The sequence below is a fragment of the Manihot esculenta genome, chromosome 8 (genome assembly GCF_001659605.2).
Source record: "Manihot esculenta cultivar AM560-2 chromosome 8, M.esculenta_v8, whole genome shotgun sequence".
Lineage (NCBI taxonomy): Eukaryota > Viridiplantae > Streptophyta > Magnoliopsida > Malpighiales > Euphorbiaceae > Manihot > Manihot esculenta.
Window position 1 is genome coordinate 22,271,237 of NC_035168.2, and position 72,089 is coordinate 22,343,325.

Here is a 72,089-nt window from a genome sequence, read left to right on the forward strand (position 1 = left end):
GAGGGTGTTAAGACCATTGGTTGCAAATGGGTTTTCAAGAAGAAAATTGACATGGATGGAAATGTGCATACCTACAAAGCAAGGCTTGTCGCAAAAGGTTTCAAACAAACTCATGGTATAGACTATGATGAGACCTTTTTGACAGTTGCAATGCTTAAGTCGATTAGAATTCTCATTACCATTGCTGCGTACTATGATTACGAGATATGACAAATGGATGTCAAAACAGCTTTCCTTAATGGAAACTTGCTCGAGGATGTGTACATGACACAACCTGAGAGTTTTGTAATCCCTGAGAATTTTGAAAAGATTTGCATGCTTCAAAGATCCATTTATGGATTGAAGCAAGCCTCTTGGAGCTAGAATATTCATTTTGCTGAGACAGTCAGGGACTTTGGATTCATCAAGAATGAAGATGAACCTTGTATTTGCAAGATGGTTAGTGGGAGTGCAGTTGTGTTTCTAGTCCTATATGTGGATGACATATTACTCCTTGGAAATGATATCCCTACCTTGCAAAAGGTTAAGACTTGGTTAGGGAATTCTTTTTCAATGAAGGACTTAGGTGAGGCTGCATATATCCTTGGTGTTAAGATCTATAGGGATAGATCCAAGAGGATAATCGGTCTGAGTCAAAGTACTTATATTGACAAGGTGCTGAAAAGGTTCAGCATGCAAGATTCCAAAAGAGGATTCTTGCCCATGACTCATGGTATTTATCTCAACAAGAATCAATGTCCTATGACATCTGATGAGTGAGAATAGATGAATAAGATCCCTTATGCTTATGCTATTGGATCTATCATGTATGCCATGTTATGTACTAGACCAGACGTCTCATATGCCTTAAGCACAACGAGCAGATATCAGGCAAATCCCGGTGAAAGTCACTGGACAACTGTTAAGAATATCTTAAAGTACCTTAGAAGGACTAAGGATGCATTCCTAGTTTATGGAGGTTTGGAAGACGAGCTAGTTATAAATGGTTACATAGATGCTAGTTTCCAAACCGACATATATGACTTCAGATCGCAATCAGGATTCGCATTCACTTTAAATAGTGGAGCTGTTAGCTGGAAAAGTTCCAAGCAGAGCACTGTAGTAGATTCTACAACAGAAGCTGAGTATATAGCAGTATCAGATCCAGCTAAAGAGGCAGTCTGGTTGAAGAAATTCATCACAGAGTTGGGAGTGGTTCATCACAAAGTTGGAAGTGGTTCCCAGCATTGCAAATCCTATAGACCTTTATTGTGATAACAATGGTGCCATAGAACAGGCAAAGGAGCCAAGATCTCATCAGAGATCTAAACACATACTCAGGCGATATAACCTTATTCGAGAGATCATTGATAGAGGAGATATCAAAATATGCAAAGTAGACACAAATGACAACATTGCAGATCCACTGACCAAGCCTCTCTCACAGGTCAAGCATGATCAGCACACCAGGTCTATGGGTATTAGATACTTGTATGATTAGGCCTAGTGCAAGTGGGAGATTGTTAGTGTATTTGCCTTAGGCCATTATCTTGGACCTTTTTGTATGTCGTTTTGATTATTAATAAAAGAGGTTTTTATTATCATTATTATTTGTTTGCATGTTACATAATAATGATTCACATCCCTAGTTACTTATTATTATGTTGATAATAATAAAATATAGCTGGTATGATTATTGATTGATAATCATGAGATGATTATGTATATGTTGATATAATTCAATAATCATAGATACTTGTTAGAAAACAAAGTATTGGATGGACCCGCATTGAGATCACTACATGGGTTATTGTCATAAGTGAATCTCAAAGTAGTTATGTCTTAATCCTTTGACTTGAGATTGTCATAGTTTCCAACATAAGGACCGTTATGTTTTGACATAACCAAACATTGTCTTTAATTGGACAGTCATAAAGGTTATGATTGAGCATAATAGAAATTATATAGAGGATATTGAACAATCAAGATAGGATTTGTCCCTCTCCTTGAGAGAGATATCTTCTAGGCCCCTCAATAAGTGAGACTGAGAAATGCATGGCCGTACTTAAATGAATTGATAGTGTGATCAATTTGATTTTATCAGTATACTTAGAGATCGAGAAATCATAAGTTTGAACATTATAAGTTTGACATTGACCATGACTTATGTTCAAACTAGATATCGTGTGACAAAGGGATTAATACATGTTCTATTTATGAGGCTTTATCGGACTATTGATCCTCATATTAGTTGGGTAGTCATAATGTCTTGCTAGAGGCCATTTATGACTTATGGGCCTTGTGGGACTGGGCCTATTGCCAATTAATGTGAGCCTATTGGATCACACATAAAAGAACGTTGTTGATGTGCTATGACATATTAATGGGCTAAAAGTCTAAAGCCCATTAATATAATTAATAATAATAAAGTATTATTATTATTAATCATTAATTAATAATAATAAAGTGTTATTATTATTAATTATTTATTATTATAAGATAATAATATTTAAAAGATCTGCAGTCTATCTGTAACTGTTACAGATAAAGGACTCTATCACATAAGATATTTGTGTATCTGCGAGATTGTGATAGTGGATTCTGAACACAACTCTTTTGAGAAAAAGAGTTGCAGGAAAACAAAAAGACTGAAACATATAAATACTCCTTCTACTAATTATGGAGTGACGGTTTTAGAAAATTCAGTCTAACAGTTGCTAATTGTGGAGCACATAATCTATCCATCCTTGAGAGAGCTAGCACTCTAGAAGGATAGAAGACGTTCATGTGGATACCATTGAGGGTGTTTGTTTGAAAAAGCAGCACCATCAGTCTGGGATTGTATCTTCTCGACGAGATTAACAGGTTAGTCTCATATCCTTCCTTTGAAATAAATGAAGCACTCGGATTCTGGGAAAGGAAATCAAAGATTTTTATTTTTCCGCTACGCAATTTGGGTTGCAATAATCTCTGGATTTCCTAACAAAATCAACCCCTAATTTCACTTATTCATGAAACAATCAAAGGAAAACAGAAAATCATACAAACACCAAACCTTTCTTGAATTTCTCTTCCTTTTCCACTTCTATTCTCTAGCTATCTCCTTTCGCTTGGATGTTCTTTTACCTAGGTCAATTTATATCTTAGGGAAGGATTGAATAAATTGTAAATTAAAGCTTTATAATTCAAATTCATGCATGAAGAAATGAGAAGATACTATTTCCTATACATTTCTGAGCTCACCTTTGATTTTCAAGCTTGATGTATATGGAACCCTAAACTTTTCTTCTTCAATTCTTTCAATATATGGCTCTTCCTTTAGCTCTTAATCTTAGGATGAATTTTGGTTAAAGGAAGAAGTTGATTTGGTGAGGTTTTGGCTTGGTTTTGGTGGGAGAAAGAAAAGCAAAATTTCTTCCTTGAAAATGGAGTGACCTATGGCAATGAGGTGGTGGAGAAGACAACCCACCTTTTTCACTTTGCTTTATCATTTTATTCATGCATAGCTAAGTGACACATGGAGGGTAAACTGAATTTTATCTTTTAACTTTCCATATTCACACTTTAACCTACTAAACTCTTTACCATGTTTCAATTTAGTTTTCAAACTTTCAATAATCATAGATTGACCTACTAAATTATGCTTTTAGCCTTTATAAGTCCTTTTCACTTAAGCAAGCATGACGATTTAAACAAACACCTCAAGCAAGTATGTCGGGAAACCCTAAGCACCTTCCAAAAGTGATCCATTCCCGACTTGCTAATCACACTGTCTACTTTATTTCTGGATACGTCCGTTTCTTTATTTGAGTTTTCTATGATTCAGTTATTAGCAGCTTAGAGTTATGCTAGCACCTCCCCTAAGTAGGTCGGGGTAAGCTAGCACCTCCCCTAATGCCACTTACTCTAGTAATGAAATAGCCTAACCGATACATAGTGATGTCACTACTCTAGGTATGAGTTTGAGGATGTTACAATGGATACAAAGATGAAAGTGGTTGTGGAGGACAAATTATTAAACTTTAACATGTCATTGAATGTCCAGCCCAAGACGTTAAATAAGGGCGCTTGTGGGAGGTAACCCACATTATAAAATGTATCCATGCATTATCATTTTGATTTATATATTTTTTCTTTTTTCTTTCACTTTTGCATTTTTAGGATGTTTAATAATTCTTTTTTTTTAAATCATCTTTAACATTATTCACCTGGAAATCCTCTAATTTCATTTTTTTTTCTTTTTGTACAGGGTAAGGTCATTCATGGAGATTACAGAGAATGGAGACCAATAAAAATAAAAGAATAATAAATAATTGTGTAATACATTAAATATTTTACAAGGCATGGGCAAGGTTCATATCATGCCCACGTTACATTACCTTTAGCGCCACTACCTCTTCTCTTCCATCTCTACGTTTCACCACTATTGAAGGACCAAACTAGTTGCCACCACCAATGATGTCACTACCCCATCTCCCTTGACAAATCCGGCCCATTATACCCTAAGAGCCTAGTTGCCATCACCAATGATGTCACTACTCCATCTCCCTTTACAGATCCAGCCCCTTATACTCTTAGAGCCTCATGCGATGGTTCACTGTAGCAACCATTTGTTGTACACAATAGCTGCTTATTGCAACTACTAGCCTTCATGGCGATTAGAAGTGCTACAACTCCATCACGTGAGCGTCCTTTGTTACAATTATTCTAGGGGAGTTTATTGTTCTTCTTTATCCTTTATTTTTATTATTTCTTTTATTTTTTACACATTAAAGACAATGTGTGAATTAAGTGTGGGGAGTGTATAATTTGCAATTAGGTTGTTTAAATTTTGTTTTTTGTTTGTTTTCAGTATATGATGGTACAACATCCAATTTCTCTTATTAGGGCCTTTTTTTAAGTCTTATGACTCTAATTCATGAGGAGGTTGAGTTGTTGAAATTTTAAGAGGGCAAGTTATTTTGCAATATTTTAGTAGCTTTAGTAGGATCTCTCTCCTTTATTCACATTATTAACCTCTTAAATACGTATTGTGAGAGTCCTATAATAAATATCTGGCTAAATGCTTGTTTGCTCTTGAATTGTTTGTCAACTCAGTTTGAGATTATACTAAGCATTACCAAGAAATTGTGTTGCTAAAATTTAGTTTAAGCTAAGTGTCCTATCAATCATTTCATTTTCAATAAAAATAAATAAATAAATAAAAAGAGAAATCCAAAAATCTACTTTGTTGTTTAGTAATGGATAAAGTGTAGAGCTAGTAGCCACTTAAGAATTATGACATAAGTAGCCGAGAAAAGGTATCACCAATTTATGCCTTCGTGCTAAAAAATTTTAAATCTTAAGTAAGAAAAAGTGCTCAAAATTATATATACTATAAAAATTTGGAGTGAGATGGTTCATTGGCACTTAGCATAACTTCAAAAGAAAAGTGAGGTATTATGTGCTTTATAGCTTGGTTAGCTTTAGCATTTATCTTAGATTGAGTTTATTTAATTATTTGGAAAAAACTTTTTATGTCTTTAAATGAAAAGGGGATCTACTTTATGTATCTTTGATGTTATTGTTTTGGGTTCTTAAGGGTACATACTACTGCTATAACAATCCAGAAATCGGACCGCTACTGGTGCTATGATTCAGATCGACTTAAGGTCGTCGAAAACCGTAGCAAGCCTACTTTACATCCTGTTACACCTGATAAAAATCTCATACATGATCACAAGAAAACATAAACATAAACATTCCATGAACCATGGCTCGACCTGTGCATGTATCAAAACTAAAAACATAAAACCCATACTAGAGCCCTCATCAAATGCTCGAGTATGGTAAATATCACATGCTTCAAGCTTGGTTCAAACATAAACTTATACATAAAACCTTTACATAAGGATCATGAAAATAGGGATTACAAGGTCAAAAAACTAGGGCAAAGCACAATTCAAATCCATTAAACAATACATGTCCACCACTATACTATTACATTAGACTATACTAGCAATTATACCGACTTCCCCGAGCTGTCTTTGACCCTGCAAACCTGGGGTTAGGGGAAAGGTATAAGCTACAAGAGCCTAGTGAGCAGAACATAAAAATAGTTTAATAAACATATACTTGTATGAAATGTATCACAACACAAACATATCACATCAAGATGGACTTGTCATTAGTAACCCTCTACAAATTCCAATAGTGCTCGGCCCTCGACGGAGCTCCTCAGGATTTCCTCTTAAACATAACATAACATATCCATAATGTCAGGGGCGTAGAATGGGCCTCGACTTGGACTTTCTCTTACATATTGCTAGGGGCGTAGAATGGGCCTCAACTTGGACTTTCGTATCATATCATATCATAACATACTCGAGGGCTAGTGGGTCATCCAATATCTATCCACATCAACAGTAAATTATGCAATGCATCATATTCGTGAATTCTAATGTAAAACAACCTAATACATATACATGGCATTCGTAATGCGTGAACATGCTTAAAAGGTTTGATTAGTTTAAAATAATAGATTAGTTCAGTTCTACTCACCTCTGGCTAACGCTCGCCTAACACTGACACAGTTATTTTACTGCAGGCCTCTACGATTTCTCAGGTCCGATCCTACACAGATGGACTCAAATGAGGGATGATAGAGCATATTTTAGCCCATTTTATCATGATATTCTTGATGTTTATTTACACCATTTCTGTCTAATTTTGTGGTTTTAATCATGTTTTGCAAATATTAGGTGTAAAGAGACAATCTGGTGAAAATGCTCTTAAAACTATCAAAAAGTGCCAAATATGAAAAGTGCCAGAAAAAGGAAAGTTTTCAAATAAGGAAAGTTTTCAGAAAAGGAAAGTTTTCAAATAAGGAAAGTGCAGAAGCAAAAGCAAATAAGGAAAGCTTAGTCAGAAGATTATTTGAAATTCAAATTGCAGATCTTTCTTTCCTTGTTTAAAGATGTGCACACACTACAGCAGTCAAATCTTCCTATTTAGGCAGCAAGATTTCAAGAAGACGCACTTGCCTCTTCTGCATTCAACATTCAAAATTCAAACGAAGGCTCCACCTAAAAAGAAAAGACTGGACAGGATATCTTTTCCTTCTTCACAGCCTTGCCGCGCGCACAACTTCCTTCTGAAGAGCATGCTGTGCGCCTCCTTCCTTCTGAAGAGCTTGCAATGCGATTCGTTCCTTTTCAGACACAACTTGGGCAGCAAGTACCTCTTGGGCAGTAAGGTTAACCTCTAATCTTATTTAAGAAGCACATAATCAGCCGAGAACATCATCTTCACACCTCTTCTCTTCGGATCACTCAAGGCCGACGCCTCCACTCTTCTCTTCTTCTACCTTGCTTCTTTTCTTTTATTTTTGATTTTGGTTCAGCCATGAGTGGCTAAAACCTTTATTTCTAGTTGAAGATTGGTTGAAACTTAAGTTGTTTTATGGATTGTGAGATCTGAACATAAACTGTTTGTCTTTGATTTATTCAATATTCATACAATTTCATGCTTGATTCTATTATTGCTTTGTTGTTTTGATCAAATTGGCCACTTGATTCTTGATTGCAAGGTAATATATTGTTAGTTTGAATAGTTTAAGTCCGTAATTGCTTGGATTATTCAAACATAAGAACACTTGGTGTAAAAACTAAGGAAATTGTATGATCTAGCAACATCTCATGCGTTTGAGTAGCTAGGATTGGATCTCTCTATCTCTTCATGCAATTAACAGTTGTTTTGATGCCTAAGGCCTAAGGACGTTTCTTGGCAACTTGTTAATTAGTAATTAATTAGGGGACATTCCCTAATTGGTTTAATCTTAAGGAGAGACATGGTGGTGAGAAGCGTTTTCCATCTCCATAACTAATCTATTGAATCAATCAAAAGAACATAAGTTTCAATGATCAATCCAAACAACTGAAGTGGATCCAACTCTTCAACTACACCTTTCTCATATTTGATTTCCCTTTTATTTTCATTATTCGCTTATTTAATTACTTTCAGTAGTTGCTTAATTAAATCAATCTCAAAACCCCCCATTTTACTTTTATAGCACTTTATTTTTATTATGCTTTTAGTTACTTGCTTTCAGTTTCTTATTCGGTTAAGTCTCTTGGTCTTGTTGAGAAAAATAGTTAAGTTTTCAATTCTCTGTGGATTCGATCCTTTGCCACTATCTGCAGTAGTAATATTGTTGATAACCGGAAAGGTTATTTTTGACCGGCTTCGACAACCGCGAGTTAAGGGACCAAACATAACTCTTACAAGACTCCAAACAACTCCCCAAGAACCCCCTAAAACATACCAAAACATGCATACAAAAAAAACAGAAGAAGGCTGGTGACTCGCGATTGTCGAAGCCGGTCAAAAATAACCTTTCTAATTATCAACAATCTTACAACTGTAGATAGTGGTGAAAGGATCAAATCCACAGGGAATTGAAGACTTGCCTATCTTTCTTATCAAGACTAAGAGAATTAATTGAAACAAAAATAAACAAAAAGAGAAGTAAGATTGATTTAATTGAACTAAGATTGAAAGCAATAAAAGAAGGCAAATAATTAAAATAAAAGAAATCAATAATGAGAAAGCTCTAGTTGAAGAATTGGATCCACTTCAGTTGTTGGGATTGATCATTGAAACTTATGTTCTCTTGGTTGATTCAATAGATTAGTTATGGAGCTGGAGGATGCCTCTCAACACCATTATATCTCCTTATGATTAAATCAATTAGGGAACGTCCTCTAATTATTCACTAATTAACAAGTTGCCAAGGAACGTCCTTGGGCCTCAGGCAACAAACAACTATCAATTGCATTAAGAAATAGAGAGATCTAATCCTAGCTACCCAAACGCATGGTGATAACGCTAGATCATACAATTTCCTTAGTTTTTACACTAAGTGTTCTTATGTTTAAATAATCCAAGCAATTACGGACTTAAATAATCCAAACTAACAATATATTATCTTGCAATCAAGAATCAAGTGGCCACATTGATCAAAATAACAAAGCAATAATGGAATCAAGCATGAAATTGTATGAATATTGAATAACCAAAAGACAAACAATATATGTTCAGATCTCACAATCCATAAAACAACTTAAGTTTCAACTAATCTTCAAATAGAATAAAATGTTTCAGCCTCTCATGGCTGAAACAAAATAGAAAATAAAAGAAAAAAAGAAAGAAACAAGAAGAACAGAAGATGGAGAAGCTTTGAGAGGCGTGTGACTGCCCTTCTTGGACGAATGCGAGTGGAGGTCCTTATTGGGATGTGCAGTAGCCTTTGAGATGAATTTATAGAGTTCTTGTGATGCCCTAGCTTCTGCCCAAGTTGATGCCCACGTGCTGCCCAAGTGCTGCCCAAGGTGCTGCCCCATATCTTGCACATTAATGAGGTGGAGCCTCACTTTGAATTTTGAATTTTGAATGTGCAAGACTTGGTGGGTAAGTATGTCTTCTTTAGCTTCTTTGACAAGCTGAATTTGAATTTTAAAATCTGAATGTGCATCTTGAAGATTTGGGTTCTTGAATAAGGAAAGAGATTCTTGAAGAACTTAAATTTCAAACTGCTGTGTTGACTGCACTTTCCTTATTTAGCACTTTTCTTAATGAGCTGAATCTTGAATTTGAATTTTGAATTCTCTTAAGGATTTGAAATTTGAATTTCAAATTGCTTTCCTTATTTGGCTCCTTTTAGTTGCACTTTGGCATGCTTGCTCTCCTTTGCTCCAATTAAGGCAGTTTTAGGAGCATTTTCACCAAATTGTCTCTTTACACCATTTTCTGTAGAATAAGATTAAAATCATAAAATTAGGCAGAAATAATGTAAATTAACATCAATATCATCATGGTAAAATGGTCTAAATTATGCTCTATCAGCTGGGCATGGGACTTTCGGCGGCAAATTTGGCGGCCGAAGGTCCTTCACAGATCCGAAAGTCAGGGACTTTCGGGGGCAGGTTTGGCGGCCTAAACCCCACACAGATCCGAAGCTTGGAACCTTCGCAGGCGGGTTAGGCGGCCAAAAGGTTGCCTCCACAAGTAGGTTCGGCGGCCGAACCTTGCTTTGGCGGCCGAACCTGGATTCTCCAGCAAGACAGAACCCGATTCTGCCCTATGCACAAAGCCACCAAACACTCCGATCCTCACACTCAATTACTCATAAACATTCATACTCCCTCAACATGCATAAGGGACATAAAACTAGCCTAATCGCTATCAAGCAACAACAAAAACAACACGAGGGAAAAACATTAAATATTAACCTAACTCAAACCCTATAACTTTAGATTTAACCATTTCATGCATAAAAACCCTTCAATTCTTCTTAAAACTTATTTAAAACATAGGAAGAGCAAAGATCTAAACTTACCTCTTGGAGATCTAAAGGTAGCAGCAACCCAACTTAGAGATGAGAGAAAATAAAAATCGATCTTCGGAGGTCTCCAAGGTTTAGTAACTTAGATTCAAACTCAAATCTTCAAAAACAAGGGAAAACTCATGAATTTTCTGAGAAATTTGAAGGAAAAACAACAAGAGCATCCAATAGAGGGCATGGACTTACCTCCGCCCGAAAATGGAGATAAAGCTCTCTCATTTTCGGGCTGAAGGCCTCTTATACGTGGCTGGATAAATCACCTTCGGCGGCTGAACTTAAGGGTTCGGCGGTCGAACCTGGGGTTTGCTCGAAAAATTTTCCTTTAAAACTCTTTTCTTTCTTTTAATACAAAACCAAAAATCATTTTAAGAAAACTTTGTTTTACCCTTCTAGAGAGATTCCAGCTTCGAGATTCCGGTTTCCAACGGAGATTCTGTCGGAAAATTGGAATTCTGACATTGGAATTTAGCCGGGTATTACATTCTTCCCCCCTTAAGAACATTCGTCCTCGAATGTTCAACACAGGAAACAAGCAAACATAAACATCAAGAAAACACATGAAAACATATAATACTTACTTTAAAAGAGATAGGGGTATTGCTTAAGCATCGACTCTCAAGTCTCCCGGTGCACTTCTCCATGTTGTGGTGATTCCAAAGAACTTTCACCATCGCGATTTCCTTGTTCCTCAGCTTTCTGATCTGCGTGTCTACAATCCGAACTGGCTGCTCAACATAGGTGAGATCTCCTAGGATCTCTACATCAGGTTCATTAGGAACCTTACCCTGATCTGACAAGAATTTTCATAACATGGAAACATGGAAAACCGGATGGATCCTCTCCATTGAAGTAGGTAAATCTAGCTTGTAAGATACATTCCCAATCTTTTGCAAAATTTCAAAGGGCCCGATGTACCTTGGAGCTAGTTTACCTTTCTTTCCAAAACTAATCACCCCCTTCATAGGAGACACCTTAAGCAACACCATATCCCCCTCTTGGAAAACAATATGCTTTCTATGGATGTCTGCATAGCTCTTTTGTCTGCTCACCGCCGTTCTGATCCTCTCTCTAATGATAGGCACTACCCTGCTAGTGATCTCTACTAGCTCTGGCCCTGCTAAAGCCCTTTCTCCTACTTCTTCCCAGCAAATAGGTGACCTGCATTTCCTCCCATATAAAGCTTCATAAGGAGCCATCCCAATGCTAGCATGGTAACTGTTATTGTAGGCAAACTCTACCAATGGTAGATGTTGCTTTCAAGAACCACCAAAGTCTAGCACACACATCCTTAACATGTCTTCTATAGTTTGGATGGTCCTCTCCGACTGTCTGTCCGTCTGTGGATGGAAGGCAGTGCTAAAGTCTAGCCTTATGCCCATAGCATTTTGCAGACTTCGACAAAACCTGGAGGTAAACTGGGGTCCCCTGTCTGACACTATCGAAACTGGAGCCCCATACAACCTAAAAATCTCTTCCACATATACTTGCGCCAATTTGTCCACATAGCAACCACTCCTGATAGGAATAAAGTGAGCGGATTTGGTCAATCTGTCCACTATTACCCATATAGAGTCTAGTCTGTTGGACGTTGCTGGTAATCCCACCACGAAATCCATCGCCATGTGTTCCCATTTCCACTCTAGAATAGATAGTGAGTTGAGCATCCTAGCTGGCTTATGATGTTCTAACTTCACCCTTTGACATATCTCACAAGCGGACACAAACTAAGCCACTTCCCTCTTCATAGTTGGCCACTAATAAACTCTTTTCAGATCTTGGTACATTTTGGTGACCCCAGGGTGAACACTGTACTTGGCATTATGAGCCTCTCTCATCATGGCTCATTTCAAGCTTACGTCATGTAGTACACACAATCTATTTTCATAACGAAGGATCCATTTATTATCGAATCTAAAATCACCATTCTTGTCTGTCTAAATAGCTCTCGCTATTTTTATCAACTCGGGGTCCTTGTGCTGTTTCTATGCCACTTGTTCAAGAAACACGGGTGTCACCTTCATCTGCGCTACCAATGCGCCTGTACTAGACAACTCCAACTGCAAACCTTCGCTGATAAGCTTGTAAAATTCTCTCACCACCGGTCTTCTCTCTACTGAGATATGGGATAAACTGCCAAGTGATTTCCGGCTGAGAGCATCTGCCACCATATTTGCCTTACCCGGATGATACTGGATTTTGCAATCATAATCACTAAGCAGCTCTACCCATCTTTTCTGCCTCAGATTCAACTCTTTCTGACTCAAGATTTATTGCAAACTCTTATGATCTATAAAGATCTTACATTTTATCCCATACTGGTAATGCCTCCACATCTTGAGTGCGAAGATCACAATAGCCATCTCTAGGTCGTGTGTAGGATAATTCAACTCGTGCTTTTTCAGCTGCCTAGAAGCATAAGCAATTACCCTCTCATTCTGCATCAACACACAACCTAGTTCCACTCGAGATGCATCACAAAATACTATGAAACCCTCATTACTTGTAGGCAAAGCTAACACCGGTGCTGACGTCAGTCTTCTCTTTAGCTCTTCAAAACTTTCTTCACACTGATCTGACTAGACGAACCTCTGATTCTTTTTGGTCAACCTAGTCATAGGAGCAGTAATTTTTGAGAAATCCTGGACAAACCTCCTATAGTAACTTGCCAAACCCAAAAAGCTTTTAATCTCTGTCACTGTAGTGGGTCTGGACCAGTTAGCTACAGCTTCTAATTTCTTAGGGTCCACCTCGATTCCCTTTTCTGACACTATATGCCCCAAGAAAGAGATACTCCTAAACCAGAACTCTTTACTTCTAATTAGAGATAGGTTGAAATTTCAGTTTCTTCATGAATTGTGAGATCTAAACATTATTGTTCATCTTTTATTCTTCTAATATTTATGCAATTTCAATTATTATTATTATTATTGCTTTGTTATTTAATCAATAGGGCCCATTGTTTATATTTTCAAGGCGATATATTTTTAGTTTGAATACTTAAAGTCCATAATTGCTTGAGTTATTCAATAAGAAGTAACAATTAGTGTAACCCACTAAGGAATTGCATGATATAACTTGAACTCACCACGTTGTTTGATTTGTTAGTTAGAATTTGATCTCTCTAATTCTTTAGGGAGGTTGATAAATTAAACCCAATAGATGTTCTATGGATTGTTTATTCACTAGGGTTAATTAGTGAACGTTTTCTAATTAATTTACATCTAAGGAGAAATTAGTTATGTGGAGCATTTTCTATAACTAGAACTAATTTATTGGAATGAATAAAGATATTTTTGTTTCTATGATCAATTTCCAAAATTGAAATGGATCATAATCTTCAGCTAAAATTTATTTGCATTGATTTGATTTTCCCTTGATTATTGCCTTCTTTAATTGCCTTGATTTTTATTTTGGTCTCTCTCTTCATCAAAACCTCCCTTTTATTTTCGTTGTTTATTTTCATAGTTATTGATTGAAAATTCTTAGTATCAATGTCTTATGGATTCGATCCTATTCATTCTATACACAATTTATATTTGTTGAATTTGAATAGCTTATTTTTTGTGGCTTCGACATTCATCACAAACCCGTCCCTTCACACTTCCTTTCTCTTATCCCTCTCTTTTCTCTCTTCTCTTCTAGCTTCTCCCTTCTCTCCCTGAATGGAGATAATCCACGCAATATCTCCTACAAAATACGTGACTCAAGCATCAAACAATGCCTAGCAGACTGATGAAGAGCAGTAGTAGTAATAAAGGCAGTCGTGGAGTGCAAGGAATCAATGGAAATTGAAGCTTCTCTAGTTGTTTTTTGTCATTCCTGATGCCAGATCAGTGCTACATCGGTGACACTTAATTATTGGTGACTAGCTTCCTTTCTCGACTAGTGGTGTATCTAGAGGTGGCTGGAAATGGCTGATTGACAGTGAATCTCAACTAGCTTTTAAGGCTAATTCTAACAAATCTAACTAACTCCTAAATGATTCTACACAATGGGTTCCTTTCATCAGTAACAAGATATACTCCCAAATCGATAAGGCTCTCTGTGCGGCTTTTCACATCTGACACATCTAGAGCTATTGAAACCAAAGCTTGAACCACTGCTCATTCCAAGACTAGACTTCAAGTTATTCTACAACTTGTTCTTCTTAGTACACTTACTCCACTTCCTGCTCCCTTTGGCTGCTCTACTCAAAGAAGAGAGATCAAATTTTCCCATTCTTGAGGCCTTAGAACATGATGATCGCACCACTTACTGTTTCATTGTTCCCTGAATGATGACAGTAGCCTCCATCATTCTAGCTGCATTTATTATGGTGTTAAAACTTTCTCTTTTTGCCGCTAGGATCATGGAGGAATACCTAAAATGAAGTCTGATGGCATACCTCTTAGCATTCTTCTGCTTTGAGTCATAAGCTTGACCCATATACTGTAGCAATTCTAAAAACTTATATGTATACTCATCTACACTCATCTCTTCGATTTATCTTAGCTGGTCAAACTCTATTACCTTCAATTCTCTTGAACTATCTGGAAAAGCTCATCCTACAAAGTCATTTGCAAATTGTTCCCAGGACAAGCTGTCGAGATTTGGTTCCATATAATTGTTGAACCATTCCTTAGCCTTCTTGTACTTTAGAGTGAACCCTGCCATCTGAATGGCTCTACTGTCATTAGCTCTCGACTCATTAGCTATCATCTTTATTGCTTTAATATACTCAAACGGGTCATTTCCCTCTTTATACTTAGGAGCATCCAACTTAGAGTTAGAGACCAACAGTGAGATAACTACTACAGAGCGAGGCTTGCATCTACAAGAGGTGATAGAACTAAACTAAACTCTTATTTTAATCAAATCAAATGTTTTATGCATGGTCATGCATCACGAATGCCATGTATAATTGAATAGGTTGTTGTGCATTAGATTCACGAATATGATGCATTGCATATTTAATTATTGTTGTGGAAGGTTGTTGGACGACCCACTAGCCCTCGAGCATGATATGGTATGTTATGTATGATGGATATAGAAGTCCAAGTCGAGTCCCGTTCTACGCTCCTGGCATTATGTAAGAGAAAGACTAGGGTGCTCATTCTACATCCTAGTACTATAAGTTATGAGGAGCATCCATTGTGACCCGGGCATTACTAGATTTTATGGAAAATTATTGGTGACAAGTCCATCTTAGTGTGATTTATTTGTTTTATGATGCATACATGTGAGCATATGTTTTAGTAAATCATTTTATGCCATGTTTCTACTCACTAGACTATAGTAGCTTATCAATTTCTCCTAATCCTCACATTTGAAGGATTAGAGTTGCATGGGAGTTCAACAGTTTTCCTTGGGTATAGTTCTTCATGTAATAGTTTACTTGTGGACATGTAATGATTTTACAGATTAGTATTATGTTTTGCTCAGTTTTTTCTTTTATGAACACCTAGTCAATGATCTTGGTATGTAAAACTTTTAAAGTTCATATTATATTTGAATCAAACTGTGATATGTTTTGGTGACTATACTAGAGCATTTGATGAGGGCTCTAGTATATGTTTATGTTTACAGTTATGTATATATTCACATAACGACATAGTTCACGTTATGATAATGTTTTATATATAATTTTAAGATCATGTGGAATTGTATCAGATGCAGTAGGATGTATAATAGGCTTGCTACAGGCTCTAGCAATCTTAAGTCGATCTGAAGCCTAGCGCTGGTACCCATCTAATTTTTGGATTGTTAGAGGCAGTAAGTATTTCGTTGACATTCATGGCTTATTGTCACCAATCTGCTATCAACCAGATGATCTGATACCACCAATGGGTTCCTCTCGTCATAACCATCAATTTAATACCAAGTATGCCTCGATCGAAAATTATATGGCAAAGGTGTTTGAATGGTGATTGAGGCTAATTCAGTTGATGTCGAGCAATTAAAGAGAAGTGTTGGCCAGCCAACTTCAAATTCATGATCAACAATATTTTTTTATATGAAAAATTTATTAAAAATAGAAAAACAAGAAAGAGTGACGGGCACAAGCACTAGCTGCTGTTAGGCATTCTGAAAGTGCATTCTGATTGGAAACACCTTGATCTCTCTGTTGTTAGGCATAAGCACCACTGCCAATTCCTAGACTAGATTTCAAGTTGTTCCGGAATTTGTTCTTCTTAGTCTTCTGAGTGGACTTACTCCACTTCCTACACCCTCTGGCTACTGCACTCAAAGAAGAGTGATCAAATTTTTCCATTCTTGAGGCCATAGAACATGTTGATTGCGCCACCTACTGTTTCATTATTCCCTGAATGATGATAGTAGCCTCCATCTTTCTAGCTGCATTTACTATGGTGTTAAAACTCTCTCTTTCTGTCGCTAGGATCATGGAGGAATACTTAGAGTGAAGTCTGATGGCATACCTCTTAGCATTCTTCTACTTTGAGTCATAAGCTTGACCCATATATTGTAGCAATTCCAAAAACTTTTATGTATACTCATCCATACTCATCTCTTCGATCTACCTCAGCTACTCAAACTCTATTACCTTCAATTCTCTTGAACTATCTAGAAAAGCTCATCTTGCAAAGTCATTTGCAAATTGTTCCCAGGATAAGCCGTCCAGTTTTGGTTCCATATAATTGTTGAACCATTCCTTAGCCTTCTTGTACTTTAGAGTGAACCCTGCCATTTGAATTGCTCTACTGTCATTAGCTCTCGACTCATCAGCGATCATCTTTACTAATTTGATATACTCAAACGGGTCATTTCCCTCTTTATACTTAGGAGTATCCAACTTAGGCTTAGAGACCAACAGTGAGTTAACTACTACAGAGCAAGGCTTGCGCCTACAAGAGGTGATATGACTAAACTAAACTCTTATTTTAATCAAATCAAATGTTTTAAGCATGGTTATGCATCACGAATGCCATGTATAATTGAATAGGTTGTTGTGTATTAGATTTGCAAATATGATGCATTGCATATTTAATTATTGTTGTCGAGGGCTATTAGATGACCCACTAGCCCTCGAGCATGATATGGTATGTTATGTATGACGGATATAAAAGTCTAAGTCAAGTTCCATTCCACGCTCCAAACATTATGTAAGAGAAAGACTAGGGTGCTCATTCTACGCCCTAACACTATGAATATGTTATGTTTAAGTAGAAGTTCTGAGGAGCACCCATTGCGAGCCTGGCATTACTAGATTTCATGGAGAGTTATTAGTGACAAATCCATCTTAGTCTGATTTGTTTTTGTTATGACGCATACATGTGAGCATATGCTTTAGTAAACTGTCTTATGCCATATTTCTACTCACTATACTACAGTAGTTTAACAGTTTCTCCTAACCCTCACGTTTGAAGGATCAGAGTTGCGTGGGAGTTCAACAATTTTCCTTGGATATAGTTCTTCATGTAATAGTTTACTGTGGACATTGACAGTCGGTTGTCGAAGCCGGTCAAAAATAACCTTTATGGTTATCAACAATTTTACAACTGTAGATAGTGGTGAAAGGATCGAATCCACATGGAATTGAGAACTTACCTATTTCCTTTATTTAGCACTTTCCTTATTTAGCTTCATTTGAATGCAACTTGGCAAACTTGCTATCCTTTGCTCCATTTAAGGCAGTTTTAGGGGCATTTTCTCCAAATTGTCTCTTTACACTATTTTTCACAAAGTAATATCAAAAACACTAAATTAGGCAGAAAACATGTAAATTAACATCAATAACATCATGATAAATTGGTCTAAATTATTCTCTATCAAATACCCCTACACCTAGCATTTTGCTTGTCCTCAAACAAATAAACATAGTCAAATAAGCTCTCTTTGCTACTTGATCCTTATTTCCACTTAAACTCTTACTCTAAACCCCTATTTTGAATCATTGCAGTGAAGAATATATGCATCAAGGTTACTCACCTTCTTTCCTTATTTCCCTTTACCTACCATGGCTAGTATTTGTTTTTCTCAAGAGAGATATTATACATGCATATATTATTTGTTCAATTAAGACTTTTTCTAGCTTTCAGATTGATTTGCCCTTACCTTGAAGTACTATATTCAGCCTTTTGCACTTAAGTTTTGCTTGAAAAGGTCACCAACCTATTGATGTGAAAGTATATATTTTCAGTTGGTCACCTGTCCAAGTGGCTACTAGCTCTGTTCATAGTCTTTCAACCATTGGAACAGTTTTCAATTTGTGCTCATGGAATCTAAGCCTTTGCCGAATTTTTCTTTCTTAATGATTTCGACAAATCAACACCAATTGCTAAAACAAGTCATGTTAAGTTCATTCACACATCTTTCAATTCATTCTCTCTAATAAGCAATATATATTTTTTACCATGGCAAGCTTAAAGATTCAATTCAAAAAGAAATTCCCAAACATGAATACAACTCACTGCAATTGATTCAACTTAAGTTTAAAGAGTCATCACATAAATGGGGTCATGGAAAGAAAGCTCATCCAACATAGTCTATGAGTTTGAGTAGAGCAAATCAAAAAGAAGAAGACTATGGTTGTGTGTTATTGAAAGCAAAAATGAAAAATTGAAAAAAAAATCACATTGAAAATGAAAAGAAAAATTCAAACTAAAAATCAAAGCAAAAATAAACAAAATAAAGATTCAGAAATATGCACCCCCATACCTAATTCATGTATTGTCCTCAATGTATTGGAAAAGTTAAAATGGAAAAGAAAACTGAGTACTCCCCTGGGTGTGGTGTGCATGGTGCGATCCACTTGATCAAGGCTCAAGTAATTGGGGAAGGGAAAAGGGTCCCAACTGAATTGAGTAAAAAGTGTAGCACTCTTTTTGATATGGTCATAACCCATCCTATTTCTTTCATGTACTCATGAAGTAACATGATTAACTTCTCCTCTTTCAGATGAGGTGTGCCTCTAGCCCTTATGTTTGTATTTTTTAGCACTTCCAACTTCAATTCATATTTCTCCATAGGTGGCTGCAATTTGGTATTGAATTCGGGCAAAACAAATTCTACCTTATCTGGCGGTTGGGCAGGCATTGATCCGCATGCTCCTTTGGTTTGGGCAATTGGACTTTCACTTGTTCCTTGTGAGCATGGGCTGTTTGCATTAGATCCATGGCTGAATTGGTTTCAATTGCCTCCTTCTGCGCATGATTGGTCTGCAGTAAAAGGCTAGAAGGAGTTTCATGCGATGGAAGCTGAATAGGTGCGATGGGAAGTGTTGCAGAACTGTCCTGCGATCCAAGCTGAGGTGGTTCGGTTGGAGTTCCCTCTGTCTGCGCAAGGCTGATCTGAAGAGGTGCGATTGGCTCTCCCTTGTTCTGCACATGGTTGCAGTCCACCTGTTGGATGCAATAGACAGTGTCCTTTAGTTTTGGCTCTTTCTGGCTCTCTTCCCTGCAAAGGTCATTGTTCAGAATATCATCTTGATTTATATCAAAAACATCTTTGCTCAAATAATCAATGATATCTAAACTATCAACAAGTTCTGTTTGACTGCTTTGTTTGGATAAACAGTATTCTGGTTGTTTCTTTTCAGCAGCTTGTTCTTGTACTTGTGAACTCTCATCATCTGTCTCATCATCTTGAAACTCTTCCTCTCTTCTTAACATGATTGCATTTAATGAGGTGGCCATTTGTCCTAGGTGCTGTTGGATGCTTTGCATAGAACTTGCCAATGTCTCCATCATCTTCTCAAGGTACTGGTTGGTACTTGGAGGTCCTGGTTGGGCTTGATATCCTTGATAATTTTGGTAGTGGTTAGCTCCAACATAGCCGTAGTTTGGATGGTCTCCCCAACCTGAATTATATGTGTTATAGTACGGATCATGTCTTGGCTGTTCATAGAATCCTCCAAATGTATGCGCTGGTTGGTCATCCTCATAAAGTGTAGGACATTGATCAGTTGGATGTCCTACATATGTGCAAATCCCACATGGTTTGATTCGCTGAAACTGTTGAGCTTGTTGAGCTCGACCTATGACAAAACTTTTCATAGCAGAGGTTAGTTCAAAAATCTGAGAATAGAGAATAGATGTACTTTCCTCATCCATGAATCAGTTATGCGATGGCATGCTCTTCTTGTGAAGGTTCGGTGCGATTCAGGGGGTTCTTCATAAAGTTGATTTGCAATGGTGGCTTCTTCAGAGGCAGATTCGGTGGTGCTTTGTTCCTGATTTGGTCCTGAAAGAAAAACAAGTAAGTTAAATCAATTCCCCGGCAACGGCGCCAATTTTTGACGGTCGGTTGTCGAAGCCGGTCAAAAATAACCTTTTTGGTTATCAACAATTTTACAACTGTAGATAGTGGTGAAAGGATCGAATCCACAGGGAATTGAGAACTTACCTATTTTCCTTATTTAGCACTTTCCTTATTTAGCTTCACTTGTGTAACAGCCCGGAAACCGGTACCCCTCTTGTAACGGCCCCAAACTGCTCGGCACATCATCACATAACATACATTGGGCATAAAACCCACAAAAGCCTAAACATGCATATCTACCCATCATCAACATAAAACCTTCATAAAACTTACTTAAAACTTCATGAAAACTCAAGGGAAACCAAGATCTACACTTACCTCTTGAAGATCGAGGGTTGGTGCGATCCCTAACTCGGAGGCGTGGAGAATCCAAGCTCCAAAAGCTCCAAGCTCCCAAAACTCCCTTTAAGCTTTAAAACTTCAAACCAAGGGTAGATCTTATGAAAACTTGAAGGATTTTGAAGAGAAGACACACAAGCAACCAAGGGAGGGCAGAAACTCACCTGAGTTCGAGAATGGGGAGAAAACTCGCCCATTTCCGATCTGAGGGCCTTTTATAGGTGGCCTGGTCGAAGACCTTCGGCAGCCTAACGTGCCCCCTAAACTCATGCAAGTTCGGCGGCCGAACCTCACTTTCGGCGGCCGAACCTTGGCTCGCTCCCACAAGACTTTCGGAGGCCAAAGGCGCTCCCGAAGCCTTCACATGTTCGGCGGCCGAACTTCACTTTCGGCGGCCGAACCTGGCAAACGCCTCCTTGGTCTTTCCTCTTCAAAAACTCAACTCTTTTCTATTTAAAACCATAAAACACTTAAAAACACTTTAGAAAACCTTCCTTTACCCTTGCTCTACCCCCCAAAGAGGATCCGACACCCGAGATTCCACCGGACGGTAGGAATTCCGATGTCTGAACGAGCGGGGTCTTACATTCTTCCCCTCTTACAGAACATTCGTCCCCGAATGTTCAAACAAAAACACAAACAAACAAGCAATCAAAACCTCAAACTTGCGCTTGAACGCCACAAGCTTCTGCTGCGCTACTCTGATTCTTCTCTCTTCTTTCTTCACTGATCTTACTCTTCTCTTCTGCTTTCTATTCTACTCTTACTCTTCTCTGCTATACTCTTACTCTCTGCAGGTACCATCCCGAAAGGAAAGAGAGAAATGGTTATGGGTACCAAGCACCACCTCTGAACCAAACTCTACCTCCCTGATTGATGGCCAACCTGACACTAGCCTGAAACCTCTGAACACTCGCTCTATCTATGGCACCAGGGCTGGTTCCTAGACCTGCCTGCTGCCCTCTCAAACTCAACTAAAACTCTCTACTAACCATTCCTATACACTCTACGAGCCTGACAGCTGACATCAACCTTCTAGGCATCCTACACGGTCCTCTCTGAAGCCTACCTCAGACCCACTGCATTTCGATCCCGACCACCTTGCGCTGCAGACGCAAGTATTACCAGCTCCACAAGTAGAAAACCAATCCATCCCCCGGCTGACATCCAGACACTCAAGTCTAGGACCTCATGCACGGGTGGAAGGCATCTACTCTCAATGACACTGGACTGATCCACTGTTCAGATGAATCCTACCCGGTCTACTAACCCAAAGAGAACACTCTACACCCAGAAGCTATCAACTCAACCTCTCAAAGGCTCCTAGAGCAACAACAGAAAAGGGAAACACACTAGAGCACAAACACACACATCAGAACATGAACAAGTGAGCGTACCTGGCATCACTGCGTTCGATGTGTCTGCTCCCCTTCCTGGAACACTGGCTTGAGCCACAGCACCTGCAACTCGCTGCTGGGACCACACCCTCCTGGGCGCAGTAGGACAAAGCAACTGTGCCAAGGGCCACTCTTGGTCGCTCAGCTCATCTCATATCAGTACATATCATGCCACCTCGCAGCTAAGGGACTAACAACATCCATAATACAACATAAATGCACATGCATCACACATGGCATTACACATCATCATAGCAAGACAGGACTCCTCATCCTATCCTAGTGGACATGATCTTACTCTTAATCTTTCTTAATGTGCTTGCCCTCCTACCATCTAGCACAACCTCTTTCCGATGTCTGAGCACCTTCGCATCAAAACACCGTACTCTTGAGGCCCTATGCTCTGATACCAACTGTAACAGCCCGGAAACCGGTACCCCTCTTGTAACGGCCCCAAACTGCTCGGCACATCATCACATAACATACATTGGGCATAAAACCCACAAAAGCCTAAACATGCATATCTACCCATCATCAACATAAAACCTTCATAAAACTTACTTAAAACTTCATGAAAACTCAAGGGAAACCAAGATCTACACTTACCTCTTGAAGATCGAGGGTTGGTGCGATCCCTAACTCGGAGGCGTGGAGAATCCAAGCTCCAAAAGCTCCAAGCTCCCAAAACTCCCTTTAAGCTTTAAAACTTCAAACCAAGGGTAGATCTTATGAAAACTTGAAGGATTTTGAAGAGAAGACACACAAGCAACCAAGGGAGGGCAGAAACTCACCTGAGTTCGAGAATGGGGAGAAAACTCGCCCATTTCCGATCTGAGGGCCTTTTATAGGTGGCCTGGTCGAAGACCTTCGGCAGCCTAACGTGCCCCCTAAACTCATGCAAGTTCGGCGGCCGAACCTCACTTTCGGCGGCCGAACCTTGGCTCGCTCCCACAAGACTTTCGGAGGCCAAAGGCGCTCCCGAAGCCTTCACATGTTCGGCGGCCGAACTTCACTTTCGGCGGCCGAACCTGGCAAACGCCTCCTTGGTCTTTCCTCTTCAAAAACTCAACTCTTTTCTATTTAAAACCATAAAACACTTAAAAACACTTTAGAAAACCTTCCTTTACCCTTGCTCTACCCCCCAAAGAGGATCCGACACCCGAGATTCCACCGGACGGTAGGAATTCCGATGTCTGAACGAGCGGGGTCTTACAACTTGAATGCAACTTGGCAAGCTTGCTATCCTTTGCTCCATTTAAGGCAGTTTTAGGGGTATTTTCTCCAAATTGTCTCTTTACACCATTTTTTGTAAAGTAATATCAAAAACACTAAATTAGGCAGAAAACATATAAATTAACATCAATAACATCATGATAAATTGGTATAAATTATGCTCTATCAGCCATGTGATGATTTTACGGATTAGTATTGTGCTTTGCTCAGTTTTTTCTTTTATGAACACCTTGTCAATGATCTTGGTATGTAAAACTTTTAAAGTTCATATTATGTTTAAATGAAACCGTGGTATGTTTTGATGACTATACTGAAGCATTTGATGATAGTTCTAATATATTTTTATGTTTACAATTATGTATATATGCACACAACGAGATTAGTTCACACTATGATAATGTTTTATAAATAATTTTAAGATCATGTGGGGTTGTATCAGATGCAGTAGGATATATAATAGGCTTGTTATGGGCTCTAGCAATTTTAAGTCGATCTGAACACTAGCACTGGTACTCATCTGATTTTTGGATCGTTACAGGCAGTAAGTCTTTAGTTGACTTTCATGGCTGATTTTCACCAATCTCCTATCACCCAGATGATCTGATACCACCAGTGGGTTCCACTCGTCATAACCATCAATTTAATACCAAGTATGCCTCGATTGAAAATTATATGGCGAAGGTGCTTGAATGGTGATTGAGGCTAAATCGGTTGATATCGAGCAATTAAAGAGAAGTGTTGGCCAGCCAACTTCAGATTCATGATCAACAATATTTTTTTATATGAAAAATTTATTAAAAATAGAAAAGCAAAAAAGAGTGACCGGCACAAGCACCAGCTGCTGTTAGGCATTCTGAAAGTGCATTCTGATTGGAAATAGCTCACTGGCCTCCAGGACCAAGTTTCCAGCCACACTGAGGTGGCTAGTGGACCGTTATAAAAGGTAGTAAATATTAGTGTCATTTCCACCATTTCAGGTAGCAATTTTCGCAATAGTGAGTTCGATATCAAATTATGCAATTTTTATATAAATTAAAAGTTTAATTAATAATAAAATATTTCTAGATTCATAAAATTAAGATAAATAAATTTAAAGGACACGAAGACATTGATAAGGATCTTTAGAATAATTTTAGCACATTTGATATAATTATTTGGATCATAAAGGAGTTAGAGACTTGAGCTGGATATGGAAAATTGGACTTAAAATTAGGTTTCTTGTTATTGTCAACTTGAGGCCGATGTGTTTCTAATTGTGGAATTTCTTTCCAAGGAGTTAAGTCAAATTACAAAGCAACTCTGTTAAAATTTCAGCAAAACTCTTGGATGTAATTAATATTTGATCAATTGAGGTGATCTTACAGGTATCTATGTTGGTCAGTTTCCTTCTTACAGCCAAACCAGCAGTAGTAAGGTCTTCAGTAGCTTTGTGAATTGGATATTGATTGATTTTAATAATTTCAAAAGTATTTATATATTTTAGTACGCTAATGCATTATGGTTATACATTAGTTATATACATCAGAAACATTTTAGTAGTTGCATAATTAATCGATGTTAATATTTGTAGTTATCATTTTAGAGATAATTTGGAGTCGAGTATATACGTTATATATGATGAATTGGATAGACAACACAGTTAGAGTTAAGCTTGCTGGAGCCGATCCTTATAGATATAGAAAATCAAGATAAATCGATTTGAGTTGAGGTCATTCTCTCACATTTCAATTTAGGAAAAAGTGCGGCTTAAGTTGAGATTGTTACTAGGATTTCAATTAAGAGAATTGTAGTATGAGTCAACTCTCATATATACATATTATATGATAATTTTGAGCATGAATACGCATGAGGCTTCTCATTAATTTTTTTAATGATGTGAATTCATGTATTATATGTGCTATATGTGCATTCTATGTTAAGACTGTATTAGATTGAGATAGAATAATAGAAAATATATTGATAATTAATATCTAAATTCATATGCTCATTTCGCTTAGAGTATCAATTTAGTTAAATAATTTAATTATTTATTTGTTTTATTTTTAAAACTATAATGTAACTTTATAATTATTTATATTGATTGATTCGTAAAATAACGAATTTCAAGAAACAAACATTGATTTTCTCGGATATCTATCTTGTCACAAGAGAGGGTTGAGTTGGACTCTAAAAAATATAATAGTAGTAGTTGAATTATTTTATTATATATTATTTGATTTTATTGAATACAAATTCTAATATTTATGGATTGGGCTAGATTTGAGGATATTGAGATTTAGTCCAGATTTTGGAGTCTTATAGGTATAAAAATAATTTGTTTAAATAAGTTGTGAGAATGAAAGAAAAAAAATTTTACATATAAAAATTATAAAATTTTTCAAGTGTTTATATTGTGAAAAAATTTAATTTAAATATAAAATATTTTAAAAGAATATTTTTTAAGGAATTCAAAATTAATAAATTATATTATAAACCAAATATTTGGTAAGTTAATTCAAACAGAGTCACAATCCGCAACAAACATTGATGACCAATATGATTAGATCGTAATAATGATATTTTCTAATTGGTCGGGGTATATATTGGAGTGTCGTAAAGAGTACATAAGAGTTTTTTTTTTATCTCACTTTTTTTACTTTTCCATATTAAATTAGAATGCATCGATGAAAAAATGGAAAAATAACCACTTTGACTAAAAATTTATTTAATGGTCCAATATAATTCAAACAATAAATTTTGTATATTTTTTCATATATTTTTACTAATAATTGAAAATATATAATTTATAGCATTAAATCTTACCTTTTGAAAATATATTACTAAAAGCAAGCTTATATATATACTTAAAAAAAATAAGTATATAAAAGAAGGAATATGGTATAATGGAATTTGAATAGTATTGAGCCGTATGCAATAATAGTTGAGAAGTGTATGTTATGTGTAAAGTAGAGAGCATTTTGTAATTCACCTCCTTTTCTTCTCAAACAAGAGGAACCTGTATGTTTGAAAATATAATGGTGATCTTCTAAGTAAATGTGTGTGAAAAAAAAAAAAAAAAAAACCATATTTTTTGACATTACAAATAGAAAAAGTAGGTCAACTCCCACCTTAGACTTTTAAACCCTTCCCAAGATTTTCAAAACTCAGCAGTTTTATTCCAAGCTTCTAACCAATTGAGATTATGATTTGCCAATGGGAATCAATCCAGCCTTATCCACCCTCACAATTTCAAACTTCAAACCTTCCCAAAGTCATGGAATCCCATAAGTCCACTGGTGTGGAATTAGAATCAATCACTTCACATGTTGCACGAAATTTCAATTTACATGCTGCTTCTCAAATGCCAGGAGCATCAGTATCCATCTTTTTCTGTTTCTAGAATTTCTTTTCATTTTATTGGTCAAAGTTTTGGTTTTATATTGGAACGAAACCTGCTGCCAATATTGCTCGTCAATTTCATATCAATTTTTTTTTGTTATTTTTGACATAAATATATGCTATTACCTTTTCTTTATTCACTTTATTTTTCTATGCGCATGAAACTCATCCCATAAAAGACCGTGTTGATCCCTCCAATTATGCAATTTACAATAGTCGAATATAAATTCTCCTTTATAAATGCAATGAGCCTTACCATTATATTCAACACTTTAATTTTTGTTGAGATTATTTCTGTAAATAATCTATATTTGTAGTGATAATTACGGATATGATTGTGTGATATAATTAGTCTATAATTAAGGAATTAATTTATTTTCTTATCTAGTGTGTACTAGTGTAAATAGTATATATACCCTAATTGGCTTGAGGAGAATAATCAAGTATTTTCTCTCAAATGTTCTATTCTTTTTTTCTTTCTTTCATCAAAGTTTCATGGTATCAGAACCAAGAAATTTGGTTCACTTTTGAGTTGCATATCTGACATCTTGCTTTGGTAACTTTTTGGAAATCAGTTAGTCTCACCACCCAGCCCATTCTCCATGCCGGCCTCCGATCTACTTTCCGGCGAAGCACCGCCTCCAGACGCGCCTCCACGCGCCTCCGCGCCACTCTGCACAGACTTATTTCTGGCCATGCGCCGGCGCGTGCACCACTTTTCGGTGACCGTTTCACGCCGGCGATTCTTCTCCCAGCTTCACCCGGCTCCGGCGACCAAAGCCTAGTAGGTCCGATTATCATATCAACTCGCCTTCACACGTCCTTCATCCACGTGCGGACGCGTGCACCACTTCTCGGCAACCATTTTGCGCTGGCGATTTTTCTCCTAGCTTTGCCTAGCGCCGGCGACCAAAGCCCAATAGGTGCAGTCATCAAATTTACTGTTCACAGGTGTTCTTTTTGGCAGATTCGGCTCCTTTTTGTAGATTCGGATCCCTACTCGGTCCCTTGTTGTTTTAGAATCTCTCTCGACATGTCTGATACTCAAAACACCCCCAATACAGATTCAGATTCAGTCTCCATGGCCCAATCAAATATTGCCCATTTTGATAATTCTTTACCCATTGGTTCATGGATCCTCGACTCTGATGCTTCTAATCATATCTCTGGTAATCGCTCTCTTTTCTCTACTCTTGTTTCACCTTCCACACTATCTAAAGTCACATTAGCTAATGGTTCAAAAACTCAAGTTAAAGGGATCGGTAACGTATATCTCCTTCCTTCTATCCCCTTGACTAATGTTTTATTTACCCCAGACTGTCCATACAACCTAATCTCTGTTAGCAAATTGACTAAAGATCTTCACTGTTCAGTCATTTTTCCTATTGAATATGTGGTTGTGCATGACCGGAGTTCTAGAAAGATGATTGGAGCAGGATATGAGTCACAAGGATTGTACTATTTTTCCACTTCTAACTCTCCTATTGCTTTTGTGTTTTCCACCTCCGCTTAACTCATTCATAGTCGTTGGGGACATCCAAGTCTGAACAAGTTATAAAAACTGGTTCCTAGTCTCTCTTCCTTGCCTTATTTAGAATGTGAGTCTTGTCAACTCGGAAAGCAAATATTTAGGGTCCAAGTCGGGTTAGTACAACTCTGGGATTTCAATATTTTGTTACCTTTATTGATGACTATTCTCATTGCACTTGGCTTTTTTTTTATGAAGAATCATTCTGATTTATTCCCTATTTTTCAAAATTTTTATGCTGAAATCCATAATCAATTTGGTGTTCGCATTAAGATAATGCGAAGTGATAATGCAAGAGAATATTTGTCTTCCTCATTCACTCATTTCTTGTCTACTCAGGGTATTGCTCACCAGACTTCTTGCTCTTATACCCCACAACAAAATGGAGTTGCCAAACAAAAAAACGGCATTTAATTGAAACAACCCGTACTTTACTCCTACATCACAATGTTTCGTTGCGTTTTTGGGGGCAAGCTGTCCTCACTGCCTGTGTAACGACCCGAAAATCGGACCGCTACCGGCGCTAGGATCCGGGTCGACTTAAGGCCGCCGGGACCCGTAGCAAGCCTGACATATAACCTGTAAACCTGTATAATCCCATACATGATCAACAACATGCATAAAAATTTTAAACTTTTCTTTCATCATCCAACTCAACCTGAACATACATGCATAACCATAATCATGACCCCTCTGTGGGATCTCAACAATGCCCCAATAGCACTATAACATGAGATGAGTTGGCTTCCATAAACATCTGTATCATCAAATAACTAAGATCATGCATCAAAAAGGGATTACAATACACATAGGGTCAAGCACATCTATAACCTCAATATACCTCATTACATAACATACTGTAATCTCTTACATTACATTATAATACAACTGTCATGTCCACAATCTAACTATTACATCCACATACTTCAAGAACTCTGGCTAACCTTCTGGTCTACCCTGTACCTGCACATCTGGGGTTAGGGGAGAGGGGTGAGCTACAAAGCCCAGTGAGCAGAATAGTGGAAACAATATATTAAAATTTCATGCTTTCATGGAATGCAACACATCACAACTAATCACATCTCGGATGGTATTGTCACCTATAGTCCTCCACATAGTCCAACTGTGCCGGGACGTAGAATGGGTACAACCGGTCTTTCTCTTAACATAACATATCATATCATACAGTCCAACTGTGCCAGGGACGTAGAATGGGTACAACCTGGACTTCCTCTTACATCGTGCCAGGGACGTAGAATGGGTACAACCTGGACTTCCATACCATATCATGCCATAACATCAATCATATCATATGAGGACTAAAGGATCATCCAATAACCAATCCACATCAACATCAACATCATAAATGCAGTGCAACATATTCGTGAATACTAATGCAAACAACCTATTATATCTCATGGCATTCATGATGCATGGGTCATGCTCAAATTCATATTTCATTTATTTTAAAACTTAAGATTTATTCCACTCACCTCTGGCTAGCTCTGACAAACTCTGTAGCAGCTGGCTCACTGCTGGGGTCCTCGGTTCCTCGGGTCCGAACCTACACAGGTGGACTCCAATGAGGGACCAAACATACATAAACATAACTCTAATATACTCTCCAAAAACCCCCTAAAACATCATAAAACAACTACATAAAAACATGCAAGAAATGGCTGGACAGGGCACTTTCGGCGGCAGGTTCGGCGGCCGAAAGTCCCTCCAGAGCCGAAAGTCAGGCAGGTTCGGCGGCACCTTCGGCGGCCGAAACTCCCAGACAGAGGCGAAACTCATGCATGTTCGGCGGCACCTTCGGCGGCCGAAAGTCCCAGACAGAGACGAAAGTCTCTTTTCGGGGGCAACTTCGGCAGCCGAAAGGCTTGCCTCCCCAGCCATGTTCGGCGGCCGAAAGTGCCTTCGGCTGCCGAACCTGGTTTCTGCCAAAGGGCAGAAACTTGGCTCCTTTATGCACATTTGCCTCCAAACTCACCAATCATGCATAAACTTGTTCTAAAACATGCATACATATCGTACATCACACCTAGGGGTCTCAAACTATCATATACCCCAACTACAACACTTCAAACACACAAACACAACATACATTGCTCAAAAATCACATAAAACCTAACATTTGCTTAAAAACTCATACAACCCTATACATGCCATTCTACTCCATAAAATCACTTAAAACTTATTTAAAACATGCATTGAGCTTAAGATCGGCTCTTACCTCTTGAAGATCGAGAGAGAGACGACCTAAACTTGGAGATCCAAGAAAATGAGCTCCTGAGTTCCCAAAGCTCCAAAACTCGTTTCAAAAGTTCAAAACCTTCAATGCAAGCTTAAAACTCAAGAAAAATGGTGGGGATTTGAAGGAAGAACACTAGATTTGGAAGAGGGAGGTCGGAAGCTAGCTGTGGCCGAAAATGGGAGAAAGCTCGCCCATTTCGGCTAAGTGACCCTTTTATAGGTGGCTGGCCAGGCCACGTTCGGGGGCCGAACTTGCCTCCGCATGCATGCCATGTTCGGCGGCCGAACTTGACTTTCGGCGGCCGAACCTGAACTTCCCTCACTCATGCTTTCGGGGGCCTAACGTGCCTCCAAAACGCATGCATGTTCGGCGGCCGAACTTGACTTTCGGCGGCCGAACCTGGGTTTTCCTCCAAAGACTTTTCATGTAAAACTCATTAAATTTTCATACTTAAAACCATGAAATACTTTAAAACATTTTATGAAAACATGTTTCTACCCCACTAGAGGCTGCCGACATCCGAGATTCCACCGGACGGTAGGAATTCTGATACCGGAGTCTAGCCGGGTATTACATTCTCCCCCCCTTAAGAACATTCGTCCCCGAATGTACCTCAACTAGCACACATGGCATGGCATAAAACATAACATACCTACATAGCACATAAACACAAAGAGATCTAACCTTAAAAGAGATGAGGGTACTGCTGGAGCATAGACTCCCGTGTCTCCCAAGTGCATTCCTCCAAATTGTGGTGGTTCCACAGGACTTTCACCATCGGGATTTCCTTGTTTCTTAACTTTCTGATCTGGGTGTCTACGATCCGTACTGGTTGTTCAACATAGGTGAGATCCTCTTGGACCTCCACATCAGGCTCACTAAGAACCTTGCTCGGATCGGACACAAACTTCCTCAACATTGAAATATGGAAAACCGGATGGATTCTTTCCATTGAGGCAGGTAAATCCAGCTTGTACGACACATTCCCAATCTTTTGCAAGATTTCAAAGGGTCCGATGTATCGTGGGGCTAGTTTACCTTTCTTCCCGAAGCGAACCACTCCCTTTATTGGAGACACCTTGAGCAATACCAGATCCCCCTCCTGAAACTCTAACTGTCTTCTGCAGACGTCTGCATAGCTCTTCTGTCTGCTTGCAGCAGTCTTGATCCTTTCTCTAATTATGGGTACCACCCTGCTGGTAATCTCTACTAGCTCAGGCCCTGCCAAGGCCTTTTCTCCAACTTTCTCCCAGCAAACAGGTGACCTGCACTTCCTTCCGTACAAAGCTTCATATGGAGCCATCCCGATGCTAGCATGATGGCTGTTATTGTAGGCAAACTCCACCAAAGGTAGGTGCTGCCTCCAAGAACCGCCAAAGTCCAGCACACACATTCTGAGCATATCCTCGATAGTCTGGATGGTCCTTTCTGACTGTCCATCAGTCTGGGGGTGGAAGGCAGTACTGAAGTCCAACCTGGTACCCATGGCGTTCTGCAGACTCCGCCAAAACCTGGAGGTAAACTGGGGCCCTCTATCTGACACTATCGAAACAGGAACCCCATGCAGCCTGACGATCTCATCCACATACACCTGCGCCAACTTGTCCACAGAGTAGCCACTCTTGACAGGAATGAAGTGAGCAGATTTGGTGAGTCTGTCCACAATCACCCATATGGAGTCCACCCTGTTGGACGCCGTCGGTAACCCTACTACGAAGTCCATAGCTATATTCTCCCATTTCCACTCTGGAATAGGTAGCAGGTTAAGCATTCCAGCCGGCTTCTGATGTTCCAGCTTCACCCTCTGACACACTTCGCAGGCTGACACGAACTGTGCCACTTCTTTCTTCATAGCTGGCCACCAATAAACCTTCTTTAGATCTTGATACATCTTGGTGGCTCCGGGGTGAACGCTGTATCTTGCATTATGAGCCTCTCTCATAATGTCTCCTTTTAGCCCAATGTCATCTGGTACACATAGTCTGCCCCCATAGCGGAGGATCCCCTTACTGTCGAACCTGAACTCACTATCATTGCCTGACTGAACAGTCCTGGCAATCTTCACTAACTCCGGGTCCTCATGCTGTTTCTGAGCCACCTGCTCCAGAAACACGGGTGCTACTCTCATCTGGGCCACCAAGGCACCTGTACCAGACAACTCCAACTGTAGACCTTCCTCAATAAGCTTGTAGAACTCCTTCACCACTGGTCTCCTCTCTGCCGTGATGTGGGATAGACTACCTAGTGACTTCCGGCTTAGGGCGTCTGCCACTACATTCGCCTTACCCGGATGATACTGAATCTTGCAATCATAGTCACTCAGCAGCTCCACCCACCTCCTCTGCCTCAGATTCAGATCCCTCTGACTCAAGATGTACTGCAGGCTCTTATGATCTGTAAAGATCTCACATTTTACCCCATAGAGGTAGTGCCTCCACATCTTGAGTGCAAAGATTACTGCTGCCATCTCCAGGTCATGTGTGGGGTAATTCAACTCTTGCTTCTTTAGCTGCCTAGAAGCATAAGCAATCACCTTCTCATTCTGCATTAGTACACAACCCAGTCCCACACGGGATGCATCACAAAAGACTGTAAAGTCCTCCTCACTAGATGGCAGAGCTAAAACTGGTGCTGAAGTCAGCCTCTTCTTAAGCTCTTCAAAACTCTCCTCGCACTGGTCGGTCCACAGAAACTTCTGATTCTTCCTGGTTAGTCTGGTCAGAGGAGCTGCTATCTTTGAGAAGTCCTGAACGAACCTCCGGTAGTAACCTGCCAAACCCAAGAAACTTCTAATCTCTGTCACTGAAGTGGGTCTAGGCCAGTTAGCCACAGTTTCTGTCTTCTTGGGGTCTACCTCTATACCATTCTCTGACACTACATGCCCCAAGAACGAAATGCTCCTCAGCCAGAACTCACATTTAGAGAACTTGGCATACAAGCCATGTTCCCTCAAAGTCTGTAAGACCAACCGCAGATGATGGGCATGCTCCTCTGCATTCCTGGAATACACCAAGATATCATCTATGAAGACAATAACGAAGTGATCTAGGTACTGGCTAAACACCCTGTTCATGAGATCCATGAATGCTGCAGGGGCGTTGGTTAACCCGAACGGCATTACAAGGAACTCAAAATGCCCATATCTGGTCCTGAAGGCTGTCTTCGGCACATCCTCCTCCCTTATCCTTAGCTGATGGTACCCCGATCTCAAATCTATTTTGGAGAAACAACCCGCTCCTGCTAGCTGGTCGAATAGATCATCGATTCTTGGCAGAGGGTACCTATTTTTAGTAGTGACTTTGTTCAACTGTCTGTAGTCGATACAAAGTCTAAGGGATCCATCCTTCTTTCTCACGAACAAGACCGGAGCACCCCAAGGCGAGGTACTCTGTCGGATGAAACCCTTTTCTACCAGCTCCTGCAATTGCTCTTTCAACTCCTTCAACTCGGCTGGGGCCACCCTGTAGGGAGGGATAGAGATCGGTCTAGCTCCAGGTACCAACTCTATCTCGAACTCTATCTCCCTAGCAGGTGGTAAACCTGGAAGCTCATCAGGAAAGACATCCTGAAACTCTCTGACAACTGGCACCGAGGCCGGCTCCCTGACCTGATTGTCTAGCTCTCTCACATGAGCTAAGTACCCCTGACATCCCTTCCTAAGCAACCTACGAGCCTGAAGAGCTGATATCAGACCTCTAGGTGTGCCCCTCTTGTCTCCTCTGAAGACGACCTCTGACCCGTTCTGATCTCTGAACCTGACTACCTTGTCCCTGCAGTCCAAGGTAGCACCATGGGTAGATAGCCAATCCATCCCTAGAATGACGTCAAAGTCTGTCAAATCTAGAACCACAAGGTCGGCGGAGAGGCATCTTCCCTCAACAAAAACTGGACTGTACTGACAGACTGACACTGCCACTGACGGGTCACACTTGGGTCCACTGACCCATAGGGGACACTCTAACCCAGAGACTATCAGACCCAACCTCTCAATGGCTCTCGGAGCAATAAATGAATGAGATGCACCCGGGTCCATTAATGCATACACATCAGAACACCCAATGACGAGATTACCTGACACCACAGTGTTGGATGTGTTAGCCTCCTGCTGAGTCATGGTGAAGATCCTGGCTGGAGCTGATGGACCTTCACCTCGGGAACCAGAAGAAGAGGCTGCTCCTCTCCCTCTACCTCTGCCACTGCCCTGAGTCGTGGCTGGAACTGCTGGCTGTGCCACACTACCAGAAGCTGTCTGCTGGGGCTGGCCCATAAAAGGTGCTCTAGGACAATCCCGAGCCATGTGTCCCTCCTGTCCACATCTGAAACATGTGTTAGTCCCAGCTCGACACACTCCCCTGTGTGGTCTTCCACATCTCTGGCATTCTGTACCATCTGAGCCTGAGCTCGAGCCACCGCCAAATCCCAGACCGGATTTCAACTTGTTCCAAAACTTATTCTTCTTCGGCTTCCTGGTGGTGTTATCCCACCTCTTCTTACCTGAGCCCTGAGAAGAGAAACCTGGTCCTCCTCTGCTTGGGGTCTTAACCCCTGAAGACTGGGTCACTGACTGCTTCACTGACCCCTCAACTATAGCACTTGCCTCCATTCTTCGAGCCATATCCACCACAGTGTGGAAACTTTCTCTCTCAGCTGACTGAACCAACGAGGAGTACCTGGAATGCAGCTTCATGACATATCTCTTGGCTTTCTTCGTATCTGAATCTAGTGCTTGCCCTGAAAAAGGCAATAGCTCCAAGAATTTATCTGTGAACTCCTCCACACCCATGTGCTCTGTCTGCCTCAGTTGCTCAAACTCAATCATCTTTAGTTCTCTAGAACTGTCTGGAAAAGCCCATCCAGCGAACTCATTCGCAAATTCCTCCCATGTCATACCGTCTAGTCTCGGGTCCACATAACACTTGAACCATTCCCGTGCCTTCTTGCACTTTTCTCCCAAAGGGCAGAACTCGATTCTGCCTCTCACATCCAGCCACCCAAAACTTCACAACATGCATTCAACCATTTTAAAACATGCATAAACACTTATTCCAGCATATAGGGGCATAAAACTAGCCTAAACCCCAACAAACATCAACATAGCATCACTTTAAGCATAAAGGGTACATAAACCCTAACATTATACATCTACTCTAAACATGCATCAAAACCCTTTAACCCTTCATAAAACTTACTCAAAAACATAAGGGAAGATGAGGATCCATACTTACCTCTTGAAGATCGAGAGGAGATGCGATCCCAAATTTGGAGATATGGAGGAACGAGCTCCGGGGGTCTCTAAGCTTCAAAACTTTGATCTAAGCTAAAAAATTTTCAAAACAAAGTAATAACTCATCAAAACTTGAAGGGATTTGAAGGAAAACATAAAATCAACCAAAGGAGGGCGAAACCTCACTTATGCCCGAAAATAGAGAGAGAAAACTCGCCCATTTTCGGATAAGGGGCCTTTTATAGGTGGCTGGCCAGACCACCTTCGGGGACTAAAAGAGCTCCCGCAAGTCCACCATGTTCGGCGGCCGAACCTGGACTTTTCCTCCTTGGTCTTTTCTTTCAAAACTCAGTTTTTTTCTTCCTTAAAACCATAAAAACATATAAAAACATTTTAGAAAACCTTTATTTTACCCTTCTAGAAGGCTCCGACATCCAAAAATTCCATATTCCAACGGAGATTCCGCCAGAAATTAGAAATTCCGATGTAACGACCCGAAAATCGGACCGCTACCGGCGCTAGGATCCAGGTCGGCTTAAGGCCGCCGGGACCCGTAGCAAGCCTGACATGTAACCTGTAAACCTGTTTAATCCCATACATGATCAACAACATACATAAAAATTAAAACTTTTCTTTCATCCAACACCAAACTCAACTTGTGCATGTACTGAACATAGACATATCATAAACATCGACCCCTCTGTGGGATCTCATCAATGCCCCAATGGGCAAATACAACATATGTTGAGTTGGTTTACATAAACATCATAAAAGATCTAGGATCATGCATTAAAAGGGATACCTTACACATAGGTCAAGCACAACCTCTAATCCTCAATATCATTACATTACATAACTATTCATAACTTTACATTTTATCATGTCCACATTCTATCTATTATATACAAATAACTTCAATACTCTTGCTGACCTCCTGGTCTACCCTGTACCTGCAAACCTGGGGAATTTGGGAGAGGAGTGAGCTACTAGAGCCCAGTGAGCAGAATAAGAAAGCATTTAAATCACATGCCATCATGAAATGCATCACATCACAACTAATCATATCAAGGATGAACTTGTCACCATTTAGCCCTCTACATATTCCAATCATGCCAGGGGCGTAGTGCAGGCCACACCTGGTCTTTCTCTTATACATAACATAACATACATAACCAATCGTGCCGGGGGCGTAGTGCAGGCCACATCCGGTCTTCCATATCATATCATCACGTCATAACATATGAGGGCTAATGGATCATTCAACATTCATCCACATCAACAACATATTATGCAATGCAACATATTCGTGATTTCTAATGCAAACAACCTAAAATATTACATGGCATCCGTGATGCATGAACATGCTCAAAACTGATTTATTTACTTGAAACATAAAGAGTTATTCTACTCACCTCTGGCTAGCTCTGACACTGACTGAAGCAGCTGACTCACTGCTGAGGTCCTCGGTTCCTCGGGTCCGAACCTACACAGGTGGACTCAAATGAGGGACCAACATACTATAACATGACTCTGAAAACATCCCCCAAAAACCCTCTAAAACACCTCAAAACATTCATGCAAGAACATGCAAAGGAAGGCTGGAAAGGGCACTTTCGGCGGCAAGTTCGGCGGCCGAAAGTCCCTCCAGAGCCTAAAGTCAGGCAGGTTCGGCGGCACCTTCGGCGGCCGAAACTCCCAGACAGAGGCGAAACTCATGCATGTTCGGCGGCACTTTCGGCGGCCGAAAGTCCAAGATAGAGATGAAAGTCTCCTTTCGGGGGCAAGCTTCGGCAGCCGAAGGCTGCCTCCACAAGCATGTTCGGCGGCCGAAAGTTCCTTCGGCTGCCGAACCTGGTTTCTCCCCTAGTGGCAGAAACTCAGCTCTTCTATGCATATACGCCTCCCATTCCATCCAAACATGCATAAACCTATTCTACAACACACATACACAAGCATACAAGCTCCTAGGGGCTTCAAACTATCTAAAACCCCATCTACAACACATCAAACATGCATTTGCAAGCCACATTATTCAAAAACACAACATAACCTCATAAACCTAACCATAAGCTAAACATGCATTCTACCCCATAGATCTACTTAAAACTTACTTAAAACATGTAATGAGCTTAAGATCGGCTCTTACCTCTTGAAGATCGAGAGAGAGACGACCTAATCTTGGAGATGGGAGATTTTCAACTTCCTTGGGTCTCCAAGCTCAAAACTTGCTCAAAACTTGAAAATCTTCAAAACAAGATGAAAACTTGTGAAAATCGTGAAAGATTTGAAGGAAAAACTCCAAGATTGGTGAGAGACGGCGGAGAGCTCACCTTGGCCGAAAATGGGGAGAAAAGCTCGCCCATTTCGGCTAAGGGACCCTTTTATAGTGGCTGGCCAGGCCACGTTCGGGGGCCGAACGTGCCTCCGCATGCGTGCCATGTTCGGCGGCCGAACTTGAGGTTCGGCGGCCGAACCTGGACTTCCCTCACTTATGCCTTCGGGGGCCTAAGGCACACCCGAAATGCTTGCATGTTCGGCGGCCGAAATGCTTGCATGTTCGGCGGCCGAACTTGAGGTTCGGCGGCCGAACCTGGGTTTTCCTCTAAGGTTATTTTCATGCAAAAACTCATTTCCTTTTTAATTAAAATCATAAAATACATTAAAACATTTTAAAAAAACATGTTTCTACCCTACTAGAGGCTTCCGACATCCGAGATTCCACCGGACGGTAGGAATTCCGATACCGGAGTCTAGCCGGGTATTACATTCTCCCCCCCTTAAGAACATTCGTCCCCGAATGTTCCTCAACTAGAACATGCAAGGTACACAACATATCATACACATAAAACACATGAAACATATAAGAAACTAACCTTAGAAAAGATAAGGGTATTGCTGGAGCATGGACTCCCGTGTCTCCCAAGTGCATTCTTCCAAATTGTGGTGGTTCCACAGGACTTTCACCATCGGGATTTCCTTATTTCTTAGCTTTCTGATCTGGGTGTCTATGATCCGTACTGGCTGTTCAACGTAGGTGAGATCCTCTTGGACCTCCACATCAGGCTCACTAAGAACCTTGCTCGGATCTGACACAAACTTCCTCAACATTGAAACATGGAAAACCGGATGGATTCTTTCCATTGAAGTAGGTAAATCCAGCTTGTACGACACATTCCCAATCTTTTGCAAGATTTCAAAGGGTCCGATGTATCGTGGGGCTAGTTTACCTTTCTTCTAGAAGCGAACCACTCCTTTCATAGGGGACACCTTGAGCAATACCAGATCCCCCTCCTGAAACTCTACCTGTCTTCTGCGGATGTCTGTATAACTCTTCTGTCTGCTTGCAGCAGTCTTGATCCTTTCTCTGATTATGGGTACTACCCTGCTAGTAATCTCTACTAGCTCAGGCCCTGCCAAGGCCTTTTCTCCAACTTCTTCCCAGCAAACAGGTGGTCTGCACTTCCTCCCATACAAAGCTTCGTATGGGGCCATCCCGATGCTAGCATGATGGCTGTTATTGTAGGCAAACTCCACCAAGGGTAGATGTTGCCTCCAAGAACCGCCAAAGTCCAGCACACACATTCTAAGCATATCCTCTATGGTCTGGATGGTCCTTTCTGATTGTCCGTCCGTCTGTCGATGGAAAGCAGTGCTAAAATCCAACCTGGTACCCATGGCATTCTGCAGACTCCGCCAAAATCTGGAGGTGAAATGGGGCCCTCTATCGGACACTATTGAAACAGGAACCCCATGCAGTTTGACGATCTCATCGACATACGCCTGCGCTAACTTGTCCACAGAATAGCCACTCCTGACAGGGATGAAGTGAGCAGATTTGGTGAGTCTGTCCACAATCACCCATATGGAGTCCAATCTGTTGGACGTCGCCGGTAACCCCTCTACGAAGTCCATAGCTATATTCTCCCATTTCCACTCTGGAATAGGTAGCGGGTTAAGCATTGCAGCCGGCTTCTGATGTTCCAGCTTCACCCTCTGACACACTTCGCAGGCTGACACAAACTGTGCCACTTCTTTCTTCATAGCTGGCCACCAATAAACCTTCTTCAGATCTTAATACATCTTGGTGGCTCCGGGGTGAACGCTGTATCTTGCATTATGAGCCTCTCTCATAATATCTCCATTTAGCCCTATGTCATCTGGTACACATAGTCTGCTCCCGTAGCGGAGGATCCCTTTGCTGTCGAATCTGAACTCACTATCTTTGCCTGACTGAACAGTCCTGGCAATCTTCACTAACTCTGGGTCCTCATGCTGTTTTTGAGCCACCTGCTCCAGAAACACGGGTGCCACTCTCATCTGGGCTACTAAAGCACCTGTACCAGACAACTCCAACTGTAGACCTTCCTCAACGAGCTTGTAAAACTCCTTCACCACTGGCCTCCTCTCTGCTGATATGTGGGATAAACTGACGAGTGATTTCCAGCTTAAGGCGTCTGCTACAACATTTGCCTTACCCGGATGGTACTGAATCTTGCAATCATAGTCACTCAGCAGCTCTACCCATCTCCTCTGTCTCAAATTCAAGTCTCTTTGACTCAGGATGTACTGTAGGCTCTTATGATCCGTGAAGATCTCACATTTAACCCCATAGAGGTAGTGCCTCCACATCTTGAGTGCAAAGATTACTGCTGCAATCTCCAGGTCATGTGTGGGGTAATTCAACTCATGCTTCTTCAGCTGTCTAGAAGCATAAGCAATCACCCTTTCATTTTGCATTAGTACACAACCCAGTCCCACACGGGACGCATCACAAAAGACTGTAAAATCCTCATCACTAGATGGCAGAGCTAACACTGGTGCTGAAGTCAACCTCTTCTTAAGCTCTTCAAAACTCTCTTCGCATTGGTCGGTCCACACAAACTTTTGATTCTTCCTGGTTAGTCTGGTCAGAGGAGCTGCAATCTTTGAGAAGTCCTGAACGAACCTCCTGTAGTAACCTGCCAAACCCAAGAAACTTCTAATCTCTGTCACTGAAGTGGGTCTAGGCCAGTTAGCCACAGTTTCTGTCTTCTTGGGGTCCACCTCTATTCCATTTTCTGACACTACATGCCCCAAGAATGAAATGCTCCTCAGCCAGAACTCACATTTAGAGAACTTGGCATACAAGCCATGTTCCCTCAAGGTCTGCAGAACCAACCTCAGATGATGGGCATGCTCCTCTGCATTCCTGGAATACACTAAGATATCATCTATGAAGACAATAACGAAGTGATCCAGGTACTGGCTAAACACTCTGTTCATGAGATCCATGAATGCTGCAGGGGCATTGGTTAACCCGAACGGCATTACAAGGTACTCAAAATGCCCATATCTGGTCCTGAAAGCCGTCTTTGGCACATCCTCATCTCTAATCCTCAGCTGATGGTACCCAAATCTCAGATCTATTTTGGAGAAACAACCCGCTCCTGCTAGCTGGTCGAATAGATCGTCGATCCTTGGCAAAGGGTACTTGTTCTTGGTAGTGACTTTGTTCAACTGCCTGTAGTCGATACAAAGTCTAAGGGATCCATCCTTCTTTCTGACAAACAAGACTGGAGCACTCCAGGGCGAGGTACTCGGTCGGATGAAGCCCTTGTCTACCAGCTTTTGCAATTGTTCTTTCAATTCCTTCAACTCTGTTGGTGCCATCCTGTAAGGAGGGATAGAGATCGGTCGGGTTCCAGGCATCAATTCTATCTCGAACTCTATCTCCCTAGCAGGTGGTAAACCTGGCAGTTCGTCTGGGAACACATCCAAAAACTCTCTGACCACCGGCACCGAGGCGGGCTCTCTAACCTGACTGCTAAACTCTCTCACATGAGCCAAATACCCCTGACATCCCCTCCTAAGCAACCTACGAGCCTGAAGAGCTGATATAAGACCTCTAGGTGTACCCCTCCTGTCTCCCCTGAAGACGACTTCTGACCCATCCTGACCTCTGAACCTGACTACCTTGTCCCTGCAGTCCAAGGTAGCACGATGGGTAGATAACCAGTCCATCCCTAGAATGACGTTAAAATCTGTCAAATCTAGAACCACAAGGTCGGCGGACAAGCATCTTCCCTCAACAAACACAGGACTACACTGGCAGACTGACTCTGCCACTGATGGATCACACTTGGGTCCACTGACCCAGAGAGGACACTCTAACCCAGAGATCATCAACCCCAACCTCTCAATGGCTCTCGGTGCAATAAAAGAATGAGATGCACCAGGGTCCATCAAGGCATACACATCTGAACAACCAATGACTAAGTTACCTGCCACCACGGTGTTAGATGCATCTGCCTCCTGCTGTGTCATCGTGAAGATCCGTGCTGGGGCTGATGGACCTTCACCTCTGAAACCCGCTGAAGAAGAGGCTGCCCCTCTCCCTCTACCTCTGCCACTGGCCTGAGTCGTGGCTGGAGCTGCTGGCTGCGCTACACTACTTGAAGTTGTCTGCTGGGACTATGCCATCGAGGCTGCTCTTGGACATTCTCGAGACATATGCCCCTCCTGACCACATCTGTAACAGGCTGTCATCCCAAACAGACATACTCCCCTGTGTGGCTTACTACACCTTGCACAAACTGCATTATCCGCACCAGAGCTTGAGCCACCTCCAAATCCCAGACTGGACTTAACCTTGTTCCAGAACTTGTTCTTCTTGGACTTCCTAGAGCCTCTGTCCCACTTTTTACTACCTGAAGCTGCTGCACTCATAGAAGAAGAGCCTGGGGTCTTAGAACCAAAAGGCTGTGCCACTGACTGCTTGACTTTCCCCTCGATGATAGCACTATCTGCGGACTGGATCAAGGAGGAATACCTGGAGTGAAGTTTCATGATATACCTCCTTGACTTCTTCTGGTCTGTGTCAAGAGTTTGCCCTGCAAACGGCAACAGCTCCAAGAATCTGTCGGTGTACTCCTCTACACTCATCTCCTCTGTCTGTCTTAACTGTTCAAACTCAATCATCTTCAATTCTCTTGAACTGTCAGGAAAAGCCCATCCTGCAAATTCATTTGCAAACTCCTCCCATGATAGGCTGTCCAACCTCGGGCTCACATAGTTCTTAAACCACTCACGGGCCTTTTTGCATTTTAATGTGAACCCAGCCATCTGAATGGTTCTACTGTCATCCGCCCCTATCTCATCTGTAATTGTTTTGACCCTCTCAAGGTACACAAATGGGTCATCTCCGGTTTCAAACTGGGGAGCACCCAGCTTCATATAGTCGGTCATCTTGACCTTGCTCCCTCCAGATGAGCTAGGCTTAGGCATATGGGTTGCTGGAACTGTGGGTTCTGCTGATGGTGGAGGAGGTGCAACATTCTCTGAGGTAGGGTTTGCTGGATTTGGATAATAAGGTGGGGGTGGATACATTGGGTATTATGAATATGGTGGGTAGTAGGGTGGGTATGGCATCTGTGTGGGATAAGAGGTGAAGCTAGGGTAATCCGATGTACCTCCCATCGAATACCCGGGATTTTGTGAGAAGTGTGGGTAGTGGGGTGGCTGAACAAATCCCGAGGCCTGAGTGCCTCCTTGGGACTCTCCCATTCCCTCTTCTGACATGCTAACTCCCAGACTGCCATCCCTCCTCTGCTCCACATCCATATCATCCCCCATGTCTTCTGACATTCCTCCCTGAACTGTTCCCCTCACTGATCTGCTTCTACCCAGATCCAGAGACCTTCTAGGGTCTCTTGCTGCTCTTTCTCTGCTAGCCCTACTAGACATTGCCCTAGGCAATGCAGGAGGACGGGCGCTCATGCCCTCATCCTCAGGTGGCACTCCAGTCAATCGTGCAGATCGACGAGTCCCTCTCATCCTGTTTTCTGAAAAACAGCACACATCACATAAACGTTAGCATCATATGGTTCATGTGGGCACACATGAACCCGCATCACATATATATCATTCATATCATAGCATTAATGCACATATATATAATCATGGCATTTCACATCATTATACAAGACAGGACTCCACATCCTATCCTAGTGGACATGATCTTTCCTATTGTGCTTGACCTTCTATAACATCTATGAGCCCGACACTCTAGGTCCGACCATATGAACCTAGGGCTCTAATACCACTCTGTAATGACCCGAAAATCGGACCGCTACAGGCGCTAGGATCCAGGTCGGCTTAAGGCCGCCGGGACCCGTAGCAAGCCTGACATGTAACCTGTAAACCTGTTTAATCCCATACATGATCAACAACATACATAAAAATTAAAACTTTTCTTTCATCCAACACCAAACTCAACTTGTGCATGTACTGAACATAGACATATCATAAACATCGACCCCTCTGTGGGATCTCATCAATGCCCCAATGGGCAAATACAACATATGTTGAGTTGGTTTACATAAACATCATAAAAGATCTAGGATCATGCATTAAAAGGGATACCTTACACATAGGTCAAGCATAACCTCTAATCCTCAATATCATTACATTACATAACTATTCATAACTTTACATTTTATCATGTCCACATTCTATCTATTACATACAAATAACTTCAATACTCTTGCTGACCTCCTAGTCTACCCTGTTCCTGCAAACCTGGGGAATTTGGGAGAGGGGTGAGCTACTAGAGCCCAGTGAGCAGAATAAGAAAGCATTTAAATCACATGCCATCATGAAATGCATCACATCACAACTAATCATATCAAGGATGAACTTGTCACCATTTAGCCCTCTACATATTCCAATCATGCCAGGGGCGTAGTGCAGGCCACACCTGGTCTTTCTCTTATACATAACATAACATACATAACCAATCGTGCCGGGGGCGTAGTGCAGGCCACATCCGGTCTTTCTCTTACATAGTGCCAGGGGAGTAGTGCAGGCCACACCTGGACTTCCATATCATATCATCACGTCATAACATATGAGGGCTAATGGATCATTCAACATTCATCCACATCAAAAACATATTATGCAATGCAACATATTCGTGATTTCTAATGCAAACAACCTAAAATATCACATGGCATCCGTGATGCATGAACATGCTCAAAACTGATTTATTTACTTGAAACATAAAGAGTTATTCTACTCACCTCTAGCTAGCTCTGACACTGACTGAAGCAGCTGACTCACTGCTGAGGTCCTCGGTTCCTCGGGTCCGAACCTACACAGGTGGACTCAAATGAGGGACCAACATACTATAACATGACTCTGAAAACATCCCCCAAAAACCCTCTAAAACACCTCAAAACATTCATGCAAGAACATGCAAAGGAAGGCTGGAAAGGGCACTTTCGGCGGCAGGTTCGGCGGCCGAAAGTCCCTCCAGAGCCGAAAGTCAGGCAGGTTCGGCGGCACCTTCGGCGGCCGAAACTCCCAGACAGAGGCGAAACTCATGCATGTTCGGCGGCACTTTCGGCGGCCGAAACTCCCAGACAGAGACGAAAGTCTCCTTTCGGGGGCAAGCTTCGGCAGCCGAAGGCTGCCTCCACAAGCATGTTCGGCGGCCGAAAGTTCCTTCGGCTGCCGAACCTGGTTTCTCCCCTAGTGGCAGAAACTCAGCTCTTCTATGCATATACGCCTCCCATTCCATCCAAACATGCATAAACCTATTCTACAACACACATACACAAGCATACAAGCTCCTAGGGGCTTCAAACTATCTAAAACCCCATCTACAACACATCAAACATGCATTTGCAAGCCACATTATTCAAAAACACAACATAACCTCATAAACCTAACCATAAGCTAAACATGCATTCTACCCCATAGATCTACTTAAAACTTACTTAAAACATGCAATGAGCTTAAGATCGGCTCTTACCTCTTGAAGATCGAGAGAGAGACGACCTAATCTTGGAGATGGGAGATTTTCAACTTCCTTGGGTCTCCAAGCTCAAAACTTGCTCAAAACTTGAAAATCTTCAAAACAAGATGAAAACTTGTGAAAATCGTGAAAGATTTGAAGGAAAAACTCCAAGATTGGTGAGAGACGGCGGAGAGCTCACCTTGGCCGAAAATGGGGAGAAAAGCTCGCCCATTTCGGCTAAGGGACCCTTTTATAGTGGCTGGCCAGGCCACGTTTAGGGGCCGAACGTGCCTCCGCATGCGTGCCATGTTCGGCGGCCGAACTTGAGGTTCGGCGGCCGAACCTGGACTTCCCTCACTTTTGCCTTCGGGGGACTAAGGCACACCCGAAATGCCTGCATGTTCGGCGGCCGAACTTGAGGTTCGACGGCCGAACCTGGACTTCCCTCACTTATGCCTTCGGGGGACTAAGGCACACCCGAAATGCCTGCATGTTCGGCGGCCGAACTTGAGGTTCGGCGGCCGAACCTGGGTTTTCCTCCAAGGTTATTTTCATGCAAAAACTCATTTCCTTTTTAATTAAAATCATGAAATACATTAAAACATTTTAAGCAAACATGTTTCTACCCTACTAGAGGCTTCCGACATCCGAGATTCCACCGGACGGTAGGAATTCTGATACCGGAGTCTAGCCGGGTATTATATCCGATGCCGGAGTCTAGCCGGGTATTACATTCTTCCCCCCTTAAGAACATTCGTCCTCGAATGTTCAACACACAAGCATAGCAACAAGGAAGCACACATAAAACATAAAACACTAACCTTAGAAGAGATAAGGGTATTGCTGGAGCATAGACTCTCGTGTTGACTCGCAGTTGTCGAATCCGATCAAAAATAACCTCTCTGGTTATCAATAATTTACAACTGCAGATAGTGGTGAAAGGATCGAATCCACAGGGAATTGAGAACTTACCTATTTTCCTTATCAAGACCAATAAATAAACTGAAACAAAAATAAACTGAAAAAGAAATAAACTGAAACGAGATAAACGGAAAGCAAAATAAACTGAAAGCAAAATAAACTAAAAGCAAAATTCTAAAAGCAAAACAAACTGAAACGAGATAAAACTGAAAACGAGATAAACTGAAAGCAGAATAAAAATAAATTACAGTAAAAGTAAAATGGGGGGTTTGAGATTGATTTGATTAACAAACAACTGAAAGCAATTAAAATAAGCGAATAATAAAATAAAAGAGAAATAAATAATAAGAAAGCTCTAGTTGAAGAATTGGATCCACTTCAGTTGTTGGGATTGATCATTGACACTTAGTTTCTTTTGATTGATTCAATAGATTAGTTATGGAGATGGAAGACGCTTCTCACCACCATGTCTCTCCTTATGATTAAACCAATTAGGGAACGTCCTCTAATTAATTACTAATTAACAAATTGCCAAGGAACATCCTTGGGCCTTAGGCATCAAAATAATTATTAATTGCATGAAGAGATAGAGAGATCCAATCCTAACTACTCAAACACATGAGATGTTGCTAGATCATACAATTTCCTTAGTTTTTACACCAAGTGTTCTTATATTTGAATAATCCAAGCAATTACGGACTTAAATCACCCAAACTAACATATTATTACCTTGCAATCAAGAATCAATTGGCCATATTGATCAAAACAACAAAGCAACAATGGAATTAAGCATGAGATTGTATGAATATTGAATAACAAAAGATAAACAATGTTTGATCAAGTCTCCCAATCCATAAAAAAACTAAAGCATCACCTAATCTTCAACTAGAATAAAAGATTTCAGCCTCTCATGGCTGAAATAAAAACCAAAAATAAAAGAAAAGAAGAAAGGTAGAAGAAGAGATGTGAATCCCGTAGGTGCCTACAAGGGGGCTTGAAAGAGCATGGGGAGGCTCCTTATGTGTCTTTTTATACTTGAAAAGTGTTGCCCTAGATGATACTTGCTTCCTAATTAGTGAAGAGGCTGCCCAAGGTGTCAAGAGGCTGCCCAAAAGACTTCAAGAGGCTGCCGAAAATGCCCTTAGTCCAAGATGTGCCATCCATGCCTATGTGAGAAGGGAAAAACGTGGGGCATGTATTCAAGTGCAAGGAGTGGGGCCTTTGGTCTTTGCTTGCTGCCCAAGTATCTTCAAGATGCTGCCCAAGGTGCCCAAGACTTGCCTTCATACTCTCCTTGCCGCCCATGCACTAATAAGGAAGGTGGAGCATCCTTTGCAATTTGAATTTTGAATGTGCATGGCATGAAGTGGGAAACATGTAATCTTTGGATTTGGCTTCCTTGATAAGCTGGATTTTGAATTTCAAAATTTGAATATGAATCTTGAAGATTTGAAATTCAAAATACTTTCCTTATTTGGCTCTTTATTTATGGCAACTTGAGATTTGGCTTCTTGAACAAGAAAGTGGCTACTTGAAGATTTGAAATTTGAATTTCAAATTACTTTGGCTGAATGTTCTTTCCTTCTTTGACACTTTCCTTATTTAGAACTTTCCTTATTTAGCTTCACTTGATTCCAACTTGGCAGGCTTGCTCTTCCTTTGCTCCATTTAAGGCAGTTTTAAGAGTATTTTCTCCAAAATGTCCTTTTTCACCATTTTCTGCAAAATAATATCAAGAGCACTAAATTAAGCAGAAATCATGTAAATAATCATCAATAATATCAAGATAAAATGGACTAAAATATGTTCTATCACATGTCTCCTAGGTACATTCTTCCATGTTGTGGTGATTCCAAAGGACTTTCACCATCGGGATTTCCTTGTTCCTCAGCTTTCTGATCTGCGTGTCTAGGATCCGCACTGGCTGCTCAACATAGGTGAGATCTCCTAGGATCTCCACATCTGGCTCATTAATAACCTTACCCGAATTTGACACGAACTTCCGTAACATGAAAACATGGAAAACCGGATGGATTCTCTCCATTAAAGCAGGTAGGTCCAGCTTATACGATACATTCCCAATCTTCTGCAAGATTTCAAAGGGTCCAATGTACCGTGGAGCTAGCTTACCTTTCTTCCCAAAACGAATCACCCCTTTCATAGGAGACACCTTGAGCAACACCATATCTCCCTCCTGAAACTCTACATGCTTCCTGCGGACATCTGCATAGCTTTTCTGCCGACTCACAGCAGTCTTGATCCTTTCTCTGATAATGGGCACTACTCTGCTGGTGATCTCTATTAGCTCAGGCCTGCCAATGCCCTTTCTCCCACTTCTTCCCAGCAAACAGGTGACCTGCACTTCCTTCCATACAAAGCTTCATATGGAGCCATCCCTATGCTAGCATGATAGCTGTTATTGTAGGCAAACTCCACCAAGGGTAGATGCTGCCTCCAAGAACCGCCAAAATCTAGCACACACATTCTGAGCATATCTTCAATAGTCTGGATGGTCCTCTCTGACTGTCCGTCCGTCTGTGGATGGAAAGCAGTGCTAAAGTCCAACCTGATACCCATAGCATTCTGCAGACTCTGCCAAAACCTGAAGGTGAACTGGAGTCCCCTATCTGACACTATTGAAATGGGAGCCCTATGCAACCTGACAACTTCATCAACATATACCTGCGCCAACTTGTCCACAGAATAGCCACTCCTGACAGGGATGAAGTGAGCAAATTTAGTCAGTCTGTCCACAATCACCCATATGAAGTCCAATCTGTTGGACGTTGCCGGTAACCCCACCATAAAATCCATATCTATATTCTCCCATTTTCACTCTGGAATCGGCAGTGGGTTAAGCATTCCAGCCGGCTTCTGATGTTTGAGCTTTACCCTTTGACATACTTCGCAGGCGGACACAAACTGTGCCACTTCTCTTTTCATAGCTGGCCACCAATAGACTCTTTTCAGATCCTGGTATATTTTGGTGGCTCTAGGGTGAACACTGTATCTAGCATTATGAGCTTCTCTCATAATGTCTCCCTTCATACTCACATCATCTGGTACACATAACCTGCTCCCATAGCGGAGGATCCCCCTGTTGTCAAATATGAACTCTTCATTCTTGCCTGTCTGGACTACTCTTGCTATCTTCACCAACTCGGGGTCCTCATGCTGTTTCTGAGCCACCTGCTCCATAAACACGGGCGTCACTCTCATCTGGGCTATCAAAGCACCTGTACCAGACAACTCCAATTGCAGCCCTTCATTAATGAGCTTGTAAAACTCCCTCACCACCGGTCTTCTCTCTGCTGTAATATGGGATAGACTGCCAAGTGATTTTCGGCTTAGGGCATCTGCCACAACATTTGCCTTACCCGGATGGTACTGAATCTTGCAATCATAGTCACTAAGCAGTTCTACCTATCTTCTCTGCCTTAGATTCAACTCTCTCTGACTCAAGATGTACTGCAAGCTCTTATGATATGTGAAGATCTCACATTTAACCCCATAAAGGTAATGCCTCCACATCTTGAGTGCAAAGATTATAGCTGCTATCTCTAGATCATGTGTAGGATAATTCAACTCATGCTTCTTCAGCTCCCTAGAAGCATAAGCAATTACCCTATCATTTTGCATCAACACACAACATAGTCCCACATGGGATGCATCACAAAACACTATGAAGTCTTCATTATTGGTAGGCAGAGCTAACACCGGTGCTGACGTTAACCTTCTCTTCAGCTCTTCAAAGCTTTCCTCACACTGCTCGAACCACACAAATCTCTGATTCTTCTTGGTCAATCTAGTCATAGGAGCGGCAATTTTGGAGAAGTCCTGAACGAACCTCCTGTAGTAACTTGCCAAGCCCAAAAAGCTCTTAATCTCTGTAACTGTAGTGGGTCTAGGCCAGTTAGCTACAGCTTCCACCTTCTTGGAGTCCACCTCAATCCCCTTTTCTGACACAACATGTCCCAAGAAGGAAATGCTCATCAACCATAATTCACATTTGGAGAACTTGGCATACAAGCCATGCTCCCTCAGGGTCTGCAAAATTATCCTCAGATGATGGGCATGCTCCTCTGCGTTTTTGGAATACACTAAGATATCGTCAATGAAAACGATAACAAAGTGATCCAGATACTGGCTAAAAACTCTGTTCATGAGATCCATGAATGTTGCAGGGGCATTGGTTAGCCCAAACGGCATTACTAGGAGCTCATAATGCCCATATATGGTCCTGAACGCCATCTTCGGCACATCTTCTTCTCTGATTCTCAGCTGGTGGTACCCGGATCTCAGATCTATCTTGAAAAAACAACCTGCTCCTGCTAGCTGGTCAAATAGATCGTCGATCCTGGGTAAAGGATACTTATTCTTGGTAGTGACTTTGTTCAACTGCCTGTAGTCGATACAAAGTCTCAAGGATCCATCCTTCTTCTTTACAAACAGCACTGGAGCACCCCAAGGTGAGGTACTCGGTTGGATGAAACCCTTGTCTACCAACTCTTGCAACTGCTCCTTTAGCTCCTTCAACTCTGCTGGTGCCATCCTGTAGGGAAGGATAGAGATTGGTCTAGTTCTAGGCATCACTTCTATTTCGAACTCTATCTCCCTAGCAGGTGGTAGTCCTAGAAGCTCGTCTGGGAAGACATATGGAAACTCTCTGACCACGGGCACTGAGGCGGGCTCCCTAACCTGACTATCCAACTCTCTCACATGAGCTAGAATCCCCTGACAACCCCTCATGAGCAACCTACGAGCCTGTAGGGCTGATATCAGACCTCTAGGCATACCCCTCCTGTCTCCCCTGAAGACAACCTTTGACCCATCCTGATCTCTGAATCTGACTACCTTGTCTCTGCAGTCCAAGGTAGCACTATGAGCAGATAGCCAATCCATCCCTAGAATGACATCAAAATCCGTCAAGTCTAGAACCACAAGGTCGACTGGAAGGCATCTACCCTCAACAAACACTAGACTGAACCGGAAGACTGACTCTGCCACTAATGGGTCACACTTGGGTCCATTGACCCAGAGGGGACACTCTAACCCAGAGACTATCAAACTGATAGAGCATATTTTAGTCCATATTTTCATGATCTTATTGATGTTTATTTGCACCTATTCTACCTAATTTTGTGGTTTTAATCATGTTTTGCAAATATTAGGTGTGAAGAAACAATTTGAAGAAAATGCTCTTAAAAGTGCCAAAGAATGCTCAAAAACAGCCACTTTCGGAAGCACCTTCGGAAGCACTTTCGGAAGCCAAAACTCAACCACTTTCGGGGGCACCTTCGGAAGCACTTTCGGAAGCCGAAAGTCACCCACTTTCGGGGGCACTTTCGGCGGTCTAAAGTCCAGTCCAGAGGCGAAAGTCACCCACCTTCGGGGGCACCTTCGGCCGCCGAACCTTGGCTCCAGAGACGAAAGTCCTGCCCCCGAAACTTAACTTAGGCGGCCGAACTTGCCCCCGAACATGCTCTTCCCTATTTAATGAGCCAAATCTTGAAGATCACATGTTTTCTACATAGTGCCATGCTCATTAAAAATTCAAATCAAGGCTCCACCTTCCTCTTTAGTGCATGAACCTTATTGGACACACCTTGGACATCAATCAAAAGACCAAAAAAGGCTTGCAACTCCACATATGCACAAAGAAAACTCAAGGGCACTATGGGGCAATCACTCAAAGATACATGGACACTAAAAAGGAAAAAAGACAGCCTCTCAAGATCTATTTAAAGGCCTCAAGAAGACCAAGAATCAACATCTTCCATCAAGGGATTGATCAAGGCTCTCCAAAGGCTCCTCCACCTTAGTTCTTCATCTTTTCTTCTTCTTTTCTTTTATTTTCTATTTTGGTTCAGCCATGAGTGGCTGAAACCCTATTTCTAGTTGAAGTTTGGTTGAAACTAAGGTTGTTTAAAAGGTTGTGAGATCTGAACATAAAGTGTTTGCTTTTGATTTATTCAATATTCATGCAATTGTGCTTAATTATAAAGATTGCTTTGTTGTTTTGATCAAATTGGCCACTTGATTCTTGATTGCAAAGTTAATTGATTGTTGATTAGGATATTTGTTAGTCCGTAATTGCTGGAAATATTCTGATCTAAGAACACTTGGTGTAAAAACCAAGGAATTGCATGATCTAACATCATCTCATGCGTTTGAGTAGTTAGGGTTTGGATCTTTCTTGTTCTTCATGCAATTGGCAATTCTTTTGATGCCTATGGCCCAAGGACGTTCCTTGGCAATTTGTTGATTAGTAATTGGTTAGAGGACGTTCCCTAATCAATTTGTTCATAAGGAAAGACATGGTGGTGAGAAGCGTCTTCCACCCCCATAACCAACCTATTGAGTTAATCAAGGTTACCATGTTTCAATGATCAACCCAAACAACCAAAGTGGATCCATATCTTCAACTAGACCTTTCTCTTATTGATTTCCTCTTTTATTTTAATTACTTGCTGTTTTAATTGCTTTCATTAGTTGTTAATCAAATCATCTCAAAAACCCCCTTTTTACTTTCCTTGCACTTTACTTTTGTTCTATTTGCAATTACTTGCCTTCACTTGTGCTTTCCATTGGTTTGATTGGTCTTGATTAAGATAAAATAAATAGGTAATCAATTCTCTGTGGATACGATCCTTCACCACTATCTACAGTTGTATTTGTAGGTAACCAAGAAGGTTATTTTTGACCAGCTTCGACAACCGCTCAAGCTGATATTTTTAGAAAATCACTTCGAGGACCACGAATCGAGTATATTTGTAACAAGCTTGAAGCATATAATATATACGCTCCAGCTTGAGGGGGAGTGTTGAGATTATTTTTGTAAATAGCCTATATTTGTAATGATAATTAGGGATATGATTGCGTGATATGATTGGGATATGATTAGGCTATAATTAGGGAATTAATTTATTTTCTTAACTAGTGTGTACTCTTGTAAGTAGTATATATACCCCAACTGGCTTGAGGGGAATAATAAAGTATTTTCTCTTAAATCTTCTGCTCCCTTTTTCTTCCTTTTATCAAAGTTTCAATTTTATTAATATTATTAATATAAAGGTGGTTAATAATACTTCTATTATTATTACTGATACTACATAATAATCGCTCAAAGTAAATCATGAGCTGTTCTCACAAGATAGGTCCACGTGACAAGGATCAAGTGAGTAAGAAATGCAATCCATCCCGAGGGAGGGAAGATCTAGATACCACAACACTCGGTGCATCATCTAGACTCCCCTTTCCCTCGAACAGCGAGTCTCGGTACAAATTTACCGTTAATAGAAATAGTCTAGCGTATACCCATTATACCTATAATCACCTGATTGCCAACTTATTAGCTAGCGATTACCCTTATCAAGTAGCCAGCCACATCATCATTGGATTGTCGAGAAATTCTATATTCATCACTACCTTCTTATGGTATAAAAAGAGAAGGATCACAAAGGTATAGGTACGTTATTCTCTGACATGAAAGCTCTTAGCAATTCATCACCTTCTTTTTATTTTTCAAGAAACTGTCTTGAGCGTCGTAGTGGTTGTCGTGGCACCTACCACTGCCTCACATTCTCTTCCTTGCAGGTTCTAATCAATCACTATGTAGCTCCATTCTGGCCACGTCATTAATCTAATCTTAGCAACATCATTTGGATCTCTTGTTGGGAATCCATTGAATTCTATCTGATTATTTGGATTAAAATTGGTCTCTTGTTCCTTTTCCTTCTAAGAAAATAAATGTTTTCTCTTTAATCTCTTAAAATGGTAGGAATCGTACATGTCATTACGGGAGGGCCTGATAAGGGCAAAGAGAAAAATAATCGCATGGCAGAGGATGTCCTGTTTGTCCATTAGGAATCATGGACCAAGAAAGAGGTAAGGTTCGGTCCTACTGACAAAGCGATGGGATTCTTTCAAAATCATTCGCTGGTTGTTAAGATCCTTCTGAACCGGTATGAGATAAGGCAATACTTGTAGATACATGTAATTCTGTTAATCTCCTTATCTTTAATGTTTTTAACAAGTTAGGTTTAGATAAAAGTATCCTTGTTAGAGTTTCCTATCCTTTAGTGGGATTAGGAGATAAGATCGTGGCAGTACTAGGTACCATCAACCTTCTCCTGGTATTGGGTGATGAGAAATATAAGTGAGAGTTGTGTACAAAGTTTGCAGTGGTAGATATCCCATTTGCATACAATGTGATATTTGGTTGTCCAGTCCTAAACTGCCACAGTATCATTATTAATATGGGTGCTATGTCTCATAAGCTTTCAGCTCTAGAGGGGAATAGCAGTGGTTTGAAGCAATCCTAGATTAGCCAAATAAGGTTACAAACACCCAGCAGAAAGCCTTAGGAAAGCAACCATGCCTATCGACTTAGTGGAAAAGCCAAAATCTCATGTAAAACTAGAACCAGTAGACTCAATAAAGCAAATCCAGATAGGAAAGGAGCAAAAGGTACAGTTCGGCATTGTGCTAACGGGCAAAACAAGGGCTCGTCTGGTAGAGTTGATGAAGAGCCGAGTGTCAACTTTCGCTTGGTCCCTAAAGGATGTAACGTATGTAGACTCATCTCTTATCATCCATAAGCTATCTATTGATAAGAACGTCAAACTAGTCCAACAAAAGAAAAGAAAGTTCGCACTAGAAAGGCAACAAGTGATCAAAGAGAAGGTATATAAGCTTTTGAGCATAGGATTGAAAAAGAAAGTGATACGAGCAAGGAAATGGCACGATGCTTCAAAGATTTAAAATGAAAAACTCCAAATCATAACAAATTAAGCTACCATAGCTTAATTCAAGACTTACGAGATGAGAACTATATTTGGGAAGTATGGGAGAATAAGAAAATAAGCAACGCACTCTTCAATACATGTAGATGCATAATACAATTTCATATTGCATAATGCATGTATGGCCAAATTGTATTTAGGCCAATTTTGTTACTTTGACATTTTAGTATTTTGTGGGATTTGTTTTAAATTAATTTGGTCTATATTAGAATCCAAATTTGTGCAGCCTAGTTAGAAAGAAGATTTCTCCAAGACAATTTAAGAAAATGATCTTTAATGTAATCTAGGTTTGATTATTTGACTAGATACAATTCCTATATTCTAATTACACCTTCCTGCAATAGAATTAGGGTTTGAATGTGACTGTGCGGTTGTCGAAGCTGGTAAAAAATAACCTTTTCAATTATCAACAATTTTAGAACTGCAGATAGTAGTGAAATGATTGAATCCCCGTTGAAATCCGGAAATCTCGGATACTGGAACCCCTTAGAAGGGTAAAATATGTTTTTACAAAATATTTTTTTATGATTTTATTGATTGGTTTTGAGTTAAAGTTTTAAAAATGAAAGAAAAATATTTTTGAGGGATAAGGCCAGGTTCAGCCGCCGAATCTCATGTTCGCCCGCCGAACATGGTGCTGCCGCAGGAGCTCTCTTTCGGCCCCCGAAGGTGGTCTGGCCAACCACCTATAAGAGGCCTCCAGTCCAAAAATAGGGGAGTTTCTCTCTCCATTTTCGGGAAAAGGTGAGTTCTTGCCCTTCCTTTGATGATTTTATGTTTTTCCTTCAAATTTTCATGAGTCTTCGCTTGTTTTTGAACTTTTGAGCTTGGATCAAAGATTTTAAAGTTTGGGAGACCGTTTCTCCTCAACCACAAGTTTGGGTCGCATCTACCTTAGATCGTCAAGAGGTAAGTGTAGATCATTGTCTTTTCCTCTGTTTTAAGTAAGTTTTAAAAAGGGTTAAGGGTTAAAGATGCATGTTATGGTTAGATCTAATGTCATAGGTTTTGAGTTGAGTTTTTTATGAATGTATGCTTCTGCGATGTCCTTGTTGTTATTGTTCGGGCTTAAGTTAGTTTTATGCCCCTTATGCTTGATGGAGTGAGTTTTTGCATGTTTTGAGAAGTTGGGTATGAGTTTGGTGAGTTTTGGTGGCTGAGTGTTGAGACAGAATCGGGTTCTGCCATCATGGAGAATCCAAGTTTGGCCGCCGAAGCAAGGTTCGGCCGCCAAACCTGCCTGTGGAGGCAGCCTTTGCTCGCCTAACCTGCCCCAAAAGGGAGGACTTTCGGATCTGTGAAGGGGTTAGGCCGCCGAACCTACCCCCGAAGGTTGGTGACTTTCGGATCTGTGGAGACCTTCGGCCGCCGAACCTGCCCCCCAAAGTGCTTGACTTTCAGATCTGTAGGGACCTTCGGCCACTGAACCTGCCGCCGAAAGTCCCCTGCCCAGCCTTCCTTTGCCTATTTTGAATTGATAGAGCATATTTTAGTCCATTTTATCATTATGTTCTTGATGTTTATTTACATCTTTTCTGCTTAATTTTGTGGTTTTAATCATGTTTTATATATATCAGGTATAAAGAGACAATGTAGAGAAAATGCTCTTAAAATGCCAAAAAGTGCCAAATATGGAAAGTGCCAAAAAAGGAAAGTTTTCAAATAAGGAAAGTGCAGAAGCAAAAGCAAATAAGGAAAGCTCAGTCAGAAGATTATTTGAAATTCAAATCGCAGATCTTTCTTTCCTTGTTCAAAGATGTGCACACACTGCAGCAGTCATATCTTCCTATTTAGGCAGCAAGATCTCATGAAGACACACTTGCCTCTTCTACATTCAGCATTCAAAATTCAAACGAAGGCTCCACCTAAAAAGGAAAGACTGGACAGATTCACTTTCCCTTCTGCATTAAATGACTGCGCTCCACTTCCTCTTCTGCAATCCGCGCGCCTCCTTCCTTCTGGAGAATTTGCAACGCGATTCTTTCCTTTTCAGCACTTTGGGCAGCCTCTTCACTAATTAGGAAGCAAGTATGACCTAGGACAGCACTTTCAACTATAAAAAGACATATAAGGAGCCTTCACACAACCTTTACACACCACCTTGGAGACACCTACGGGATTCACATCTCTTCTTCTACCTTTCTTCTTTTCTTTTATTTTTTTATTTTTATTTCAGCCATGAGAGGCTGAATCCTTTTATTCTAGTTGAAGATTAGGTGATGCTTTAGTTGTTTTATGGATTGGGAGACTTGATCAAACATTGTTTATCTTTTGTTATTCAATATTCATACAATCTCATGCTTAATTCCATTGTTGTTTGGTTGTTTTGATCAATATGGCCAATTGATTCTTGATTGCAAGGTAATAATATGTTAGTTTGGGTGATTTAAGTCCGTAATTGCTTGGATTATTCAAACATAAGAACACTTGGTGTAAAAACTAAGGAAATTGTATGATCTAGCAACATCTCATGCGTTTGAGTAGTTAGGATTGGATCTCTCTATCTCTTCATGCAATTAACAATTGTTTTGATGCCTAAGGCCCAAGGACGTTCCTTGGCAATTTGTTAATTAGTAATTAATTAGAGGACGTTCCCTAATTGGTTTAATCATAAGGAGAGACATGGTGGTGAGAAGCGTCTTCCATCTCCATAACTAATCTATTGAATCAATCAAAAGAAACTAAGTGTCAATGATCAATTCCAACAACTGAAGTGGATCTAATTCTTCAACTAGAGCTTTCTTATTATTTGATTCTCTTTTATTTTATTATTCGCTTATTTTATTTGCTTTCAGTAGTTTGTTAATCAAATCAATATCAAACCCCCCATTTTACTTTTACTGCAATTTATTTTTATTCCGCTTTCAGTTTATCTCGTTTTCAGTTTTATCTCGTTTCATTTTATTTTGCTTTCCTTTTATTTCTCTTTCAATTTTATCTCGTTATATCTCGTTTCAGTTTATTTTGCTTTCCGTTTATTTCTCTTTCAGTTTTATCTCGTTTTAGTTTTATCTCGTTTCAGATTATCTCGTTTTCAGTTTTCTTCTTTTTCAGTTTATTTTTGTTTCAGTTTATTTTATTGGTCTTGATAAGGAAAATAGGTAAGTTGTCAATTCCCTGTGGATTCGATTCTTTCACCACTATCTGCAGTTGTAAATTATTGATAAACAAATGTTATTTTTGACCGGCTTCGACAACAGCGAGTCATGAATGCATGTTTTATGATGTTTTAGGGGGGTTTTGGGGGATATGTTTAGAGTCTTGTTAGAGATGTGTTTGGTTCCTCATTTGAGTCCACCTGTGTAGGATCAGACCAAGGAGACCGTAGAGGCCTTCAGTGAGCAAGCTGCGTCTTTGTCAGTCGAGCGTCAACTAGAGGTGAGTAGAACTAATCTAATCTATTGTTTTTAAAGTAATAAAACTTTTAAGCATGTTCATGCATCATGAATGCCATGTTATGTAATAGGATGTTGCATTAGAATTCACGAATATGATGCATTTCATAATATACTGTTGATGTGGATGGATATTGAATGACCCACTAGCCCTGGATATGATATGATATAATATGATACGGAAGTCTAGGTTGAGGCCCATTCTATGCCCCTAGCATGATGTAAGAGAAAGTCCAGGTCGAGGCCCATTCTACGCCCCTGGCACAGTTGGATATGTTATGTTATGTTTAAGAGGAAGTTCTGAGGAGCTCCGTCGAGGGCCGGGCATTATTTGGATATGTAGAGGGTTACTGGTGACAAGTCCATCCTTGATGTGTATTGTTTGTGTTGTGATGCATTTCACGAGAGCATATGTTTATTAAACTGTTTTACGTTCTGCTCACTAGGCTCTTGTAGCTTAACCATTTCCCCTAACCCCAAGTTTGCAGGATCAGAGATAGAGCGGGAAGTCAGCTAGAGGCTGATATAAGCTCATGTAATAGAATAGTAATGGACATGTACTATGTAATGGATTAGATTTGTGCTTTGCCCTAGTTTATGTTTTGTATATCCCTGTTTATCATGATCTTTATGTAAAATTTTTAATGATAAGTTATGTTGAACCAAGCTTGAGGCATATGATGTTTACCATACTAGAGCATTTGATGAGGGCTCTAGTGTGGATTTTATGTATACAGTTTATATTGCATGCACAGGTTGAGCTTGGCATATGAAAAGTTTAAATTTTTTTATGAAAATGTATGATCATGTATGGGATTTTATCAAGTACACATGATGCATAGTAGGCTTGCTATGGGTTCCGATGACCTTAAGTCGATCTGAATCCTAGCGCTGGTAGTGATCCAGTTTTCGGGTCGTTATAGAGTGGTATCAGAGCCCTAGGTTCATATGATCGGACCTAGCGTGTCGGGCTCATAGATGTTATAGAAGGGCAAGCACATTAGGAAAAATCATGTTCACTAGGATAGAATGTAGAGTCATGTCTTGATGATGATGTGAAATGCCATGATAGTATGCATGTGCATTAATGATATGTATAAATGTGATGTGGGTTCATATGTGTCCACATGAACCATATGATGCTAATGTTTATATGATGTATATCATTTTTTCAGAAATCAGAATGCGAGGCACTCGTCGATTTGCGAGATTGACTGGAGTTCCACCTGAGAATGAGGGCATGGATGCCCTACCCCTTGCTCTGCCAAGAGCAAGGTCTAGTAGAACCAGCAGAGGAGAAACATCAAGGGACCCAATAAGGTCTTTTGATGTAAACAGGAGGAGAACCGATCCGGATAGGATGTCTGCGGATGTGAGGGATACAGTAGAAGATGATCAGAGGAGGGATGGCAGTTTAGGTGTGAGCATGTCAGAGGAAGGTATGGGAGAATCACAAGGAGGCGCTCAGGCCTCGGGTTTTGCTTATCCACCATAGTATCAACCCTACCCACAGGGACCGGGGTATCCGATGGGAGGCACATCGAATTTCTCTAGTTACAAGCCATATCCCTTATTCATGCCCTATCCTCCCTGCTACCCTCCATATCCACCCTACCCCATGTTTTCACCCTCACCTTTCTACCAGAACCCAGCAAACCCTAATCCAGGTAATGTTGCACCACCTCCTCCTCCCCCAGTAGAACCGGTGGTTCCTGAAACCCAATCATCCAGACCCAACCCATCAGATGGGAGCAAGGTGAAAATGACAGACTATCTGAACTTGGATTCTCCCAAGTTCAAAATAGGTGATGATCCGTTTGAGTATCTAAAGACGGTGAAAATAATAACTGATGACTTGGGTGCTAGTGATAGCAGAGCCATTCAGATGGCAGGATTCACTGTTAAATGTAAGAAGGCGAAAGAATGGTTTAAAAACTATGTGGACCCGAGACTGGACAGCCTATCATGGGAACAGTTTGCAAATGAGTTTGCAGGATGGGCTTTTCTAGACAGTTCAAGGGAATTGAAGATAATTGAGTTCGAGCAGCTGAGACAAACTGAAGACATGAGTGTAGATGAGTACACAAACAAATTCCTGGAGTTGCTTCAGTTTGTGGGACAGGCATATGATACGGATCAAAAGAAAGCCGGGAGGTATACCATGAGACTCCACTCAAGGTATTCCTCCCTGATCTTAGCGGCAGAGAGGGAGAGCTTTCACACTATAGTAGATGCAGCCAGAAAGATGGAGGCTAGTGCCATTATTCAGGGGACAGTAAAGCAGCAGGTGGCACAGTCCTCAGGTTTGAAAACTCCGAGTTCAGGAAATTTTGATCTCTCCTCTTTAGGTGAAGCTGCCATGAAGGGTAAGAAGTGGAACAAATCCAAGCATAAGAAGAACAAGTTATAGAACAGGTTAAAGTCTGGTCTGGGAATGGGTGGTGGTTCGAGCTCTAGTTCGGATAACTCCGGATGTATGAGGTGCAGTAAGCCGCACAAAGGGGTTTGTCGGTTTGGGACTACAGCATGTTTCAGATGTGGACAGGAGAGGCACATGGCACGTGAGTGTCCCAGTGCCGTTATGATGGCTCAGTCCCAGCGGACAGCTTTTGGCAGTGTAGCTCAGCCAGCAGCTCCAACCATATCATAGGGCAGAGGTCAAGGTAGAGGGAGAGGGACAGCCTTTTCTTCAGCAGGTTCCCGCAGAGAAGGTCCATCAGCTCTAGCATGGATATTCACCATGACTCAGCAGGAGGCTAACACATCGAACACGTTGGTGTCAGGTAATCTCACTATTGGATGTTCTGATGTGTATGCTCTTATGGACCCTGGTGCTTCTCATTTTTTTATTGCTCCGAGAGCCGTAGACAGAGTGGGTTTAATAGCTTATGGGCTAGAGTGTCTTCTTTGGGTTAATGGGCCCAAGTGTGATCCATCTGTGGCAGAGTCAGTCTGTCGATACAGTCCAGTTTTTGAGGGTAGATGCTTTCCACCTGACCTTGTGGTTCTAGATTTGACCGATTTTGACGTCATTCTAGGGATGGATTGGCTTTCTACTCATGGTGCTACCTTGGATTGCAGAGACAAGGTAGTCAGGTTCAGAGATCAGGATAGATCAGAGGTAGTCTTCAGAGGAGACAGAGTAGGGATGCCTAGAGATTTGATATCAGCCCTTCAGGCTCGTAGGTTGCTTAGGAGGGGTTGTCAGGGGTTTCTTGCTCATGTCAGAGAGCTTAACAGTCAGGTCTGGGAACCAGCTTCAGTGCCCGTAATTAGAGAGTTCCTAGATGTCTTTCCATACGAGCTGCCAGGTTTACCACCTACTAGGGAGATAGAGTTTGAAATTAAAGTGATGCCAGGAACTAGACCCATCTCTATCCCTCCCTACAGGATGGCGGCTGCAGAGTTAAAGGAGTTAAAGGAGCAGTTGCAGGAGTTAGTAGATAAGGATTTCATCTGACCTAGTACCTCACCTTGGGGTGCTTGGGTCCTGTTTGTGAAAAAGAAGGATGGATCCCTAAGACTTTGTATCGACTACATACAGTTGAACAAGATCACTACCAAGAACAAATATCCGCTACCTAGGATTGATGATCTATTCGACCAGCTATCAGGAGCCGGTTGTTTCTCGAAAATAAATTTGAGATTCGAGTACTACCAGTTGAGGGTCAGAGAAGAAGATGTGCCAAAGATAGCTTTCAGGACCAGATATGGGCATTTTGAGTTCCTAGTGATGCCGTTCGGGCTGACCAATGCCCCTGCAGCATTCATGGACCTCATGAACAGAGTTTTTAGTCAGTTTCTGGATCACTTCGTTATTGTCTTCATTGAAGATATCTTAGTGTATTCTAGGAATGCGGAGCAGCATGCCCATCATCTGAGGACAGTGTTGCAGACCCTGAGAGAACACAGCTTGTATGCCAAGTTCTCTAAGTGTGAGTTCTTATTGAGGAGCATTTCTTTCTTGGGGCATGTAGTGTCAGAAAAGGGAGTTGAGGTAGATCCCAATAAAGTTGAAGCTATAGCAAACTGGCTTAGACCCACTACAGTGATAGAGATTAAAAGCTTTTTGGGTTTGGCGGGTTACTACAGGAGGTTTGTCCAGGACTTCTCTAAAATTTCCGCTCCTATGACCAGGTTGACCAAAAACAATTAGAAGTTCGTTTGGTCAGAACAGTGTGAGGAAAGCTTTGAAGAGCTGAAGAGGAGACTGACGTCAGCACTGGTGTTAGCTCTGCCTACTAGTAATGAAGACTTCACAGTGTTTTGTGATGCGTCCCAAGTGGGACTAGGTTGTGTGTTGATGCAGAATGAAAGGGTGATTGCTTATGCTTCTAGACAGTTAAAGAAGCATGAGTTGAATTATCCTACACACGACCTAGAGATGGCAGCTGTAATCTTTGCACTCAAGATGTGGAGGCATTACCTGTATGGGATAAGATATGAGATCTTTACAGATCATAAGAGTTTGCAGTACACCTTGAGTCAGAAGGAGTTGAACCTGAGCCATAGAAGATGGGTGGAGCTGCTTAGTGACTATGATTGCAAGATTCAGTATCATCCGGGTAAGGCAAATGTAGTAGCAGATGCTCTCAGCTAGAAACCACTTGGCAGTTTATCCCATATTACAGTAGAGAGGAGACCGGTGGTGAGGAAATTTTACAAGCTCATTAATGAAGGTTTACAGTTAGAGTTGTCTGGTATAGGTGCACTAGTGGCTCATATGAGAGTGACACCCGTGTTTTTGGAGCAAGTGGCGCAGAAACAGCATGAGGACCCCGAGTTGGTGAAAATTGCCAATACTGTTCAGTCAGGCAAGAATGAGGAGTTTAGATTTGACAACAAAGGGATCCTTCGTTACGGAAATAAGTTATGTGTACCAGATGACATAAGTCTGAAGGGAGACATTATGAGAGAAGCTCATAATGCCAGGTACAGTATTCACCCTAGGGCCACCAAAATGTACCAGGACCTGAAAAGAGTTTATTGGTGGCCAGCTATGAAGAGGGAAGTGGCGCAGTTTGTGTCAGCTTGTGAGATCTGTTAGAGGGTGAAGCTGAAACATCAGAAACCAGCTGGGATGCTAAACCCACTACCGATTCTAGAGTGGAAATGGGAAAACGTAACTATGGATTTCATGGTGGGATTACCAGCAACGTCAAACAGATTAGACTCTGTATGGGTAATAGTGGACAGATTGACCAAGTCTGCTCACTTTATCCCTGTCAGGAGTGGCTACACTATGGACAAACTGGCACAAGTATATGTTGAAGAGATTGTCAGGCTGTATGGGGCTCCAGTATCTATAGTGTCAGATAGGGGACCCCAATTTACCTCCAGGTTTTGGCGGAGTCTGCAGAACGCAATGGGCACAAGGTTGGACTTTAGCACTGCTTTCCATCCAAACGATAGAAGACAAGTTGAGAATGTGTGTGCTAGATTTTGGCGGTTGTTGGAGGCAGCATCTACCACTGGTGGAGTTTGCCTACAATAACAGTTATCATGCTAGCATAGGGATGGATCCTTATGAAGCTCTATATGGGAGGAAGTGTAGGTCACCTGTCTGCTGGGAAGAGGTGGGAGAAAGGGCCTTGGCAGGGCCAGAGTTAGTTGAAATCACCAGCAGGGTAGTGCCAATTATCAGAGAAAGAATCAGAACTGCTGTGAGTCGGCAGAAGAGTTATGCAGATGTCCGCAGGAAACATATTGTGTTCCAGGAGGGAGATATGGTGTTGCTCAAGGTGTCTCCTATGAAAGGGGTGATTTGTTTTAGGAAGAAAGGTAAACTAGCTCCAAGGTACATCGAACCCTTTGAAATCTTGCAAAAGGTTGGGAATGTATCTTATAAGTTAGATTTGCCTGCTTCTATGGAGAGAATCCATCCGGTTTTCCATGTTTCTATGTTACAAAAGTTCGTGCCAGATCCAGGCAAGGTTCTTAATGAACCTGATGTGGAGATCCTAGGAGATCTCACCTATGTTGAGCAGCCAGTGTAGATCGTAGACACTCAAATAAGAAAGTTGAGGCATAAGGAAATCGCGATAGTGAAAGTCCTTTGGAATCACTACAATATGGAAGAGTGCACCTGGGAGACCCGGGAGTCCATGCTCCAGTAATACCCCTATCTCTTTTAAGGTTAGTGTTTTAAGTTTTATGTGCTTTCTTGATGCTATGTGTGTTTGTGTGTGTTTGAACATTCAGGGACGAATGTTCTTAAGAGGGGAAGAATGTAATACCTGGCTAGACTCCGGTGTCGGAATTCCAACTTTCCGACGGAATCCCCATTGGAATCCGGGAATCTCGGATACCGAAACCTCTTAGAAGGCTAAAATATATTTTTATAAAATGTTTTTTCATGATTTTATTGATTGGTTTTGAGTTAAAGTTTTAAAAATAAAAGAAAAATGTTTTTGAGGGATAAGCCCAAGTTCAGCCGCCGAACATGGTGCTGCCGCGGGAGCTCTCTTTCGGCCCCCGAAGGTGGTCTGGCCAGCCACCTATAAGAGGCCTCCAGTCCGAAAATAAGGGAGTTTCTCTCTCCATTTTTGAGCAAAGGTGAGTTCTTGCCCTTCCTTTGATGATTTTATGTTTTTCCTTCAAATTTTTATGAGTCTTCGCTTGTTTTTGAAGTTTTGAGCTTGGATCAAAGATTTTAAAGTTTGGGAGACCGTTTCTCCTCAACCACAAGTTTGGGTCGCATCTACCTTAGATCGTCAAGAGGTAAGTGTAGATCCTTGTCTTTTCCTATGTTTTAAGTAAGTTTTAAAAGGGGTTAAGAGTTAAAGATGCATGTTATAGTTAGATCTAATGTCATAGGTTTTGAGTTGGGTTTTTGATGAATGTATGCTTATGTGATGTCCTTCTTCTTGTTGTTGGGGATTAAGTTAGTTTTATACCCCTTATGCTTGATGGAGTGAGTTTTTGCATGTTTTGAGAAGTTGGGTATGAGTTTGGTGAGTTTTGGTGGCTGAGTGTTGAGGCAGAATTAGGTTCTGCCATCTTGGAGAAACCAGATTCGGCCGCCGAACCTGCCTGTGGAGGCAGCCTTTGGCCGCCTAACCTGCCCCGAAAGGGAGGAGTTTTGGATTTGTGAAGGGATTAGGCCGCCGAACCTACCCTCAAAGGTTGGTGACTTTCAGATCTGTGGAGACCTTCGACCGCTGAACTTGCCCCCGAAAGTGCCTGACTTTCGAATCTGTAGGGACCTTCAGCCGCCGAACCTGCAGCCGAAAGTCCTCTGCCCAGCCTTCCTTTGCCTGTTTTAAATGCATGTTTTATGATGTTTTAGGGAGTTTTGGGAGAGACATTTAGAGTCTTGTTAGAGATGTGTTTCGTCCCTCATTTGAGTCCACCTGTGTATGATCGGACCAAGGAGACCGTAGAGGCCTTCAGTAAGCCAGCTGCGTCTTGGTCAGTCAAGCGTCAGCCAGAGGTGAGTAGAACTAATCTAATCAATTGTTTTTAAAGTAATCAAACTTTTAAGCATGTTCATGCATCATGAATGCCATGTTATGTAATAAGATGTTGCATTAGAATTCATGAATATGATGCATTGCATAATTTACTGTTGATGTGGATGGATATTGGATGACCCACTAGCCCTCGATATGATATGATATGATATGATACGGAAGTCCAGGTTGAGGCGCATTCTACGCCCTTGATACAGTTGGATATGTTATGTTATGTTTAAGAGGAAGTCCTGAGGAGCTCCGTCGAGGGTCGGGCATTATTTGGATATGTAGAGGGTTACTAGTGACAAGTCCATCCTTGATGTGTATTGTTTGTGTTGTGATAATTTCATGAGAGCATATGTTTATTAAACTATTTTACGTTCTGCTCACTAGGCTCTTGTAGCTTATCCCTTTCCCCTAACCCCAGGTTTGCAGGATCATAGATAGAGCGGGAAGTCGGCAAGAGGCTGGTGTAAGCTATCATGTAATAGAATAGTAATGGATTAGATTTGTGCTTTTCCCTAGTTTATGTTTTGTATATCCTAATATCTGCAAAACAATATTAAAACCACAAAATTAGGCAAATAAGATGTAAAAAAAATCAATAATATCATGATAAAATGGTCTAAAATATACTCTATCAGACAATCTGGTGAAAATGCTCTTAAAACTGCCCAAAAAGTGCCAAATAAGAAAAATTTTCAGATTAGGAAAGTGTCAAATAAGGAAAGTTTTCAAATAAGGAAATGGCAGTCAGCAGATTATTTGAAATTCAAATTGCAGATCTTTCTTTCCTTGTTTAAAGATGTTCTTTCCTTGTTTAAAGATGTGTAGACACCTCAGCAGTCAGTTCTGCCTATTCAGGAAGCAAGATCTCGCATTCAAGATTCAAAATTTGAAATTCAAAAGAAGGCTCCACCTAAAGAGGAAAGTTTGGACAGCACACACACCACTTCTGAAACCCTAGCCGCGCCTTTCTCCCTCTCTTACACATGAGCCGCACTCCTCCTACACATTCAAACACACTTGGGCGGCAAGCCTTGCATGGGCAGCCACTTGGGCAACCACTTAACAACTTGGGCAGCAAGTATGACCTAAGGCAACACCTAAACAATATAAAAGGATCTTTTTGAAGGCTGCCACAACTCTAAATCCCCATCTCTCCCATTTGGCCAAGGACAAGGCAGCCGACGCTCCATCTTCTCCATCTTCTTCATCTTCTTGCTTTCTTTTCTTTTATTTTCTGGTTTAGTTTCAGCCATGAGTGGCTGAAACCTTTTATTCTAGTTGGAGATTTGTTGAAATTTTGGTTGTTTAATGGATTGTCAGATCTGAACATAAATTGTTACCTTTAGTTTATTCAATATTTATGCAATTTCATGCTTGATTCCATTATTGCTTTGTTGTTTTGATCAATGTGGCCAATTGATTCTTGATTGCAAGGTAATATATTGTTAGTTTGGATGAATTAAGTCCGTAATTGCTTGGATTGTTCAAACATAAGAACACTTGGTGTAAAAACTAAGGAAGTTGCATGATCTAGCGTTGTAACCATACGTTTGGGTAGTTAGGATTGGCTCTCTCTATTTCTTAATACAATTGACAGTTGTTTATTGCCTGAGGCCCAAGGACATTTCTTGGCAACTTATTGATTAGTGATTAATTAGAGGACGTTCCCTAATTGGTTTAATCTTAAGGAGAGACATAGTGGTGAGAAGCGTCTTCCATCCCATAACTAATCTATTGAAACAACCAAAGAAACATAGTGTCAATGATCAATCCTAACAACTGAAGTGAATCTGATTCTTCAACTAGAGCTTTCTCATTATTGATTTCTTTTATTTTAATTATTTGCCTTCTTTTACTGCTTCCAGTTTTAGATCTCTTGAATCAATCTCAAAACCCCCCCATTTTACTTTCAGTTTATTTGCTTTCAGTTTATCTCGTTTCAGTTTACTTCTCTTTCAGTTTATTTTTGTTTCAGTTAATTCCCTTGGTCTTGATAAGGAAGATAGGTAAGTTTTCAATTCTCTGTGGATTCAATCCTTTACCACTATCTACAGTAGTAATATTATTGATAACCGAAAAGGTTCTTTTTGACCGGCTTCGACAACAGCGAGTCAATCACCTATAGGGGCTGCCAACTCTCTCAGTGTTCTTTGTCTCGGCATTGGTGCCCTCATTGCTGAATTTTCTGGTATTAATTCATCATGGACAGCAGGTTGTGCATTGACTTCAGCCATCTCTGTGGCTGTTTGGTGAAGTTCAGAAGGTTCTGAATCACTTATTGCGATGGCAGGCTCCTCTGTGGAAGATTCGGTGGTGGCTTGCTCTCAAAGTCGGGTTGCTTGCTTCCCCAATTGCTTGATTGTACGCTCAATTTATGGATCGTAAGGCAGAGTTTCCTTGTGTCTAGATCTGATCATGAAAGAAAAATAAATTACTTAAATCAATTCCCCGGCAACGGCGCCAATTTTTGACTGTGCGGTTGTCGAAGCCGGTCAAAAATAACCTTTTTGGTTATCAACAATTTTACAATTGCAGATAGTGGCAAAAGGATCGAATCCACGGGAAATTGATACTTACCTATTTTCCTTATCAAGAGCAAGTAAATAAACTGAAAGTAAAATAAAAGGGGGGGGTTTTGAGATTGATGAACTAAACTATAATTAAAAGCAATAAAGTAAAGCAAATAATAAAGTAAAGAAATTCAAATATGAGAAAAGCTCTGGTTGAAGAGTTGGATCCACTTCAGTTGTTGGGATTGATCATTGATACTTAGATTCCTTTGTTTGATTCAATAAATTAGTTATGGAGATGGAAGACGCTTCTCACCACCATATCCCTCCTTAAGCATAAATCAATTAGGGAACTTCCTCTAATTAATTACTAATCAACAAGTTGCCAAGGAATGTCCTTGGGCCTTTGGTATCTAACAATTGTCAATTGAATTAAGAAATAGAGAGACCTAATTCTAGCTACCTAAACGCATGGTGATATTGCTAGATCATGCAATTTCCTTAGTTTTTACACCAAGAGTTACTTATGCTTGAATAATCCAAGCAATTATGGATTTAAAATTATCCAAACTAATAAATTATTACCTTGCAATTAAGAATCAATTGGCCCTATTAATCTAAACCACAAAGCAACAATGGAATTAAGTATGAAATTGCATAAATATTGAAAAACAAAAGATAAACAATGTATGTTCAGATCTCCCAATCCATAAAACAACTAAAATTTCACCTAATCTTCAACTAGAAAAAAAGGGTTTCAGCCACTCATGGCTGAAACAAAAACAAAAAAATAAAAGGAAGAGATGGAGAGGAAGAACCGGCCGGCAGCTTGGCCTTGGAAAAGAAGTGTGCGCCGAATCTTCAAGAGGAAAAGAAGAGGTTGGGCGACTCCTTTGTGGGGTATTTATAGGCTGAATATGCTACCCTAGATCTCCTTGATGAGGTGGAACCTTCTTTTGAATGCTGAATTTTGAATGCTGAATTTTGAATTTTGAATTTTGAATTTTGAATGTTCTCTCTTTTGAATTTTAAATTTTGAATGTTCTCCCTTTTGAATTTTGAATTCTTGGGAGACAATAGTATCTTCTTGAGATTTGGCTTCCTCAATAAGAAAGAGGTTCTTGAAGATTTGAAATTTTAATTTCAAATTACTTTGCTGAATGTACTTTCTTTATTTATCTCCTCTTCGGGTGCAACTTGACTTGTGCAAACATGCTTATTCCCCTTTATCCTATTTTAGGCAGTTTTAAGAACATTTTCTCCAAATTACCTCTTTATATCATTTTCTGCAAAATAATATGAAAACCATAAAATTAGATAGAAAAAGTGTAAATTAACATTAATAATATCATGATAAAATGGTTTAAATTTGAACTGATCATCCATTCTAGCCACATCATCAATCTAATCTTAACAACATCAATTACATAGACCAATAATATATTTTTTTTAATTAATGTGCGTTTGTGTTTGATATAGTATACCTAATATTTTATTTTTTATTATAATACTAAAAGAGTTTTTTTAATAATTGTAATATTATACTTATTAATATTCATTAGATATAATTATTTATAATTAATTTTTTAAAAAATATTTTATTATATTCTTTTATGTAATATTGCACATTTTCTTATGAAATAGTATAAATTTGCGTGTAATATTGTATTCTTATGTGATATTGCTCCTTTTCCGATTTAATATTATAAATTTATATATGATATTGATAATTCTCCATGCAAAATTCATTATAAACAACCGTATTTAACCAATTTTAACAAGTGTAATATTGCACCTGTCAGAAAAATTATAACAAAAGTTAATACTATATTCGTAACTAATGATCATTAAACTAACAATTCCCTAGTTTTAATTAAATCTATAAAAGGCTAATTAATAACTTAAGGTTAATTTCAATGTTTAAAATGATACATTTTGTTGGATTAATTGCAATATATTCTTTGAAATACGTAAAAAAAACTATACATTAATCTTTTCTTTTCTTTGAGAAATAATTAATTTAATCTCTATAACATTATTTTATTAATAAATTAATCATTTTGTAAAAACAAAACTTAAATTATCTTCATTATTTTATTAATAAATTAATCATTTTACTCTATATTTAACAAAAAAAGTCACTCTCTACGATAAGCAAAGTATATTTTTATTTATAAAATTATACTCTTCAATTCTAATTTAATTAAAAATTATATCTATTTAAAAATAATACATAAATAAAATATCTACTATATCTATAATCTCATTAAGGAAAACTTCTCTCATTCTTAGGAAAAAGTATCCATTATGAGTTGAAATCAAATAATCTCCATCTTTGACCCAAATCCACTAACCATAATATACCTCAAATTGGTGTTTTCAATTATCAAATTTTCATGTTTGAGCTTAACTCCTTAAATTCCTTTAAATTTTCACTTCTTTAAAACCTTAAATTTTGTGCTCAATATTTGACATTACAAATTTCAGTTTTGATATTAATTTATTATGATAACCATAAAAAAAAATACACTAAATTTTAATGTAATTCATCCTCTTAACATGGAATTATATCCATAGGCATTAATTCATCTTCCACTATCCTTAATAAAATTATTCAATTATAAGTTCAAAATCTACCGATCAGCTCAATTACACCAAAGATTATCCCTCACTATAAATTGCTCATGGTAAATATATTTTTTTAGTTTCTCTCTTTCTTTTCTAGGAATAACATAACATATTTACTACAACTATATTATACACCATAAAAGATATTTTCAACTGTATGGACAAAACCCTTCTCCATCTTAAGCCGAAAATTCTTCTTTCATAGCAACTATCATCACACATATATTCTCTATCGTACATAGTCAACAATCATTTTGTCATGTCTAATTATGTCACTGTTTTATCTCAAGGCTCATGATTCGGCTCATTTAATATAGGCAATTAGCCCACTTAATACTCAGTCAGTTGGCTATCTAAATACCACTTTGTCCCACTGCCACATGCAATATGGTGCAATAATGGTGCATACACATTTATGAACATTATACTGCCTAGGCCTAAATCTAGCACAACAGGCGATCTAGCCCATGATTTATTTGTTCGGATCTATTTATACTCGTATTTATTGAATAAGTGTACACACGGTTAAATTCTAGAGCAGGCTATATTCCATGTGCTAGAAAAGGGATTAAACGTTCTTAAATACAATCAAATCATTTCTAGTTCTTTCTTATAAAAGA